The sequence below is a fragment of the Lactuca serriola genome, chromosome 6 (genome assembly GCF_051521515.1).
Source record: "Lactuca serriola cultivar US96UC23 chromosome 6, Lser_US96UC23_V15, whole genome shotgun sequence".
In the NCBI taxonomy this organism is placed as follows: Eukaryota; Viridiplantae; Streptophyta; class Magnoliopsida; order Asterales; family Asteraceae; genus Lactuca; species Lactuca serriola.
The window spans coordinates 66,383,134-66,455,222 of record NC_136413.1 but is presented as its reverse complement, the minus strand read 5'-3'; the positions used below and the strand labels follow the sequence as shown (position 1 = coordinate 66,455,222).

General features: G+C 37.0%; 5 protein-coding genes and 1 pseudogene across 6 annotated transcripts in view; 3 read left to right on the top strand and 3 right to left on the bottom strand.

Annotated features, from left to right (window-relative positions):
- LOC145058863 (E3 SUMO-protein ligase SIZ1-like) overlaps nt 1-1,618 on the top strand; it is a 5,275-nt gene extending 3,657 nt beyond the window's left edge. For both annotated transcript variants that reach the window (XM_079006742.1, XM_079006743.1), the window contains 3 exons: nt 1-854; nt 947-1,236; nt 1,354-1,618. The exon at nt 1-854 is cut by the window's left edge and continues 281 nt beyond it. In XM_079006742.1, coding sequence (XP_078862868.1) covers nt 1-854; nt 947-1,083 — 991 coding nt within the window. In that variant the 3' untranslated portion in view covers nt 1,084-1,236; nt 1,354-1,618. The remainder of the gene's footprint in view (nt 855-946; nt 1,237-1,353) is intronic.
- A 244-nt stretch (nt 1,619-1,862) lies between these two features.
- LOC145059859 (ARS-binding protein 1-like) lies at nt 1,863-3,271 on the bottom strand (annotated as a pseudogene).
- A 20,242-nt stretch (nt 3,272-23,513) lies between these two features.
- On the top strand, nt 23,514-24,404 carry LOC145059858 (uncharacterized). Its single transcript, XM_079007630.1, has one exon. It carries the CDS (start codon nt 23,514-23,516, stop codon nt 24,402-24,404), a length of 891 nt encoding a protein of 296 aa, XP_078863756.1.
- Nucleotides 24,405-38,689: 14,285 nt separating this feature from the next.
- GTF2H2 (general transcription factor II H2) lies at nt 38,690-42,046 on the top strand. Its single transcript, XM_079006736.1, has 4 exons — nt 38,690-39,041; nt 39,541-40,002; nt 40,231-40,600; nt 41,637-42,046. The coding sequence occupies exons 1-4, from the start codon at nt 38,751-38,753 to the stop codon at nt 41,771-41,773; spliced, it is 1,260 nt and encodes a 419-aa protein (XP_078862862.1). The 5' UTR covers nt 38,690-38,750; the 3' UTR covers nt 41,774-42,046.
- A 631-nt stretch (nt 42,047-42,677) lies between these two features.
- SLO1 (SLOW GROWTH 1) lies at nt 42,678-45,057 on the bottom strand. Its single transcript, XM_079006735.1, has one exon. The coding sequence runs from the start codon at nt 44,851-44,853 to the stop codon at nt 42,835-42,837; it is 2,019 nt and encodes a 672-aa protein (XP_078862861.1). The 5' UTR covers nt 44,854-45,057; the 3' UTR covers nt 42,678-42,834.
- A 2,639-nt stretch (nt 45,058-47,696) lies between these two features.
- LOC145058857 (auxin response factor 4-like) lies at nt 47,697-53,273 on the bottom strand. The gene is made up of 12 exons (XM_079006733.1): nt 52,549-53,273; nt 52,397-52,453; nt 52,076-52,240; nt 51,881-51,965; nt 51,687-51,777; nt 51,044-51,208; nt 50,840-50,959; nt 50,147-50,222; nt 49,896-50,061; nt 49,144-49,814; nt 48,182-48,372; nt 47,697-48,079 (listed from the first exon to the last, which is right to left on the bottom strand). The coding sequence occupies exons 1-12, from the start codon at nt 52,903-52,905 to the stop codon at nt 47,929-47,931; spliced, it is 2,295 nt and encodes a 764-aa protein (XP_078862859.1). The 5' UTR covers nt 52,906-53,273; the 3' UTR covers nt 47,697-47,928.
- Nucleotides 53,274-72,089: the final 18,816 nt, after the last annotated feature.

The window sequence follows — 72,089 nt, the reverse complement described above, 5'->3', positions numbered from 1 at the left end:
TCCACTTTCTCTTTCTTCAGGGAATAAACAACCCGAAAACTTAAATGGTATTATCCACTCTGGTATTCCCATGAGCAGTAGTGCTACTGGAAACGGTAGAAACAGTGAAGATCCTAGTATTAATCAGTCCGCTGGAGGAGGGCATTTTGGTCATTCCACCACCAACGGATCCCTTTCACCAAACTACGGATTCAATTTCAATCCCTCTTTCACAGACGTTATTGTCCTCAGTGATTCAGAAGACGAGACTGAACATGAACCTGAACCTGAACCTGAACCGGTTTATAAAAATAAAAACAATGGAATTTCCTTTTCTACCCCTCTTCCAAATCCGGAAGATCCAAGTCTTATACCTGGTGGGAGTTCGTGTCTTGGGCTTTTTAATAGCAATGAAGATGATTTTGGGGTACCCTTTTGGTCATTACCTTCCACTAGTCAAGTGGGGCCTAGCTTTCAGTTATTCGGTTCAGATGAAAACCAAATGGACCCCATGGGTTCTGTTCCGTTACTTCCCGAATCCTCAATTTACCAAAATACCCTCGACATAAACGATGGTTTGGTTGATAACCCGTTAGCGTATGGACACGATGATCCGTCACTTCAGCTCTTTCTTCCGACAAGACAGTCTGACGTGGTGGCGGAGCAGGCGGAGTTACGAGATCCGCCGTCTGTGTCAAATGGTTTGCAGGGTGACGATTGGATTTCGCTCAGCCTTGGCGGCGGCGGCGGTGGTGGTGGTGGCGGTGGAGTTGGCGGCAGTGGGGTGAATTTTGAAAGTACCGCTGCGAACGGGGTAAACTCCGGTCTGCAACCGCCGCGTGGAGATGGTGGGTTGGATTCGTTGGCGGATACGGGTATTGTTTGTTTTTAGATATATGTGTAGAATATTTATAATATATATGTTTTTTTTTTTTTTTTTTTTTAATGTGATGGATTTTGTTTACAGCTTCTTTGCTTACTGGAATGAATGGAAGTAGCAAAAGAGAAAGATCTGATAACCCTTTCTCGTTTCCTAAGCAAAAGCGTTCTGTAAGACCAAGATTGTATTTATCAATTGAATCAGACTCTGAAGAAGAGAGATAAAAATAAAAAAGAAAGTGGTTTCAAAATTTCAATTGAAATTGAAATTGAAACTGAAATACCACTTTTTGATTGTTTTTTTTTTCTCCTTCACAAATTTTGACCTTTAGAAGAACACTAGGTACAAGGTAGAGAGCACTTCCAGACCCTCATTTGGTGAGTTATGTTTTTTTTTTTTTTTTTTTTTTTTTTTTTTCTTTTTTCTTTTTGAAAATTATATGTAAAGTAGTTAATAGTATTGATTGCTAATGGTGGGTTTTGTATGTGTAACAGGTGTGGTATAATATAATAGATTCTTTGTGATCAACTGACTTGTACAAGAGAAAAGCGTATTTGGTGGTATAGCAATAGCATGTTTTGGTAGGAAGGAGTAGCTTGTAAATGTCATTTGCTCACAAAACTTATCTTTTAGTTATTTAATACAACAAGCAAGCATCTGGAGTTCTTATTATAAGTTGATTGATTGTATACCCCATGCCACTTTCTCCTTGTATGTCACCCAACATATAATATAAATATGACTCTCTTTTCATCTGTATGATCTCCCTTATAACTCAAGTTTCGTGATTTTTTGAAACAATCCTAAAAAAGATTATCCAAATCAATGCACAGTAGGAACCTTTGATTTAATACTCGATAAATTAATAACCTCGATAAAATTAATAATTTGTTCAGTTCCAATTTGGGATCACTACAAAATTGGACCCAAATCGATAAAATAATAAAATAATAATTTTTTTGAAATCTCAATGTAAATATATTGGTTCCTACAAAACTATAAATTAATAATTACTAAAATATTCCAAAATTCTAGAATTGTCTAGTAAAAAAATGAATCTATAGTCATTTGTTTTTTCTTTTATGAACTTTAAATCTATATTGAGTCCATCTTTAAATCTTACAATTGCACTTAGGAGTTGAGACACTGTATTCTCGTATTGCAACAAAAAGTTATGAATAATTGTTGCCGCTTGCAATGCTTCTTTCCGAGTGACCGATTCCAAGGTATTGAATCATCATCAACTTCATCATTAATCAAATTTTGAACGGTATCCGTGATAATTTCTTCAATGCTTTGAACCTCGTAACATTTATTATTTTCACCTGGATAATCCAACAATTCATTTACATCCATTTTGTCTCGATAATGCATTCTCGTAATCAAGTTCTCAAGCTCACGAATGTCTTCTTCAGAATTTACGTCGTTTAAATCATTTGAGCCGATTGGATTAGCCGAACAAATTTTACAGTATCGAAAGCAATTTGCTATGGACTCTTGTTTCACACTTCTCCAAACCGAGACGGCCAAGTTGATGACATCTAAAATATTAATCTTTTCTAGGGAAGAAATGTCCAACTCATAACCTTCCAAAATCTTACGATAAAACCTTTTATGGTAATACATATTAAAGGCTCTAATTATCCCAACATCACATGGTTGAATTTTTGAAGTCATGTTTGGCGGTAGAAAAAACAACTCGATGTTTTGCAACCCTTGAATATTTTTTGAATGGTCTGAACAATTATCCACTACCAAGAGAATTTTTCGACCGTGCATTTGATCATCTAGCCAACGAACATATTCTTCGAAAAGCAACCCAGTCATCCATGCTTTTTTGTTGGCACGATATTCACAATCTAGGCTATTCATGTTGACATTCTTAAAACGTGACTTTGCATACTTACCAATGATCCATAGATGATTTTTTTTCCGAGCCACCCGCATTGCAACAGATAACAATTGTAAGTCTTTCCTTGTCATGTTTCCTACCTTCAAGTTATTTTGTTGCAAGTGAATGGTCAGCTTGTAACCTGTAAAACAAACCAGTTTCATCCATATTAAAAACATCTTTCATTGGAAATTGATTAATTTTTTTCCCTTATAGACTCCAATTTATTCTCCATGTCATGTGTGTCGACTGAGCCACTTTCTCTGAATCGGCGATACGATTTGATACCACGCCTTAACTTGAATTTCTTAAGCCAACCTTGTGTAAGATTATGCTTAGAAGAATCTTGTGGATACAAAAGCTTCAACGTCTCAACTGTCTTTTTCTATGATTAACACTTCTGTTATATTCACACGCTCTTAATGTTGGAGAAAATGATATTGAATTGGACCGGTGTTGATGAAGATGATATTGTATTGGAGGGTGTTATTTTGTTGTAGAATCTTTGGAAAAAAATCCATTACAATTAATCAAGCATCACAAACTACATGAAATTAGGTATCTAATCTAACAAGTAAATGTAAATTAGAAATTGAAAATTTTACAATTCATAAATTAAGTTAATAATGTAACTACTACATCATAAAATTAGAATTTTATTTATATTAAAATACAAAATTTGAAATTTAGCTTAGAAATTTGCCTAGAGAGAATAATAGAATACTTTTCCTTTTGATGTCTGGATGTATTTATATTTGTCTTTGTTGGCTTGGAGTTGGTGATGTGGGGCAGAAGGAAGAGCAAGATATGAATCGTTATTTTATAGTTTTATTTTATTTTGCTGTGTTGAAGGGGCTAGAAAGATAAGAATGAAATGATTGGTTTTTATGTTTTTTTGGGTTGTTATTGTTGAGCATGAAAAATAGAGACAAAGAAGAGTATTTTTTATTTATTTATTTTTCACTCAACAAAGCCAGCCTGTAAGACACACCTAGTGATTTAATTAATCATTAAGTTCATGGCAAAAGTTTGTTTGTTTGTTTGTTTTTTTTTTTTTTTTTTTTTTGCGTTCATTCGTTAGTTGTAATTTTTTTTATTAAGTAATTGTAAAATTAAGAAAAGCGTAAAAATACATACTTTAAAGGCATTGGACTAGAAACCTTAAGAACATCATAGACCCAATGGAAGCAACCACATCAAGCAGCCCAACAGACCAATCATCCAATGACGTACCGTATCCGTATCCAACATAATCTTATTCTAGGAGCTTGGCGGAAAAAAAGAATATACCGATTATTAATATTATCATATATATTAATTAATAGTTTGAGGTTTAATAGAAAACCATAATTAACCAAAGAATCGATTTTTTTTTTTTTTTTTTAATTTTTAGAACTTATTTTTTATAAAAAAAAAAAACTAAAAATACAGAAATTCATAACTTTTTATCATTTTTCCAATGATATAAAATTCATTTTTTTTTACGTCAAATTCACAATGTGAATCTTCGAAAATTCACAACGTGAATCCGGATTCACCGAATATTTTTCACATTCACAATTTTAATATATGAATTTAGATATTTTTAGATTTTTTTTCGATAAAGAATAAGCTCTATGGTTCTCTATTGAACTTTTCCCTACATTAGTATAAATAAATTACTACCAATTATATGATAAATATATATAATAGGTTCTTCCCTTTTTAGGGTATACATGGTTTCACATAATAACTGAATAGACTTACCTTGAGATAAGGTTGGATAATGTTCACGTCCTTAAGCTCTCTTAAGAGTATCCAAACATGTTAAGTACGAATTCAAGATACTAATTATCAATATAACACCTTGATTAGCACTTAACTAAGTGCCCCTTAACTAGTATCATTCTTATGTGCAAGCTCAAATCCATCATAACATTAACAACTTCAATTAGCATCTTTAACAACAATAGCATCATTTTAAAAGATAAAAATTTCTTCACTCAACCTAGGGTTTCAACTTTCAAGTCCTTTAAAAGCTGCTATGGATCTATCACATCTATCCAGTTCATAGGCTAATTTTCAATCCACTACACCATAAATTACAAATCAAGATCATTTACCACAAGGCTTGATGATTTATGATCATCAATATAATTTTTCATGAAACCTCAATACTCCTAATTTTATCATATTTAGAATATGAGACATAACTTACTTTATATAACCATTAAAAGGAAATTGTAAGTGTATATCAATCCTTAACTTCAACAATATACAACTTTTCAATTTTTCAACATCAATAGTTGCAATAACAAGTTTTAATTCTACACAAGTTCTACAACACCTTTCAAAGAGAAAATTCATCACCTTGATGTTGAATAAATGTGATCAACACTTGTTAATACATTGATTAATCCTTCAATAAATAGGCTTGGTTGAAATTTTTTACCCTCAAGGAGTCAAATTCTCCTCCATTAGCTTTAATCGAAATGAGAGGAAATGACCCAAAATGAATATTTATACACTTAAATGCCAACTAGAAGTCATAAATGTGACATCCCCAATTTCACAGTCAGAAACGACCAATTTATTTATGTTTATTTAAAAATCAGAGTATCATTTTTTGAAAAATAATATTGCAGAATTTGTTCATAGAAAAACATGATAATGATATTATATCAAAACATTTTCGGAGTGTATTTTATGTATATTAAAACATTGGGATATCATCGCCAATACATAAACATAAACATAACAAAATATTACAAGCCTTACAGTAATTAAACTAGTGACCTAATACTCCTTGAATCTCTCAGGAGAATATATCTTTCATATAGCCACCTGTGATACAATAAACTGAGTTGGTCAGGTTGGGAAACATTGTAACACCCAAAGTCAGGAAGGCCAAGAAAGGAAAGGAAACCCTAAGTTTAAGGGACGACTCGTCGAGTCCAAGGAGGAACTCGGCGAGTCCGAGCGGGATCCGGGTCAAGGAGTAAGTGACCGACTCGGCGAGTCGGCCAAGGAGACTCGGCGAGTCTGTTCTGAACAAGGAAAACCCTAAATCCGGGACTTGGAGCCTATTTAAACGTCTCATTCTCTCCCCTAGGGTTCCTTTACTGCCTCTTTCACCCAGAACACCGAACCCTAAGCCCCATTGTTGCTCATTCAAGCTTCCAAGCCATTTTTGGGTGATTTGAAGGAAGAAGAAAGAGGGGAATCATTGAAGCTTCAAGGATTGGCCTTAAATCTGGAGTTTGTGGAACCTATCTGAGTTTTTGAAGGTACTAAGTTGTTTCCTTCATTTGGATCTATTCTAGTTGTGAGTTTTGGGGCTTTTTAGCCACGATTAGTTATCCATTTGAGTTGGAAGCCAGATCTGAAGTTGCTACTTTGGATCTAAGAATATTTTGGCCTTGTGAAGCATAAAGTATCTGCCCTTGAGTTGATTATAGAGCCTCCTTGCCTTAAACCCTAGTTCATGGTGTATTTAGCCTAGATCTCCTTCTCTACACGTAAAGTTTGCAACTTTACGTGAGGAATAGGATTGGGAAGGGTAGATCTACAGTTTGGAGTCCATGCATGACTCAAAAGCCCTCTGCATGTATGAATATCTGAATGGACTCGGCGAGTCCTTTGAGTGGACTCGGTGAGTAGCATGAAGATTAGGATGAATTCGACGAGTGTGATGAACAACTCGTCGAGTCGGATGAAGATTGCCTTGTACTCGACGAGTCTGTTCTTGGACTCGGCGAGTCAGGTCGCGAAACCCTAAACCCTTCGAGTTAAGACTCGAATCAGTGAGTCGAGTGGAGACTCGGTGAGTCGGACACGTCAGGACTCGGAAATCGGTAGACTCGGCGAGTCATGGACTGACTCGGCGAGTAGGGTTGACCTGGAAGGTTGACTTTGACCAGCGTTGACTTGGTTGACTTTCGGGGGTCAGTTAGACTAAGTGTGCATTGATATTGGTAGCTTGGGGAGCTAGTGGAGCAGGAGTTCAGAGAGTTTCCGGGCAGCATCCAGAAGGTTGTCAGCAAGTTCAGCAGTTCGAGGTGAGTTTCCCTTTTGTGTGAATGGGTCTACGGCCACAATGCCGGCCCATATAGTTATGAGTAGAAGACCCGGGGGTTAGCCCTAGGCACAGTATGCTAGTATGATGTTCAGGACGAGGTCTAATGATAGCGGGCGGGTGCCCAAGGAATGGTTTATGTGATAGTTTATACTCGTTGTCTGTGTAATACTTGTATGTGCCTGGTAGGGAGGTGAGTGTGGGCGAGGTCCCGTATCTCACCAATAACAGAGTGTGGATGGTGTTCCACATCTCATTAGCAGCAGATCAGGGGCGGGGCCCAAGTCAAGGAAAGAGTGAGTGTGGGCTGGGCCCATATCTCACTATCAGTAGGAGCATGGACGGGGTTCCATGACCCATCAGTAGCAGGACAAGGGCAAGACCCAGGATAGGCGAGGCCTTAGGACAGGATCCGTTAGTATGTGTTTAGCTTATGTGTTGTGATACGTTTATGTTCTATTATATGTTAGCGGGCGAGGCCCTGTGACAGGCGGGGCCTAAGTGAAACAGATCTGTATCCGAGCGGGGCTCGAAGCCAGGCGGGACCGTGTAGTGGGCGAGGCCCGGGTTAGCGGGCGTGGCCCAGTATGTGCAGAATGTGGTTATGCATGGTATGTGGTAGGGTGGGGAATTCACTAAGCTTCGTGCTTACGGTTTTCAGTTTTGGTTTCAGGTACTTCCGGTAGCGGAGGGAAGAGCTCAGGGTGATCGCATGGCACACACCATAGACTAGACAGCCTTTAAACGACCCAAAAATTTCGTTTTTCAACATAACCAAAAACCATAATCTGAGTGTCATATCATAAACCATACATGATGTATCTCAAAATCATAATAAAAACACTATGCGGAAAACTGTATCATATCCATGTTATATAAAAATCAAGAACCAATCAACTCCTAGGATAAAAGCTGAAGCTGTGGTGTGTGCGATGCCATCATCCCGAGCTCCTCTCTCTACAAGCGGAAGTACCTGAAACAAAACTGAAACTGTAAGCACGAAGCTTAGTGAGCTCCCCCAAACTACCACATACCATACAATACATATAAATCACATACTGGGCCTCGCCCACTGCATCAGACCGAGGTCTGGAACTAGCTGCATCGGACCGAGGTCCGGAACTGACCGGGACCTTGTCCCCTGCATCGGACCAGAGTCCGGAACTAACTGCATCGGACCGGAGTCCGGAACTGACTGCATCGGACCGAAGTCCGGAACTAACTGCATCGGACCGAAGTCCGGAACTGACTGCATCGGACCGAAGTCCGGAACTAACTGCATCGGACCGAAGTCCGGAACACATAACACAAATATGCTTGAATCACAAAGACGTCAAGCCAGCTAGCTACTACACCAAACTAAAGACCGGACTACTGATAATTACACGGGCCGGCATTGTGGCCGTAGACCCGATCCTACTGAAGGGAGACTCACCTCGTGAACTGGCTGCTGAGTAAATAGCTCTGAGGGCTAACTGCTGCTGCTCCGGTATCTCCCCGGCTACAAGACCATAAACATTCTCAATCAAATACTAAACACTGCACTGGGTAAAATGACTCTTTTACCCCAGGTCAAAGTCAACTCTCAGACAAAGTCAACTCTCGGTCAAAGTCAACCCATAGTTGACCTGACTCGCCGAGTTGGGCCGCCAACTCGCCGAGTCCCTATTCTCACTCCTCGACTTAACTCGCTGCTACTCGTCGAGTATGGCATCGACTCGACGAGTACTCTCCCGATCCAAGAACTCAGACAATCTTCATCCGACTCGCCGAGTCCTATGAACAACTCGACGAGTTGTTCTTGAGCTTAAGAAGATTGCCTTGGACTCGCCGAGTTGTATGAACAACTCGCCGAGTCCCTCCATCACTGAGTCTACTCTCAACTCGCTGAGTCCACTCTCTAACTCACTGGATCCACTCGACACTGATAAAAATGAAGGAATCGGGGACTCGCGACCCGACTCGCCGAGTCGTTCTTCCCGACTCGCCGAGTTGCCGCCATGCAACTGATTTTTACTCGATTTTGTTTGAATCCAACACATACAATTGATAGATCTGAGTCCAATAAGCTGATTTACCACGTAAAGTTTCCAACTTTACGTGTACAACCTCATGAATAAGGGAAATAAGGCTAAAAGATGCACAAAATGGGTAGATCTATGGTTAATATGCAAAGTAACTCCAAAAAGGCAGTAGATCTGGGCTCTACAACACCCAATCATTCAGATCTATAGATATCTCGACTTATTAAAGCATCCATGCACACATAAGGCTTGGAACAAGCATCAACTAGATCCTAGGAGGGATCTAATGGAGGTTTAAAGCATATAACAAGAGGGAAAATCCGAAAATACCTCAAATAACTCAGATTTGCCCTTGGATCTTTGCACTACACCTCTTCTCCTTGCTCCTTGCTTCTTCTCCTTCTTCAAACCTTCACAAAATGGCACAACACTTAGCTCACACAAGGGAGGATTAGGGTTCTTTCTCACAGAGTTCTCAGGGTGAGGGAGGCGAGAATGGGGCTATAAGGTGACTTAAATAGTGGGCAACTCGGGGATTTAGGGTTTCACCCAGACGGATGGACTCGCCGAGTCAGGGATATGGACTCGCCGAGTCCCCGGCTCACACGTGCTCGAAGTCGCGACCCTACTCGGCGAGTCAGGCTATGAACTCGCCGAGTCCCTCTTGCAAAACTTCAAAATAAAAACCAAGGAATTACCATACCAGACACGGGTCGTTACAAGCCTGGGAATGTTTCACTCTGATAACGAACATGTGTTTTCGAAATTAATACTCTGATTATGTTTTGGATTGATGATTTTGCTTAAGTAATGTTTCATTAAAAGAAATTTTTAGTCTTGAATTTTGGGATGTTACAAGTTGGTATCAGAGCCTTGGTTTGAGGGATTCGGGCACACTCTCGGGTTGTGTCTGAACTCAAACTGAGGAATTGGTATAGAAGTTTTCAAAATGAAAAGACAGTTTTGTAAAAAGAGAGTTTTGAGTAAGAAAACAGTTTTAGAAAAGCAAAAAGATTTCAGAAAGAAAAGAACTTTGAAAAGAGAAAAAGGGTGTGGTGCATGCAATCAGTCGAGCTCAAGTAAGTACCCCAAAATACCCATATCGTTTATGATTTGATTATCAGTTAGAACAGCATGCTAGATTAGGACTAAGGATCTAGAGAGGATGCCTTATGTGCCTATTATATGTGCTTTAAGTTGCATGATAGTGCTGATTAGACAGTAGTAGGATAGCTTGTTTAGGTTATGCTTGAGATATGAGTTTGTGTTGCATGCTAGTTCAGATTCTTTCTATGTGGATATGATTGCTTGGGTATGTTGTGGTTAGATTTTCCCCTTGTCTGAATGCTGCTTGCTTTGTGCAATATAGGATTCCGAGTGATGGGAGTTAGCTATTAGGTGGATACGTCACGTCACATGTGATCAGGGTTAAATAATCTCAGAGTCCTGGATTTGGCCCTATTCCACAGCTCTTGTCTGAGTCCAACCATTGTAGGGACGAGTCTTTTACTCGAAGGATTATCTGAGCCTCGTCACAAGTGATGGTATCTAGGTAAGGGCTAATTGGCATCACAAGGAGACCCTCAGCAGCTGAGGACTGGTTTGAGTTGAGTCAGAGGTTTCCCTAGGGTAAGCCTAGGATGAGATAGTGCTGGGAGCAGTAGTAGTGGATAAGGGACCTGGTGGAGTCGAAGCAATTCCTGAGGAAAGTACGGATAGATGTGGAAGGTAGTATGGGCCCGTACTACTGAAATCAGAGGTTCCGTACTCGATTCGGGAAGGGCCGAGACAAGACCAGGAACCTGGTAGGGTGTGTGTTTGGTCTCGCAGCAGTGATAAGTATTCTGATAGAGGATGTCTTATATTTTCAGCATGGTGACGTTGCGAGAGAGACCAGTGGACGGATCGGGCGCCGGAGAGGGATCAGCCTCGGGCTCAGGAGCTGAACAGCTCGAGGAGTGAACGAGGGAGTTGATATCCATGGAGGTTACGCACAATATTCTAGATCAGACTCTTATGATCTTTGGCACGGTCAAGGAGGGTATATTGGAGATTTTGGATGAGAGGCTGGGAGCCTTCCGTACCGAGATGATGGCTTTGATGGGAGCACGTACCTTGACATTTTGAGAGTTCAGGGCTTGCGGGGCACCAGATTATCATGGGGCTAGGGACCCCATCGCTAGCAGCAGATGGTTGGCTGATGTTGCCAACGCATTCCGTACGAGCCGGTGTCCTGAGGGGGACAAGGTCAGACTCGCTTCCTGTCTTCTGAAGGACAGAGCGAGGGATTGGTGGGTGGAGATTGGTCATGCTTTGGGGGATGATGCCGCGTTGGACGCGATGACTTGGAGCGATTTCTTGGCCAGGTTCAGGGCAGAGTTTTCGCCAATTATTGAGGTGCAGCAGTTGGCACGGGAGTTTCAGGATTTGACGCAGACCACTGAGACTGTGGCGTAGATCACCGCCAAGTTCAGGGAGAAGGCTCTTCTTGTACCGCAGTATGTCGCGGATGAGGAGATGAAGAAGGCCCGTATGAGAGTAGCAGTATAGGTGAGGCCTGAGAGCAAGGTTGCTCAGTAGTATGGTTGGGTGAGACCCGTGGGCGAGGCCCGGGAGAGAGTGGTTAGACAAGTAGGACTAGAAGGATAGAGGCGGGTGAGACCCGTGGGCGAGGCTCGTGAGTTTTAGTAGCACAGGTGGGACCTGGTAGGGACCTTAGTGTCAAGATAGGGGATCGAGGATCCTAGGATTGTAGTGCCTAAATGGCATGATAGATTGAGCAGTTATAGGTGGTCGAAGTTTCTTCGAAAGTCGTTGGGAGCGACTCAGAGTTGTGTTGGGTCTAGCGACCGGTGGGATCCGGTAATCCAGTTATTGGTAGGACGGTGGGGACCAGGGTGGTCTCAGTTCATCCGGAAGGCAAATAAGGAATAGCAGAATTTTCAGTCAGTAGCAGTGCGGGTATGCAGTGTATGGTGGAATTCAGTTAGTTGATCGTGGGGTGCTCGACACCAAATTATAGTAGAAAGAATTGCCCAGTGGATACTGGCGATAATGACCCGTACTGGAGGTAGCGGGAGTAATGGATTTGGTGAAGATAGGATCTTCACAGTGACAGAGGAAATAGTTGGTTAGGGATCATTGCCTTGGGAAGGCAAGGAAATCGCGCAAGGAAAGAAGGGGTGAACCCCTATGGGGTCAGTGCAGTACTCGGAGAGTACCAGAAGGATTGTCGGTTGAGTAAGTTGTGCTTCCAGAATGTTCAGGGTCAGGGTTGACCCGAGATTATTATCCTCAAGGATTAATGTTAGTCGAAATGACCGCGCGAAAGACCAGCGAAGGTGGGCAGCTGGTGTTGGATCAATCAGTAGAGTATTGAAAGCAGATCGCAGGCGGTGGGCCATAGCAAACTTCGAGGATGAAGTTTAGTTTAAGTGGGGGAGAGTTGTAACATCCAAAGTCAGGAAGGCCAAGAAAGGAAAGGAAACCCTAAGTTTAAGGGACGACTCGTCGAGTCCAAGGAGGAACTCGGCGAGTCCGAGCTGGATCCGGGTCAAGGAGTAAGTGACCGACTCGGCGAGTCGGCCAAGGAGACTCGGCGAGTCTGGTCTGAATGAGGAAAACCCTAAATCCGGGACTTAGAGCCTATTTAAACGTCTCATTCTCTCCCCTAGGGTTCCTCTACTGCCTCTTTCACCTAGAACACCGAACCCTAAGCCCCATTGTTGCTCATTCAAGCTTCCAAGCCATTTTTGGGTGATTTGAAGGAAGAAGAAAGAGGGGAATCATTGAAGCTTCAAGGATTGGCCTTAGATCTGGAGTTTGTGGAACCTATCTGATTTTTTGAAGGTACTAAGTTGTTTCCTTCATTTGGATCTATTCTAGTTGTGAGTTTTAGGGCTTTTTAGCCATGATTAGTTATCCATTTGAGTTGGAAGCCAGATCTAAAGTTGCTACTTCGGATCTAAGCATATTTTGGCCTTGTGAAGCATAAAGTATCTGCCCTTGAGTTGATTATAGAGCCTCCTTGCCTTAAACCCTAGTTCATGGTGTATTTAGCCTAGATCTCCTTCTCTACACGTAAACTTTGCAACTTTACGTGAGGAATAGGATTAGGAAGGGTAGATCTACAGTTTGGAGTCCATGCATGACTCAAAAGCCCTCTACATGTATGAAGATCTGAATGGACTCGACGAGTCCTTTGAGTGGACTCGGCGAGTAGCATGAAGATTAGGAGGAATTCGACGAGTGGGATGAACAACTCGTCGAGTCGGATGAAGATTGCCTTGTACTCGGCGAGTCTGTTCTTGGACTCGGCGAGTCAGGTCGCGAAACCCCAAACCCTTCAAGTTGAGACTCGAATCAGTGAGTCGAGTGGAGACTCGATGAGTCGGACAGGTCAGGACTCGGAAATCGGTAGACTCGGCGAGCCGAGTCGTGAATGAAAGGACTTTGAGCATATGAACTCGGCGAGTCAGTAGATAGACTCGGCGAGTAGGGTTGACCTGGAAGGTTGACTTTGACCAGCGTTGACTTGGTTGACTTTCGGGGGTCAGTTAGACTAAGTGTGCATTGATATTGGTAGCTCGGGGAGCTAGTGGAGCAGGAGTTCAGAGAGTTGCCGGGCAGCATCTAAAAGGTTGTCAGCAAGTTCAGCAGTTCGAGGTGAGTTTCCATTTTGTGTGAATGGGTCTACGGCCACAATGCCGGCCCATATAGTTATGAGTAGAAGACCCGGGGGTTAGCCCTAGGCACAATATGCTAGTATGATGTTCTGGACGAGGTCCAATGATAGCGGGCGGGTGCCCAAGGAATGGTTTATGTGATAGTTTATACTCGTTGTCTGTGTAATACTTGTATGTGCCTGGTAGGGAGGTAAGTGTGGGCGAGGTCCCATATCTCACCAATAACAGAGTGTGGATGGTGTTCCACATCTCATTAGCAGCAGATCAGGGGCGGGGCCCAAGTCAGGGAAAGAGTGAGTGTGGGTTGGGCCCGTATCTCACTAACAGTAAGAGCATGGACGGGGTTCCATGACTCATCAGTAGCAGGACAAGGGGGAGACCCAGGATAGGCGAGGCCTTAGGACAGGATCCGTTAGTATGTGTTTAGCTTATGTGTTGTGATACGTTTATGTGCTATTATATGTTAGCGGGCGAGGCCCTGTGACAGGCGAGGCCTAAGTGAAACGGATCTGTATCCGAGCGGGGCTTGAAGCCAGGCGGGGCCATGTAGCGGGCGAGGCCCGAGGTAGGGGGCGAGGCCCGGGTTAGCGGGCGTGGCCCAGTATGTGCAGAATGTGGTTATGCATGGTATGTGGTAGGGTGGGGAACTCACTAAGCTTCGTGCTTATGGTTTTCAGTTTTGGTTTTAGGTACTTCCGGTAGCGGAGGGAAGAGCTCGGGGTGATCGCATGGCACACACCATAGACTAGACAGCCTGGGAATGTTTCACTCTGATAACGAACATGTGTTTTGTAAATTAATACTCTGATTATGTTTTGGATTGATGATTTTGCTTAAGTAATGTTTTATTAAAAGAAATTTTTAGTCTTGAATTTTGGGACGTTACAAACCTGGTGAGTACGTAGGGTTTTCAACCTACAATAATATAATTATTATGTTTAATCATTAAACAATTTACCCAATTTCTCATCCCCAGTATCTTCTTTATTCTTAAGGATCTTCCATAAGAATCATCTATTCTTCATTTATTCATTACTAAGGATTGTCCTAAGGAATAGGACAAAGTCCATCGCTGTCAGGGTTTATCTAACAGACACTAAGTTCATAGTTGCCGATGTTATCTATTAGGCACAACTACCAATGTTATTTATTAGGCACAAGTGTCAAGGTTCATTTATAAGGCACAACTGCCAGGGTTTTTTAGAGTACATCTGGTGAACACGTTGTTCAAAAGCACATACAGGTTGTGAGCATGCTAGCGTTCCACATGACTGTCTGTTAGTGTCAAATATGTTGTAATATGTCGAAGTGATTTGAGTCAGTTTTGAAAGTCATCTTATCTATTTACTAAGGCATATTAGTTTCGAAGTCTTGATGTTTAGTCCTTAGTATTTTTGTATACTTTCTTATTCTCCTATAAATAGGAGTTGTACTCAGAGGTAGATAGTACTTTTCCAAGTCTTCCTGTCTAATATTCTCTCTGTATTCGAAAGTATAAGTGAGCTATAAACAAGATCTTATTTACTCTCTGTGTTCATAATACTTTGATTACTCTGATTATATTCGTACTCGATTAAATCGCTACATCAATTGGTATCAGGGCAGGAATCATACTGCAATGATCTGATTTTCATTCTGTATCAATCATATTTTGAGTCTCATTTTGGATTCAAAACTTTCTGCATCGTTAATACTGAAAATCATCCTTGATCTTCCGTTGTGATTTGATTCTGCAACTAGTCAGTATAATCGAGTGTTAATCTTGTTCTTTCTGTTCAATTCATCCCTAAATTCTCATATTTCTGAAGTTTTTCTGAGAATTCATTCGTACATCCATGGCAAATTTTAACATGAACACGATGACATCGTATTCTCATCTCCTTGGATCATCTACGAAGATCCCAATGCTGATTCCAAAGTACTACGATCAGTGGGTTGATCGAATGGAGGATCACTTGAACGACATAGATAAAGAACTATGGAAATGCATTACAAATGATGTAATTCCACCTTCTTCTGTTGAAAGCATATGTACTTCTTCATCAACTCCAAGTGTTACTGAACAAAATGAAAGGTTGAAGAAGAATGAAAAGAAATGCATGAGAATGCTTCGTGGTGCTCTTCCTCCTATGGTGTATAATCATGTTTGCACTTGCACAACTTCAAAAGAAATATCGTACATGCTTAAAAACAAAAGAAAAAAAATTATAAGAGGTAAAATATTTCACAAAACAAAAACATATTTATTAATTAAAAAATAAAGTTTAGGATTGATCAATATTTTATTAATATTTAGGAAATTATGGATATTTTAAAAATAACATTAAAAAAATAATACAAACAAATATTAAGATAATTAACTTTTCGTTTTTTTCACATTTAGGCAACTTTATTTTTTTGTACACATTTAACCATTTAACTTATTAATATGTTCACATATTACCATTGTCACCTGTTGTAGTCGGTGACAATGACAATATGTGAACTGAATTGTCAAATATGTACAAAAATAAAGAAGATGTCTAAATATGAACAAAGCAACAAAGATGATTACCTTCTAACTCATTTTCCCATAGTTTTACTTAGTATCCCTATAATAAATCGAGTAGAGGAACACTATATAACCCGTCGTACAAGAAAAGAAAGGAACTGCTCAAAAGCCTTCAGAAAGGAATGAGGAACTTTGGCAACTACAACACTCATCCTCACTTCAGCAATCACGTCATCCATCTCAGCCACATGCTCCTTTTCCTTTTCAGCTTTCTCTCTGGATAGCTTCTCCAATCTCAGCAGGAGCTCCTTATTGATTCCATCCTACTCCCTTAAAGCTTGCTCTGTTTGAGTAAGCTTGGCTTCGAGATCCTCATCAAAATGAGAGACATGATCAACAACCTGAGAGGAACAACGGTAAATAGGTAATAGAACTGAATGGAAATGAACACATGATACTCACGGATTGGGAGAAGGAAATCAGATTCTTTAACTCCTCCTCTGTTCCAAGATTCTCAAGATCCCAAGCGTTATATGGTTTCCTCTTCTGAGATGATGGGGTCTTCATAGTGAGGTCGAGCCAAGTCTTCTTAGGAAGAAGAAAAGGAGAGACCTTATCCTTCTTCACCATAAGCAAACCATTAGACATGTCGTCTTCAAGTTCGGACAAGACGAATCGAGCGCTAGAACGAGTGTTTTTGGTGCCTATACAATAATAAGGATCCCAGAAAATTAGGATCCTCATTATAGAATAAATAAAATCACAAAGAAGGATCCTTACCAGTCGTTATCGAAGTTGTTGTAGATGAACCATCTTGAAGACTAAGAGACTCAAGCTTGAATTGTAACATCCTAAAATTTAAGATAAGGATCTTAAATTAATTAAGGTTAGGGTTTGGTTTTCTAACCTCCCTTGAGTGGTTTCCATGCTTCTAATCTCAATCCAATCATCCTATTGATGAATTTGATGATTTGGGTAAAAAGCTCCATGAACCCTAGAAAACCCAAATTGGGGATATTGCAATTGATGGTGAAATGAGATTGGATTCTATGACCTAGATGATATTTGATAGAAATAAAACCAATTAGAATGCTCAAATTCATCCATGAAGGTAGAATCAAGCACAAACATGAATTTTAGGTGACTTAGGGAAAGATATGAGGACATCAATGGATTTTATGCAATTTGGTGTAATTGTTAAACAAATAAAGTTCATAACCATGAATGAATGTTATTGGAATGATTTGAATTCAAAAGGTGTTTCCTGATTCCTAGATTGATATACGGAATAGTTGGTCATAAGGGTATTTTAGGAAATCTAGGGATAACTATATGATGATTGACATATTGCAAGTGAATGACATTCATGAACATGAACTGACACTTTAGAGATGGAATTAGAACATAAACATGAAGGATCTATTGAGTTATAAGTGGTTCTAGTGATTGTTTTAGCCTAAAGGTCAATTTGGGAAACATGGAATAGAATTGAGGATTCCATGGTTAGTTTTTGTACTTACAATGAGATTAATTAAGGTTTGTGCTTGACAACATTTATTTGAGTGTTCAATAAGTTGGGAACAAGCCTTGGGAGCTTTGGAATGTTCAAGTGAAAAATGGACTAGTTTACCCTTCTTTTAAACATTTGGGGATCATCATGATCTAAAGGTTTCAATGAGCACTTATTGGATTAAGTGGAGTGTTTTAAGATGATAAAACACCTCCTAAACATGTGTGAGAACCTAAATAAATGGTACAAAGTGAATGGAAAAAGGGTCTTCAAGAACTATGCAAAGTAGGGTGTTATTTGGTGAAAAATAGAGTTTTGGGTGTGTCCAGACATGAAAACACGGCCCGTGTAAATGCATGCTTTAATTTACATGGCCCGTGTAAATATTTGATTTGGAGATTTTCTTGTTTTCTTCATAACTTTTGCATACGAACTCGGATTTACGCACGATTTTCGCCTACATTCATATTTTTGGATGAGGAATGATTTGAAACAATAAAATTTTGTATTTGAACCTTTGAGGGGTATTTTGGTCATTTTAATGACTTATGTCCATATATGGCGTATGTAGTGTTTGAAGAGGATTGCTATAGGGAAAGGAACTAGAAGAGCACTAGCTAACCTATGCGTGATTAAGGTGAGTACATGTTGGCATTTTTCCCACTTTGGGGTACATGGAAAAATGATTTTATGTTAATGAAATGCAATGCTTTGATATATGTAATGTTTTGAAACGAAAGCATTCAATGTTTTTGGAAATGGTATTTTGAAAGAGTGCCTTAAAGGCAAGAATGTTTTTGAAAGAAAAGAATGTTTTGGAAGATCGAATTTTTTGAAAATATGATTGAAATGTTTTGAAATATAAATGTTTTACTTTTGAAATGATTTTATGATACTAATGTATGAAGTGTGTAAATCATGGAAAGTAATGAAAAGAAATGTAAAGTAATGAAAAGGAATGGAAAGTAATGAAAGGAATTGGAAAGTAATGAAATGAAAATTGCCCGAACCATGATACCTTGATAGTTTCGTTTTTATTACTTCTTTTCATAGTTTATTTTTAGTTAAAACCATCACATTTTAGTCAATATCCATGCATATTTTCTCTTTTTGTCATTTTTCTCCTTTACCGGGTGCCTTCTAGTCTTTTGAGCTTAATTGCAGGATTTACCGAAGACTATTTGTTATTGGAGGCTTAGAAGGATGCGGGACTTATGAAGGCATGTGATTTGCTTGTGGACTTGAAGTGGTACGATTGGGCTAGGTGCTTGTTATAACTTCATTTTATTTACTTCTTTTTATATTTTATTTTAGCACCTTTCATTCGCATTTTAGTTAATTTCCATGCATATTTTCCCTTTTGTTATTTTTATGACCATTTCGGGGTACTTTCTAGTTTCTTGAGCATTATTGCAGATTTTCTTGGACACTAGCTGAGCAAGACTCTTGGGAGGCGATTGGGCTTGAAGGGAAATGGGGATTTCGTGCTTGATGGCTATGGAGGTGATTCATGGAGTGGACTTGTCAATTGCTCGAAGGCTTGAAAGTGTTGAACTTTAAATTTGAAAGGCATGGGAAAATTCTTGAGTGTGCAAGATCGATGTTTAGGAGTCTGCGGAAGTTTTGAGTGATGTGGAAAGACAAATTGGGCTTTAATTGAAGAAATATTGAAGAAAAATGGTCTAGGAGCTGATTGGACTCGAACTGGGCCAATGGATTAGCTGTGGGGGCCCAAGACTTGAAGAAGCCCAAAATACCCATCAGAGCCTACGACCCGCGTAAGATTCCCCGCGGCCCGCGTGGATTCCTGACAAGGGCAATTTCGGGATTTTGCTAAGAGCTCTATATTGGGAAGGTGGGTGTGCCTCTTTAGCCTGATCTTGAAGGTCCGAGTTTGACTTGTTCTCTCTAGAGTTTGGAGTGCTTTTGAAGCCCAAGAACACCTCAAGAACATCTTGATTTCACCTCTTGATTATTGTAAAATGTTTGGTACAATCTTCTCTAACTTTGTTTCTTTGAGTTTAGCCATGCTTGACTAAACTAATCTTGGTTGACTTTTTGTTGAATCCTTTGAACTTTTGTTGGATGTTGAAGGATCCATGAACTTGTTCTTAAATCTTTATGGAAATGTTTTGTGTTTTATCATATTATCACTACTAGTATGTTTTTATTCATGAGTTTAAATGTGTTTGTGGTGATTAGTTGGCTAATTTCTTGATTAAGTAAAGGATCCTCAAATTAGCAAGAAACAAATATTTTTGTGTTGTTTTTGCTTCACACAATCATACAAACATTTCTCCAATATGGTAGTGAAAGCAATTGACTCCTCTTGGATTTGGTGACTTTTTGGTTCTTAATGCTAGTTGACTTTCACTAATTACATGCTATTTGGAATTAGTGACTTTGACTAAGGAAATTGTTATGAGCTTCTCTAGCCATTTCAACAATTAAGAAAAGTCTAGGTAATCTCAAGCTCCTTGGATTACTATAGCCAAATTAAGGATTTAAATCAAAGTATTGCACCATTGGATTCTAATGATATGTTCATCAAAAGTCAAAGTGAGGAAACTTTAATTCAACCATCTTTCCCATATTGATTTTACATCAAACCCTTATTTTCGTTGAAATTGTCTATTTAAATCATAGTTAATTCTAGTTTGTGTCAAGTATTTCAAAACACCAAAACCCCCCATTTTATTTTTATTGTTATGTTACAAGTATTTTTACAAAGAGATTTTTCATAGAGTTATAAATTGAACCAATCTCCGTGGATTCGATCCCTTTACCACTATACACTATTTTAGTGTGTAATATTTAGGGTTATTATTTGTGTTGGCCTCGACAACCACCAGCTTGCGTAAAAGAAGAAATCAATTTGGATCTAATTTATGGGCAAGGATGATGATGAGGCAGCGCGTAATCGAGCTACAAGAAAATTTAAGGAGTATTTAGTCAATCATTAGAAGGCTTTGGAATGGCAAATGGGTCCTAAAGAGTTATGAATGTGGGCTGAAGTTGAAGAAGTGAAGATTTGGTTAAAATGCATGATTAAAGGCCCAAGTCTCACATTCAGCGTGACCCACGCGGTCCGTGTGGACTCATATGCGGTCCGCGTGAATTGCCCTGAACTGATTCCGGGTTTGACTTATTGACTCTATTTGTGGAAGTTTGGTGGGTGACTTTTGGCACCTTTTTGAATCCAGAAATAAAACCCTTTTTGCTGGAGTTTGGAGCCATTCTTGAGGAGAGGACTTGAAGAACATACTCCATATTCTCTCTAAGAAGCTTTGGAAGATTTGAAGAATATTTGGAAGATTAGTGTAATTTCCTTTCATCTTGCATCTAAGACAATGTTTGGTATCACTAAACTCTATTGTTTTTCTTTTACTTTGGCCATGATTGGCTAAATTTTCATTTGGTTGATTAGGGTTTAACCCATGGATGATTATTTGCTTTGAAGGCTTATCATTACATTTGTGTTTGATGTTTATGGAAATGTTTTCTAGTTAAACATCTTGTTGTGTTTATTTATCTTTGATCATGAGCTTGGATGAATGAATGCTTGTTTTTGTTGACTAATTTATTGGTTAAGTAATAGACCTTCAAATTAGTAAGCAACAAATGGTTTATATGTTTGTTTTCATTTAGACCATGGAAATGTTTCCTCCATAATGATAATGTAAGCATTTGATTATCTTTTGGACTTGGTGACTCTTACAACTTAAAGCTAATTGATTTTCACAAGATTTTATGCTTCATTGATCTTGTGACTTCAATTAAGGAAATGTGTTAAGAGCTCCTCTAACCATTTTAATTTCTAAGAAGAGTTGAGGAAATTTGTGCTTATGAATTGCTATAGCCAAGTTAAACCAACTCACAAGTGTTATTCCATTATGTCTAATGATAAGTCAATCATATTAACCATGAGGTGTACCCCAAAATCAACTAATTCCACTTCTTTGAATTTAATCCAATCTTTTACTTGTTTACTTGTCATATTTTCATCCTAGCTAGTTTTAATTTCTGTCAAACACTCGAAAGAACTAAACACCCCCCCCCCATTTTATTTTTATTGTTATTTTACAAGTATTTTTACAAAGAGATTTTTCAGAGTTATAAATTGTACAAATCTCCGTGGATTCGACCCCTTTACCACTATACACTATTTTTGTGTGTAATATTTAGGGTTATAAATTTTGTTGGCCTTGACAACCACCAAATTTTGGCGCCGTTGTCGGGGATTGGTTTATTTTTAATCAATTTATTTCTCTATGCCCAGATCTCAGCGTACAGGTGACTTGATTTACAACCCAGAAATCGAAAAAGAAGCAAGGCGTTTGGCGAAGGAAAAACAAGTTGAACGTGGTCAAACTTCTAACCCCCACGGGGACCCGGAGGTTGAAACCGCTTCATTAAGTGATATAGAACCCGATTCTAGTCTCGACCCTCGCCAAGAAATTCCCGAAACACCACCTCTACAACAACCCCCCCTTATTGACCAATTGCAATGGCGGATGGAGGAGAAGTTCCCGAAAGAACTTTGAGGCAAATGATGGAGACCGATGCTACACAAACTCCAACCGGTATCAATTACCCGGTTTTGGAAGGAGGCTCAGAGTTGAAGTCAAGTTTAGTCCATCACCTACCAACTTTTCATGGATTGGAGAATGAAGACCCTCATAAGCATTTAAAGATGTTCCACATTATTTGCACTAGTATGAAGCCACAAGGGTCAACCGATGACCAAATTAAGCTAAGGGCATTCCCTTTTTCATTGGCCGATAGAGCAAATGATTGGTTATTCTATCTTCCACCGGGGTCGATCAAATCATGGACCGACATGGAAAGAGCTTTCCTTGATAAGTTCTATCCCACTTCAAGAGTCTCAAGTCTTAGAAATGAGATTTGTGGAATCCGCCAAGGTTAAAATGAGACTTTCCATGATTATTGGGTGAGGTTCAACAACTTGTGCTATAGTTGCCCACAACACCAAATTCCAGAACAACTCCTCATTCAACACTTCTATGAGGGATTGTTGCCAATGAAGAGAAGACTAGTAGATGCCTCAAGTGGTGGAGATGTCTTTAGTAAAACCCCACAACAAACAAGACAACTTTTCAACACCATAGCCGCAAATTCACAACATTTTGGCCCTCACCAAGATATGAAAAGAGACACACAACACAAAGTCAATGAAGTGGGAACGTCAAATATTGAGTCTCAAATCAAAGATCTAACCTCCGTTGTCCAAAAACTAGCCATGGGACAAACTCCACAAGTGATGGTTTGTGGAATATGTGCAACAATGGGACATCCTACGGATATGTGTACCATTCTTCAAGAAGATGTGGAGCATGTGAATGCCACGGGAGAGTTCCAAAACTACCACAACAAACCATCCGGTTACCAAAATGCATATAATTCAAGTTGGAAGCCAAATCCCAACATGAGCTACAACCCAAGACCATTGCCTCAAAATGCATTGGTTAGACCATCCTATCCACCACCACAACCTCATTACCAACATCAACAACCACACTATCAACCCAAACCGCACCCTCCACATCATCATTAACAACCTCCTCAATCTCAACCAAGTAGCTCTGAAATGTCTCTTGAAGACATTGTCAAATCTCTAGCTACTAGTACCCAACAATTCCAAAAAGAGACAAGGACTAGTATCTCCAACCTTGAAGCACAAATGGGAGATATAGTTACATCCATAAGCAAGTTGGAATCCCGTGGTAAACTCCCTTCTCAAACCTAAAAGAACCCAAATGTCAATGTGGTGACCTTGAGAAGCGGTAAACAAGCCGGAGAAAATAGTTTGAAGAAGAAGCCAAGGGAAGAGGAGGAAGAAATAGAGATCATCCCCATTGAGGATCCCATAGCCAAGAATGACACACAAGCCGGAGCCCCAAAGAAGACTACTCCTCTAGGGACACCAATAGCCACTCACCCACCGTTTCCTCTCCCGACTTGCAACTTCAAAGAAGAATATGGAGGAGAAAGAGATCATGGACTCCTTCCGAAAGGTGGAAGTAAACATCCCTTTACTTGATGCAATCAAACAAATTCCAAGATATGCAAAGTTCTTGAAGGAGCTTTGCACCAACAAGAGAAAGTTGAAAGGGAATGAGAAAATCTCGATGAACGAAAATGCATCCGCGGTTTTACAAAGGAAGCTTCCACCTAAGTGTAAAGATCCCAGAATGTTCACGGTCCCTTGCAAGATTGGAGATGTCACCTTTAGTAGTGCTATGCTTGATCTTGGTGTCTCTATCAATGTCATGCCTTACTCGGTGTATGAATCATTGAATGTCGGACCCTTAAACGAAACCGGTGTCATAATATCTCTTGCGGATAAATCAAGTGTCTTTCCTAGAGGTGTTTTGGAAGATGTCCTAGTTCAAGTAAACCAATTGGTCTTCCCCACAGATTTCTATGTGATTGACCTAGATGAACAAGTATCCTCAAAATCAGGTATAATCTTACTTGGGCGACCATTCTTGAAGACGGCTAGAACAAAGATTGATGTGTATGCGGGAAGCTTAACCATGGAATTTGATGGTGAAACAATAAGTTTTAACATTTATGATGCTATGAGGTATCCTAGTGATGTTTCATCTTTGTGCTTCATAGATGTTGTTGAACCATTGACTCAGGAATTGTTCGAGTTGTGTGATGATGACATGTTAGAGATGGTTTTGAACAAGGGGTTTGATTGTGCAAAATTAGCCAAGAAGTTGAAGCTCTATTCGCTAGACCCCGAAATTGAAAGATTAGTCAACAATTTGGAGATCAAGAAGACCACCCAATTTAGTGTGAAGCAAATTCAATTACCTCAAACTCACACGAGATTGGCACCCTCCCTTGTCCAACCGCCATAATTAGAATTGAAAGTCCTTCCTCAACGTTTGAAGTATGCGTACTTGGGAGACAACGAGACCCTTCCGGTTATCATTTCAACTCACCTAACCAAGTTTGAAGAAGAAAAACTCCTCAAGGTGTTGAGGGAACATAAAGAAGCCATGGGTTGGACGGTTGCGGATATTAAAGGATTGAGTCCCTCTACTTGCATGCACAAGATCCTAATGGAGGATGAATGCAAGCCAAGTAGGGACGCGTAAAGAAGGTTGAATCCGCCAATGATGGAAGTGGTTAAGAAAGAGATTTTGAAGATCCTAGATGCGGGGATGATCCATCCAATCTCAGATAGCAAGTGGGTGAGTCCGGTTCAAGTCGTGCCAAAGAAAACGGGAATCACGGTGGTCGAAAACAACAAAGGTATGATGGTCCCCACCCGTGTGCAAAACGGGTGGAGAGTATGTATTGAATACCATAAGCTCAATGCAAGCACACGAAAAGATCATTTCCCATTGCCTTTCATTGACCAAATGTTAGAAAGGTTGGCCGGGAAATCTCATTATTGTTGTCTCAACGGGTATTCTGGTTTTCACCAAATCCCGGTGGCACCGGAGGACCAAGAAAAGACAACATTTGCATGTCCATTTGGTACTTTTGCATACTGGAGAATGCCATTCGGATTATGTAATGCCCCGGCCACTTTCCAACGTTGTATGGTTAGTATCTTTTCGGAATACGTTGAAAACATAATTGAGGTTTTTATGGATGATTTCACAGTATATGACAACTCTTTTTCAAGAATGTTTGACCAATCTCACAACAATTTTAAAAAGATGCATTGAAATAAAACTTGGTTTTGAATTTTGAGAAATGTCATTTCATGGTGAGTCAAGGTCTCATTTTGGGTCACATTGTGTCTAAAAAAGGGATTGAGGTAGATGAGGCCAAAATTGATGTTATTCAAAGCTTACCTTACCCGACTTGTGTTCGGGAAGTTCGTTCTTTTTTGGGCCATGCAGGTGTGACAACCCAAAATTTATTCGGTCATTTTTAACCTCATCTTCCGTTAATAGAACCCGCTTTATTAAATTGTCCGTTAACCTTTTTGGATTAGGTTAATTAAATAGGGACTTTATTATGACTTCATTAGGGTTGAAACAAATTAGAAACACCCTCAATTTTCCCTTGAAAAGTTTTAGTTTCAACCAAGTCAAATTACGACCATTTAATCGGGTGCGACCAAAAACCCCGTTTAACGTCAGTATCGGGTAGATTTCCTCTGAGCCATAGACTAAAACCCGATATAAGGGTGAGTGGACTCCATTTGAGACTTCTCACTCTCTCTCTACACACTCTCTCTACAACTTGCTTTCGATCCAAAAACGCCCATTTCAAGCTCCAAAATCGTAGGTAATCTATCCTAACTTGTTGTGTAGCTTATTTAGCATGCAAATTCGTGTTTAAGACATCCAATAGGGGCCAAACCATGTGTTTACGGCCCAAGAACACTCTTGGACCATAAACACCCATAAATGGGGTTTTGAAGCCCCAAAACCCCTCTAAATTACTTCTAGGGCTTAGATATGACTTATGGACTTACACCTTCGAGATTAGAACACCAAAACCTTTCATTTTGGAGAGTAAACTAGAGTTTATGGCCCAAGAACACTCTTGGACCGTAAACCCCTCTTCAAGGGCCGTGAACACCTTTTAAGGTGTTAGAATTGCCCTCAAACACCTCCTATGACTTGGGAAAATGTCTAGAAGCAACCACCATTGAAGTAAAGGCATTAAACATCAAAGAAACTATGGACATAGGAGTTTACGGCCGTAAACCCCCCCTAGGATTGGTCCATGGGCCGTAAACTCCCAAAAAGAGGCCAAATGATGCCCTAACTTCCCTATATGGCTTGGAAAAATGCATAGAACTTTATACTCTTCCACTTAAGACCTTAACTCATGAAGGGATTGACCAAGTGAGAGTTTACGGCTATAAACTCCTTGTTTACAGCTGTAAACTCCTTAAACTTGTCCATTTGATGATTAAACTCTTCATAAGCCCTAGATTTGAGCCTAACCTAATTCCACGAGTGAGATAAGACCTTAAATCATCCAAGAGCACACCACCCATGAGTTTACAGCCGTAAACTCATGGGGATATGGTCTTAGGGCCGTAAACTCTATAAAGAGTTTACTCTTGAAGAGTAAACTCCCTAACTAGGCCATACACTCCCTTATTTGCAACCCAATAGCCTCCTAGCACTTGACCAAGGTGTTTTCTGCACATTAGGATGCTTATACGTGTTTTAATTAGTATTATAATTACTCATTGTGTGTAAACATATGCCTTCATATGTTACTAGGTCACTAATTGTGTTCAAGTCTTTACTTAACACCAAGCACCCAACCGGCACCTCCATCCGATCCACTTATAACAGGTGAGTTCATACCCCTGAATTAACCTTTTAAACGTTTTTAAATGCTTTTATGGGGGGGGGATACAATTTAAAACATGCTAGTTATCATATCAATCATATGTGATTAATAACCCGCATGCAAAAGGATTTATCACACTCTCATTCGTTTTACCAAGTATAGTACTATAGATGGTTTTTCCAAAACGTCTTTAATTGTTTAAACCTTTTCTCAAATTGTCTCTCGCGTTGTATGTCTTACTTCAAAACTAGTTATAGCAGTGTTTTAAACCAAGGTTTTCTTCACTTATATTGTTTTCTCAAATTATATTCCAAACTTGTTTATGAAAAGTTTTCAAAGGATTTCCAAAGGTTTTCAAACTTGTTTTACAAAGTAGTATCAAGTCGCAATTGTTTTAAGTGTAAAGGTTTTCCAAAGGTTTTACCAAAGTTTTCTTCTATGTTCTTATTTCGTTAAATGCATGCCTATATTTGTATAATTATGTAAATAATGTTTAAAGGGCTTAGGAAGGCTAGTTCGCCCTATTTCCTTTTCCTCGTTGGGATGTGGGTATTGGTTATCCGTCCGAAGGTCGTTTAAACATTAATTATATATCATGTATACATATATAGACATAAAAGCTCTCTCTCTCTCTCTCAGCTAGTTCATCGCCTTGGGTAGTAAATGCCTCCCTCTATTATTCATGTTTCTGGAACCCTAGTAACTATTATAGGAATAGTTAGGAGTCTCTATCTCTATCTCTACCTCTATCTCTATCTCTATCTCTATCTCTATCTCTATCTCTATCTCTACCTCTCTCTTTTACTTTAGAATGTGACACACTATTTCCCTCTACGGCGCTTCATTGCGCCAATACTATGTAACCAGAGTCGCCGGTAAGGCCCATGGGTGACTTAATGCCACTACCTCTACTGCCACTACCTTTACGCGTGACCTGGAGGGTCATTGGATACTCTAACGTCGATCAGCATGGTTACATACGGGTTCACATTCATTCTTTGTTTTAGACCTTGCTAGCTGTATTGTTCAATGGGTACCGTCTGGGGTCTGTGGTTTCTTTTGTTAGACTGAGCCAAGCATATCATTCATTCGATACTCTCCTGGAGTCTATGATTTCATTTGCCTTAGTCAGCAGTATTTCTGCTGAGGCATATGTTATTTTCCCCTAGTATTTTTACTAGTGATATTCTCTTACTTTCTTTAAAGTCAAATACCGTATTTTGGTAATGATAGTGTTGAAGGGAAAATTACTCTTTAAAACATAACTCTGTCGAGTCTTGGTAGAAGATTGCTCTTATTTAGAAAATATAAGATTTTCTGGAAAGGACGCTAAAACACCCTAGATTCTAAACTACTACTTTTTATAAAGTTATTTTGAATAAAATGCTTACTTACACAAATGACACTAAATACTTATGAACTCGCCATCATTTATAAAAATGCTGATACTCGATTTCAAAATAAATTGTATTCTCAGGTTAGCAATAGACAGGTACACCCGAGAGCTTTTGTGAAGCCAGCCTAGATTCGAGCTGCATCTATACTAGTTTTTGTATTACTTTGATGTCGCTATAAAATGTAACTTATGTAAAACTATTACTATTAATGCAATGGTTGTTGTACTTTGATTACTATACTGCATATGTTGTGATACTTGACATGACGTCATCCACCCCAGAACGTTTCCGCCGTTCCGGTTTTGGGGTGTGACAGCAGGTTTCTACCAAAGGTTCATCAAAGATTTTTCAAAGATAACAAGACCAACGTGCCAACTCTTGCAAAAGGAGGTTGATTTCGAGTTCAATGAGGCGTGCAAAGAAGCTTTTGACAAGCTCAAGGAGTTGCTTACATCCGCTCCCATCATGCAAGCACCAAATTGGGATCTCCCCTTTGAGATCATGTGTGATGCAAGAAACTATGCGATAGGCGCCGTTTTGGGTCAAAAGAGTGGGAGGGCCTCCTACGTGATATATTATGCATCAAGGACACTAGAAAATTCTTAAAGCAACTACTCTACCACGGAGAAAGAGCTATTGGCCATAGTGTTCGCCTTGGAGAAATTTAGACAATACCTACTTGGTACCAAGGTCATAGTGTATTCGGATCACACAACACTTAAGTACTTGATGACGAAGAAGGATGCAAAGCCGAGACTCATCCGGTGGATCCTACTGTTACAAGAATTTGACTTGGAAATCCAGGACAAGAATGGATGCGAGAACTTCGTTGCCGATCATCTAAGCCGGATCACTTCAAATGAAACCCCTCTCCCGTTGCGGGACGAGTTTCCGGATGAGCATCTCTTTTACCTTACTCAATCTATTCCTTGGTATGCCGATATCGTTAACTTTTTGGTCACAAAAAGGTATCCCGACACATTCACACGTGCTAAAAAAGACAAGCTCAAAAGTGATGCAAAATACTATGTGTGGGATGAGCCTTATTTGTGGAAACATTGTCCCGATCAACTCATTAGGCGATGTGTACCCCAACAAGAGCATCAATCTATTTTGCATTTCTGTCATGAATTTGCTTGTGGGGGACACTTCAGACCTAGCCGAACCTTGAGAAAGGTTCTTGAATGTGGGCTATTTTGGCCAACCATGTCACGCGACTGTTATTTGTTTTGCAAAAGTTGTGAGCGGTGCCAAAGGACGGGAAACATTTCTCAAAAGAACCAAATGCCTTAAAATCCAATCCTTGCTTGTGAAAATTTTGATGTATGGGGGATTGATTTCATGGGCCCATTTCCCGTCTCATTTGGCAACATTTACATTTTGCTCGCGGTTGACTATGTTTCTAAATGGGTTGAAACCAGAGCCACAAGATCGGACGATGCCAAAACGGTTATCAAGTTTTTAAAGTCTAATGTTTTTGCGAGATTCGGTGTGCCTAGAGCTTTGATTAGTGATCGAGGGACGCATTTTTGTAACAAGATGATGAAGGCTCTATTGAAGAATTACAACGTGACCCACCATGTTTCAACAACCTATCACCCTCAAACGAACGGTCAAGCAGAGGTTTCGAATCATGAAGTGAAGAGTATACTTGAGAAAACAGTGAATCCCTCAAGAAAAGACTGGAGTTCAAGGCTTGATGATGCCTTGTGGGCCTATCGGACCGCGTACAAGACCCCGATAGGAATGTCCCCGTTTAGGTTGGTCTTTGGAAAGCCATGCCATCTTCCCGTGGAATTGGAACACCGTGCATTTTGGGCGGTCAAACAATGCAATTTCAACATCGATGAGGCGGGAAGGCATAGAAAGCTTCAACTCCAAGAGTTGGAGGAGTTGAGAAATAACTCCTATGAAAACTCAAGGATTTACAAGGAAAGGACAAGGCTTTTCTATGACAAGTCCATTACCCGCAAACAATTCGAGCCGGGACATAGGGTTTTGCTTTATCATTCGCGATTGAAATTATTTCCAGGAAAATTGAGGTCAAGATGGATAGGTCCGTTTGTTGTGTTAAAAGTCTTTGAACATGGAGCGGTTGAAATTCAAAGTGAAGAAACGGGGCAAATCTTTAAAGTCAATGGGCATCGATTGAAACCTTTCTATGAAGGTTTTAATGCAAATATCTTAGAAGTCATCCAATTGGATGCCCCGGTGTACTGAAATCAAGAAGGAAGCATGTCTCGCCAAAGACGTTAAAGAAGGGCATTTTTGGAAAACTAAAGTTTTCATCTTTTCTAGTTCCGAATAAATGGCGTGGTTGGTTCATTTTTTGGATTTAACATCTTTTCTTCTTCCTTATTGAGATAAAAGAATGTTGGAATTAAGGGCCTGGTGTTCGTAATGGTGAAAGAGCAAATTTTTTTTGGAATATGTCAAGCCAGCACACGCGATCCGCGTGTACTCAAGGACTTGTCCGCGTGTTTATTAACACGGACCGCGTACTACCTCTCTAAGCTGTCCGCGTCCAACGGAAGCAAACAAAAGAAGTTCAGTGTATTTCATGCGGTCCGCGTGTACTCCAAGAAGCGTCCGCGTGTTTATTAACACGGACCGCGTGTTGTCTCCTAAGCTGTCCGCGTCCAACATCGAAGGACAGTAGGCATGAGTTGAAATTCACGCGGACCGCGTGTACCCGAGTCAGCGTCCGCGTGACTTGTTGACCAGAGTTGACTCGTTTTTTACCAGGTTTGACCGCCACTTAACCCCACTTATACTCCAGTCGGCCCTTCCTTCTTCCCCACTTCTTCTTCTTCTTTTTCCCTAACCTCCATCTCCACCACTAAAGCTCACTTTCCCATCAAACCGCCGGTCGGAATATCGCGAGACCACCGCCATTCTTCTCTAAATTCGGAGTTCTACAAACCCCACTAAACCAACAATCCGATCTGTTGCTATATCTCGGGGCGCCACCACCATCCCATCGCCAATTTCCGGCCAATTACGGCCACCTCTCGCGATTATGACACCACCATTGTACTCCTCTTGGACAAGGCTACAAACCCCACCAACAATATTTCCCAAAGCTCTCCGGAAAATTTTGCCGGAATTTCAAGCCTTTTCCGGATTCGTCGGGTTTTCGCGGTAAATTGCTTCTCCCGGGATATTAAACAAAAGCTTAAAGCTTGGGGTGGAGAGTTGCAAGATTGTCAAATCCCGAATTTTCGCGCGCAAACTTTGAACTTTCAACAAAAACGGGTATTTTCTTTCCTTTGTTTAATTGATCAAGATGCATGTCCGTTCATATGCTATTGTATCAAATGAATTTAGGAATCACTTCTTGCTTTGATTGTTGAATTGCTTTAGAAGTCCAAAGGAAGTTAGTTGGTGATTTGGATTGACATATTGTTTGTTGAAATTGTGGTTCGTGTAGTGGTTATTTTTCGTGCAGGAAGTCCATGTCTACATCTAGGAAGCGCCCGGCTGCTGGCCGAGGCAAAGCCCCGACAAGAAATCAAAGCGATGCTCCTGATGTCCCGAAGTTTCGGGATGCCAAGGCAGCCGAAAACTACACAAAGAGCTTGCCTAGAAAAGTTGCATCTACCAAATTTGTGTGCAAGCCCACGCTTATATCACTTGGGGTTCTCGAAGGGGTCACCCAATTGTTCCGTAACATTGGGTGGGAAAACTTTCTCAACCTCATGGCGCACACTTACGAGCTCCCTACTAGAGAGTTTCTCTCCGATAGCGGGTATGACAGCGAAAAAAGGAAAGCCACATTCCAACTTCTAGGGGACCGAAGGTACATCGATTTTGCAACGATAAACGACATCTTGGGCTTGCCTTCTTCAAACACATCCACAATTTTCAACGTCCTACCTGCTGAGTTCAATCACAAGACATTTTGGACGAAAATCACCCGGGGTATCTTCTCGTGTGCCGGTCGGGATAAAGCAACCTCTATCATCCACCCATGCCTCCGCATTGCCCATCGCATCCTGGTGTGTACAGTTTTTTCCCGCAAAGAAGCCGACCAGGTCACCAAAAATGAGCTCTTCTTCCTTTGGTGTATGACGAGGCGTGAAAGGCCACCAATCCCGAACTTTGCTTCATTCTTCTTCCACAAATACGCCCACATAAGATCCAAGATGTCCGGTGATATTTGCATTGGGGGATTTGTCACACTTTTGGCTCGCGGTCTTGACATCGAGCTCCCTGATGAATTCCAGCCTGTTGACAGCAAAAATCTTTTGGATGAGCGCGCCCTCATAAACATGCACCACATCCGTTGCAGGAATAGGAGCAGCTTCACGTGGTTTTGTCCTCAAGGGGTCGGGTATCTCGTTCTTCCCGGCCCTTGAGTCACCAACTTCACCTTCCACGATCGCACTCAGTGGAGACTCGCGAGGACCATCACTCAGTCAGTCAATGAGGATGTGCTCCAAGATCAAGATGATGACGAGATGCCTATGGATAACGAGCCCGAAGATGAGCCCACCCATGGTCCGTAGCACGCCCAACCACTATCCCCTCCTGGGTACTACCCGCTTCCCCCCAATTTTGCCGAGTGGTTCGAGAGGCTTTGTGTCTCAAACTAAATCATGTCCCAGAAAATGCACCATATGCGGGGCTGGTACCAATCCCAAAACCACTTCGAGAACGTCCCACTTCCGCCTCCCTATCCATACCCCCTACCCACCCATCCTTATCCCCCTCCACCTTACCCTTACCCCTACCCCCAATACCTGTATCCTCCTCCCGATCCCCCGATTTAGGTACTCTCGCCTCCCCCCAAGCATTGAGGACAATGCTTATTTCTAAGCTTGGGGTGGGGTATTCCTTTTTCTTTTTAATTTATCATGCATTTTAAATTAGGATGCATAGAATTTTAGTATAAATTGCATTTAAAAAAAATTATTTTCTTCTTTTTCGTCTTTTATTTTTGCATGACATTTAGCTTAGGGCATTAGCATTCATGCATTTTTGTTTTCTGTTTATTCTCACCTCTCTTGGATGCCATGGAACATGTTCATAGTTATTGTATCATTATTGGTCCAGGATCTTGTTGCTATCTCACCCATCGAACCGGGACCACTAGCTGCACCTTGGGATTTCATACTTGGGATCAGATGCTGGTAGCTTAAAGGGGTAAGTGATCATGGCCAGGTAGTTTTCATGAAGAATTATGCATACAATACTAACGACTGTAGGATATACTATAGCACTGAACGTCTTACCCTTGCGGTCACTACCGCCGAGAGGATCACACTTGATCATGTTAGAACCGTTAGGATGAAGCACTGGTGCTTGTCCCCGAGTAGAATCCATATCCGGCCTCTTTACATCACCATTTCTTTTGCGATTTCCTTAGGATTTTAGAGTCTTTTAGTCCATACTTGGACATTTTCATCATTTTTGTTTATTATATAATTTTTTTTAAAAAAATTACAAGTTTATAAAGGAGCTCACATTACATCTTTATGCTCCACACATGGTCATTTTCACACTTAGACCATTCGGATTATATTACTACCCTTTCGGTTCCACTTTCACACTTTTGGGAACCAAATTATGAGTAAAAGGGTTTTCTTGATTTCGATTGTTAATACATTACCTTCAAGTTTGGTGTATCTAGTTAAACAAAAAAAATCAGCTGCAACTATCTTAGACAGGTGGCCGGTTCAATTATTGAACAAATTTTCCAACATCTCGGACATCCGACGTTTAATATTCATTTATTTAGGATTGTATATTTGTATATAGATCGAGTTGTTTCTTTTCGCAAATTGGTGATATTAGAGAGGCTGTTGAGTCGGATACTACGGGAGGTTCGGGCCAACGCTAAGTGAGCCGATTCCTACAATGGTGCCGGAGCGATTAAACCTAGCTACACATGAGAGAAGCCGGCAGACGTGAGATCAGAGTGTGCACTTAAAGAAGAGCTCCACCCAAGCCCATCCAATCGTTTTCTCCCTACTACAGATGTTATTCATTGTATGCATGTTCCATTGAGGCTGCGACTGACCATCCCTCCTTACTCACCTAGAGGAGTTGTCCTGGCTGTGGTTTATGATCCCATTGTCATCGGATGAAAAACTTGTGAGATAGCAGCGAGATCAATTCTGACCATGTTGACTAACGATGAACAGGTTCCATGGTTCTATCCATTCTTTTTATTTTTAGGGTAGTTCGTCCCAAGTTCATTTTAGTCTTGTCTTACTTGAGGACAAGTAAGGTTCAAGCTTGGGGTGATTTGATAGTTTCGTTTTTATTACTTCTTTTCATAGTTTATTTTTAGTTAAAACCATCTCATTTTAGTCAATCTTCATGCATATTTTCTCTTTTTGTCATTTTTCTCCTTTACCGGGTGCTTTCTAGTCTTTTGAGCTTAATTGCAGGATTTACCGAAGACTATTTGTTATTGGAGGCTTAGAAGGATGCGGGACTTATGAAGGCATGTGATTTGCTTGTGCACTTGAAATGGTGCGATTGGGCTAGGTGCTTGCGTAAAAGAAGAAATCAATTTGGATCTAATTTATGGGCAAGGATGATGATGAGGCGGCGCGGAATCGAGCTACAAGAAGATTTAAGGAGTATTTAGTCAATCATTAGAAGGCTTTGGAATGGAAACTGGGTCCTAAAGAGTTATGAATGTGGGCTGAAGTTGAAGAAGTGAAGATTGGGTTAAAATGCATGATTAAAGGCCCAAGTCTCACATTTAGCGTGACCCACGCGGTCCGCGTGAACTCATACGCGGTCCGCGTAAATTGCCTTGAACTGATTCCGGGTTTGACTTATTGACTCTATTTGTGGAAGTTTGGTGGGTGACTTTTGGCACCTTTTTGAATCCAGAAATAAAACCCTTTTTGCTGGAGTTTGGAGCCATTCTTGAGGAGAGGACTTGAAGAACATACTCCATATTCTCTCTAAGAAGCTTTGGAAGATTTGAAGAATATTTGGAAGATTAGTGTAATTTCCTTTCATCTTGCATCTAAGACAATGTTTGGTATCACTAAACTCTATTGTTTTTCTTTTACTTTGGCCATGATTGGCTAAATTTTCATTTGGTTGATTAGGGTTTAACCCATGGATGATTATTTGCTTTGAAGGCTTATCATTACATTTGTGTTTGATGTTTATGGAAATGTTTTCTAGTTAAACATCTTGTTGTGTTTATTTATCTTTGATCATGAGCTTGGATGAATGAATGCTTGTTTTTGTTGACTAATTTCTTGGTTAAGTAATAGACCTTCAAATTAGTAAGCAACAAATGGTTTATATGTTTGTTTTCATTTCATTTAGACCATGGAAATGTTTCCTCCATAATGATAATGTAAGCATTTGATTATCTTTTGGACTTGGTGAATCTTACAACTTAAAGCTAATTGATTTTCACAAGATTTTATGCTTCATTGATCTTGTGACTTCAATTAAGGAAATGTGTTAAGAGCTCCTCTAACCATTTTAATTTCTAAGAAGAGTTGAGGCAATTTGTGCTTATGAATTGCTATAGCCAAGTTAAACCAATTCACAAGTGTTATTCCATTATGTCTAATGATAAGTCAATCATATTAACCATGAGGTGTACCCCAAAATCAACTAATTCCACTTCTTTGAATTTAATCCAATCTTTTACTTGCTTACTTGTCATATTTTCATCCTAGCTAGTTTTAATTTTTGTCAAACACTCGAAAGAACTAAACACCCCCCCCCCCCCCCCAATTTTATTTTTATTGTTATTTTACAAGTATTTTTACAAAGAGATTTTTCATAGAGTTATAAATTGAACCAATCTCCGTGGATTCGACCCCTTTACCACTATACATTATTTTAGTGTGTAATATTTAGGGTTATAAATTTTGTTGGCCTCGACAACCACCATACCTCGTAAGAGGCACTGGAGGAATCTATCGGGGTGACACCTCCCCTTCACGAGATAGATGTCCTAATGGAAATGATGCATTGGTGCATTGATTTGTTATTTCTACCTTGGTCTAGACTTGGAAGTGGTTCATTTATTGGACATAGACCCTAAGTATAAAAATGACAACGGTTTAATTCCAGAATTAGCCTTTAATGATAAAAGAAAATGGAATATGGAAATATGTCTTTTGAAATGAAATGATAAGATATGCAATGAGATGAAATGATATTTATGATGCGTACGAAACGAGTTTTCCTTGAAAATGCTTGAAACTGATTTATGGTCTAAAACTATGTTTTGCAAAGATTAAACGTTTTTTATGAAAAGTGATAAATGTTTTGGGTCACAAACCTACGTAGCTCACGAGACATTTTTGTCTTACGGATCTCTTTTTAATGCCATGTATTCCAAGTTGCAATTAAGGAGAAAATTGATAGATGGAAGTTAGAAGATTAAGAGATAGAGAATGGAGTGGAACTTGTTAAGTTCCTTATTTAATGTTATTGATGTAATTCGTATTTGTTGGCTATGGTTGTATGATGCTTAATCGTAACACCCAAGGTTTTAATTGTAATTATTTTTGTGGGACCGGTTTTATGTTAAATGGGAGTTAATACCCAAATGTTTTTATAACCATAACATTTGAAAAAGTTTTGAAAAATTTGGGGTGTTACATGAATGATCTAACGCCTGTGGGTAAAAAAGCAGGGAAAACTTCACCAAACTTGTAACCTGCATCAAAATTTACAAAATAAGAAACGTAAATCCTTGGATCCTTAAGATCAATAAATAAGATTCTGCCCTTTTCAACCCAAGCTTTAGGCGAGAGATCCTGCCCTCACAAAAAAGAACTTTTCTTGCCAAGCTCCATTGTTGTGTTTGGTTTTCAACATAAGAGGGGGCTTTTTGGTTTTAACCCTAAACAGAAAACAAGAACTACCGAAAGTAGATAGATCATAAACAAGAGCTAACTCAGTAAGACCGATGTCTAGATTGTGGGAATGATTCATTCGCTCGATCCAGTACAAAATCCTCCAAATAATGGTCATTGCTTGGATATAGGAAAGCTTGATGGCTCAAAAGAAATCAGAAACAATACCCGAAAAAGGATATTTGAAGCCCAAAGAAAATGGATATTCAGAGAAGCATAACCACGAAGGAGAAACGAAATCAAGCTTAATAGAAGGATCAAAGGACCTGAAGATCGCATCGGAGGGAAAAGCCCCATGGGCCTTAAGTGACTACATGCCCTCGTTGAAGGAGCAGACCTCATCGTGGGTCAGAATCCCATGATCGACAAAGTCATTCTCTTGAGGAGCAGTAATGTTGACATGAGAATGGGTCACCTTCTTGCCCATGATCGGAGAAAAGAAGAGAACAAAAGAAAAACAAGGGGAAAAAATTACCTATGAAGGTAGCCGGAGACGTATTGGGAAATGTAAAAAGAGTTGATAGGATTACCCTATTTAACCTAATGGCAGAAGAGAGAGGGTATGATTTGACTGCATGATTATTAACATTGGGCGGATAAACCCTATTAGATTAGAGTTTAAAACAATCTTTTATCTCTTTCATTTATTATTTTTTTAAATTGTATATGTAAATATGGGAAAACTAACCTCAATATTTCGCAGGTATAATTTAGGGGCAATTGTTATGGGTATGATCCTTAACTCATATTCAAGATCCTCAAAAATTTCTGAAGCTTCAGGATCCTTAAACATACCCTAGGATCCTGACTATTACCACTAATTAACAATTGTAACGGCTATATTTTCTTTATTTTTATCACATGTGTAGAGCTAGTCAACACAAGACTCATTCTCAACGGAAAGTCATCACAACCAGACAAAAGAACCATAATACCAAGTCAAATAACGTTCATATGCTGATTCCAGAGGATCCCTGAATTATCGGACTTCTTGTTACCTAACACTAGACTACAAAATAACATACGTATCTAACACACAACATACACGATTAGCCCTAGAATTACTCCTGTACTGGTATTACTCTCATAACTTTGTAATCTCAGTTTAAAATCAATAAAATACATCAAAACATGTGATCATTATCACTTCTCAATGTTTTATGTCGGAGATCTTACAAAGAAGATCTTATGTCGAAGATCTTACAAAGGCTTTCCTTCTTACTCACTTGTCTTACTTTGATTACCATTTGATATTTATATTATACTAACACCATAAATTTTCATACAATTTGGTTGAATTACACTTGATCGAATTTTGACCAAAACACAAACTATATTTAAACAATATTACTTAAAATAACATGATGTAAATATAACTTAATCACAAAATTGCCATCTCTTCCCTATGAACAAATTTTCTTAAATGGTATATACATAAAAAGACCAAAGTATCGGATTGGGTACACCATGTGGATGACCCATCGAAAATGTCCAAAATACCATATTACGCACTTATTGGTTATTTTGCAGAAGAACCTCTTTTTTTTTTTTTTTTTTTTTTTTTACATCAAATTAAAATTGATTTAGTTTTACTCGGTATCCCTATAATAAATCGAGTAGAGGATCACTATATAACCCGCCGTACAAGAAAAGAAAGGAACTGCTCAGAAGTCTCCGGAAAGGGATGAGCAACTTCGGCAACGGCAAAGGGAAGCCAGTTACCGGAGACGACGACGACGACGAAGATGAAGGAAACGAGAGAGACCTCGAAGCATGGGAGAGAGCATACGCAGACGAGAGGTCCTGGGAATCATTACAAGAAGATGAATCTGGACTCCTCCGGCCAATCGATAACCAAGCTTTACATCACGCTCAGTATCGCCGCCGTCTCCGGTCACTCTCCTCGGCTTCCGCCACCTCACGTATTCAAAAAGGCCTCATTCGATATCTCTACCTTGTCATCGATCTCTCTCGGGTATATAAATCTTCCCATGCTGCACTTCATTCGAAAAAAAATGAGATTCACCTTTTCATTAGTTGTCAAAATGTTGATTTTCAACTCCCAAATTGACACGGATTTTGAACTTATGAAGTAATCTGCTACGAGTTTCCACAAATAAATCATGCTAGTATTGAATTCACAGCTAAATCCATATCAGTCCCGAATTCAAACAGCTGTTGGTTTGATATCAGCAATGCAATCACGATTCAATTTAGTACTGGAAACGGAGAAGATCATTATATGAGCATTTACCTGTTAGGGTTTTAATAAGATTTAGGTCTAGCCTTTTTTTTACCATGTTCTTTCATCTATTAGGGTTTTGATAAGATTTAACGACTGAGTTAGGTTAATATGCAAAAATCTTAACACTTTATGTATAGTTAACTGCAAATTTGATGAATCCATCACCTATTATTCCTTTTGATCATTTTTGAGATTCACATTCAGTCATTCACTCAATGTTAACATGTAGGCAGCTGGAGAGATGGATTTACGACCAAGTAGAATGGTGGTGGTTGCTAAACAAGTAGAAGCTTTCATAAGGGAATTCTTTGATCAAAATCCATTAAGTCAAATTGGCTTAATATCTATAAGAAATGGAGTTGCTCAATGTTTAACTGACCTAGGTGGAAGCCCTGAGTCTCATATAAAGGTGTTAATGGGAAAATTGGAGTGTGCAGGTGAAGCTTCTCTACAGAATGCTTTGGAACTTGTACATGAACAGCTTGATCAAATCCCATCATATGGTCATCGTGAAGTTATCATTTTATATTCAGCTCTAAGTACTTGTGATCCAGGAGATGTAATGGAGACTATTCAGAAATGTAAAAACTCCAAGATTAGGTGTTCAGTTATTGGTCTCTCTGCAGAACTTTATATATGCAAGTATTTATGCCAAGAAACTGGAGGGTTATATTCTGTTGCTTTAGATGAGGTGAGGTCAAAAAAGTAATTTCAAATCTTTCAGTCCAAAATATGTGTAAGAAGTTAGGTAAATTACATTTTTGGTCTCTATAGCTGGTTTCTTCAGTTTTGGTCCTCAAATAAGGACCAAACTGCAAGAGAAAATCTCTTTAAGACCAAATTTGAAAAATCAAAATAGGCTATATCCATTACCCAGGGACCAAAAATGTAATTTACTAACATGTATATTATTTTACAGGCACATTTAAAAGAGCTAATTCTAGAGCATGCACCACCACCTCCCGCCATAGCTGAATTTGCTATAGCCAATTTAATAAAAATGGGATTCCCACAAAGGGCAGCAGAAGGTGTTATCTCCATATGTTCATGTCATAAAGAAGCTAAATTTGGTGGAGGGTATACTTGTCCAAGGTGTAAAGCTCGTGTTTGTGAGTTGCCTACTGAATGTCGTATTTGTGGGTTAACCCTTGTTTCATCTCCTCATTTAGCAAGATCTTATCACCATTTATTTCCGGTTACGCCCTTTGATGACGTGGCACCTTTGTTTGTACCCAATCATCGTAGGCCAAAAACTTGTTTTGGTTGCCAGCAAAGTCTTTTGAATCCTGGTGAGTTAGTTCACTTGATTAGAGTGAATTTTGCTTCTTTTTTTTTTTTTACAATTTCAGTCCCTGGGTATAGCTAATTGTTTCAATTTCGGTCCTAAAAGTTTTCTCTTGCAAATTTGGTCTCTCTTTGTAATGTATCTTCATCACTGTTCCAAGTAAAATGACTATTTTTGGGCCAAAATTGCAAAAATCAGCTAAACTCAGGGATCAAAAGTGTCGTTTTACTTAAAACAGAGACCAAAAACGATACAAGAACCTTAAATCAGGACCAAATTTGCAAGAGAAAACTTTGTATGACCAAAATTTGCAAAAATGTAACGTACTCAATTGATTATGTTGTTGAGTTAAATTACACTTTTAGTCCCTGACTGTAGCTTATTTTTGCAATTTTGGTCCTAAAAAGTTTTCTGTTGACAAAATTGCAAAAATGGGTCCCTGTGGTTTGTTGAAAATTGCAAGTTTGGTCCAAAAAGTTTTGGAGTTGCACCACTGGTCCAAAATAGGTTTTGGTCCTACAAAACTTTTAACAGAATAAAAAAGAGGGTTAGGTGGGGGAGGGTAAGATTTTTCTTTTATTTTTAGTTAGAAAATACTGAAGCATTTAAAAAGAAGAGAAAAAACAAATCAAAAGGGCAAATCTGTCATTTTAACAATTTTCAAAAACATTTGGACCAAAACCACAACAAAGAACCTATTGTGGACCAGTAGTGCAACTCCAAAATTTTTTGGACCAAACTTGCAATTTTCGACAATTCGACAAACCACAGGGACTATTTTTGCAATTTTGTCATTTCTATTGCACAAGTGCTATTTGAGATTCTTGTACATTTTTGGTCCTTGTTTAAAGTGAAATGATGATTTCTAGTCCTTCAAGTATAGCTGATTTTTCGCACTTTTGGTCCCAAAAATAGTCACTTTTGCAAGAGAAAAACTTTATGGGATCAAAATTGAAAAAATCAGCTATACTCGGGGACAAAAATGTAATTTACTCGAGATAATCAAACCGACATTGGTATTATTTGCTATTGTGATGTAGGGAACATTCCGGGCAGATGTGTGACCTGCCCGAAATGCAAACAGTTCTTTTGTCTTGACTGTGACATATATATTCATGAGAGTTTGCACAACTGCCCGGGTTGTGAGGGCTTAAGAGACTCCAAGTCACTTTCTTAGTTCTTTTTTTTGTGACATTTTTACCCTTAGAAGCCCACAAAGAGAGAGATAAAATTGTCATGTTTATTGGAGGGCAAAAGGGGGCATCAAACTTGTGTTTCTATATATCATGTAACTTTGAAGCATGGTTTTAGATAGGATTTTATCTATATTGTGTACCCTTTAGCTTAAAAAAAATATGATTTTTGATAGGATTTTATTTTTTTGTTTAATCTTATTTGGCTGAGAGATGTTGCCAAGTTCATATAGATATATGGTTTCTTTTTGACTGAATGGACTTAATGGTTAAGCAGTTAATTTGGATAATTAATTATATGTGGTTGCTTCTTTTTTAAATCGGGAATCATGGCTTAATATATTAAGAAAGTAAGAGAATGATTTAGTTAAAATATCTGCAAATATATATTATTAAAATAACAATGTTTGTTGTCATTAACTATGAAATAATAGTTATTAGACTATTATTTTGAACTACATTGTAATTATTTTAAACTACATTGTATTTATTTTAAACTACATGTAATTTGTAAAATAAGATGGTATTACTTATATATATTTTATATTTTATAAAACCGGAAATGAATCTTAACATAAAAACAACTATAAAATTGTCTCTGTCTAGATTAACATCATGAGTCGATGTAGGGTCAATTCATAAGGGGCATGTAACTATCACAAGTCAAACTCTTAGCTTTCAACATTTCTTCCAAAATCTTGGGATTGAATTGCCATTCACCTTCTTTTAGCTTGATATTCTTTATTAAAAATATAAAATGAATATTATTTTATCATAGAGAAATTGAGTAAAGTAACCCTAATATAATGTGTATTTAAAGGAAATAACCAAAAAAATTGTTTTGGCAAAATAACCACGAAGTCAGAATGATAAGTTCGAATGGGATACTTCGGATTTCAGACTGAAATTACATGAGAAAGTAGTCGTTTTTCATAAACTAAATAATTATGCTCTAATTCTATACATAGCAATTTTCGAGTGTTACAAATATGCTCAAATTCTAAATTTGAAAAGGACCATAAAAATACACACAAATTACCAAAAATTATTTGAACAACTTCAACCCCACATCCCCAAAACCCTTGACTTGCTTTGCTAAATGAACCAAACATTCAACTATTTCTTGATAATAAGGGTGTGATTTGTCTCTAACAATGAACTCATGAACATTTCCATTCACCTCAATTGAGCTACAACCAGGAGTCTTCTCTACACCTCTTTCCCTCATCAACTTCCTAACCTCCATAGCTTTCTCAAACATCTTTGCTTCCCTATACATATTAGCTAACAACACATAATTCCCACTATCACTAGGATCCAATTCAAGTAGTTTAAAACCCGCTCTTTCACCCATCTCAACATTCCCATGAACTCTACAAGCAAAAAACAAAGCTCCCCAAACACCATCATCCGCAACAATCGGCATACTCTTGATCACCTCTTCGGCTTCTTCAAGCAAACCAGCCCTACCCAAAATGTCCACCATACAAGAATAGTGTTTACATTTGGGAGAAACATTGAATTTTGATGTCATTTGTGTGAAAATCTTGCGACCCTCATTCACCAAACCACCATGGCAACAAGCAGAAAGGACACCTACAAATGTCACATCGTCTGGTGTAATGCCAACATTGATCATGTCCCAGAAACATGAAACCGCATCATGAGCATTGCCATGGTAAGCTAGACCAACGATTATGGTTGTCCATGTTTGGGAATTTCGGTTAGGCATTTCATCGAACACTTGGAGTGCTTTTGCTATGTTGCCACATTTAGCATACATGTCGACTAGTGCAGTGCCTAAGGCGATGTTTATAGGAAGATGGTGTTTTGTGATGTAATGATGGAGCCATATTCCAAGATCAAGTGCTCCAAGCTGTGTGCATGCGGATAAGCAATGAACCATGGTTACCCAATCGGGTTTAATCATTGTAGATTGAAATTCTTGGAATGTTGCTAATGCATCTTTGTAACGTTTGGATTGAATGTAAACACCAATCATGGCGTTCCATTGAACAACACCTTTTTCAGGCATTTCATCGAACAGTTTCTTGGCAGCTTCTACATGGCCGTATTTTCCATAACCAACAATCATGGTGGTCCATGACACAATGGTTTTGTTAGCCATTTTATTGAATAAACTTTCTGCAGCTTCTATATTTCCACATTTCACGTACATGTCCATTAAGGTATTGACAAGTGGAAGTGTCATCTTTATTTGATTTTGTTCGATATATTGATGATATTCTTTCCCAAGATTCAAGTTTTGGAGTTGAGCACAAGAAGATATCATCCCTATCATGGTAACCTCATCTGGCTTAACACCCTCTTCCTCCATCCGATGATACAATCTCAAGGCCTCCCATGGCTTCTCACTCCTAACATACCCGTTAATGATTGAATTCCAGGACACCAAATCTCTAAGAATACTTTCATCAAACACCTTCTGTGCATTATCTAATTCTCCACATGACACCAAGAAATGAATAACGGAATTGTTCACATACATATCAGAATCAAAACCCAGATGAATAACATGCCCAATAACCCCAAAACCCATCCGCATCGAAGACAATTTGGCACAACATTTAAGCAACAAGGGATATGTGTAATTATCTGGTCGCAATCCTTTGCTTTTTGTCAACATCTCCTTATACAACAAAAGACTTTCTTCCGGTTTTTCGCTCTCATAGTAACCCTTAATCGTTACGTTCAATGAAAACACGTTTAAGTTCTGTAAATTATTCAATATTCTCGTACAATAATCAAGATTTCTTGATTCTGAGATGGCACAAAAGGCAATTAATCGACTTGCAGCTAACCCGTCTGAGATTAATCCCGTTATGATCATTTGCGTCTGGATTTGCTTCATTTGGGTCATTGATTTGCATTTTTCTAATAGAGTTAACAATGGGTTCGAGAGGACGAACGAGTGAGTAGTGTTCCAGTTGGTTGGTTCTTCTTTAAGAGGTAGTAGAGATCGAGTCTGGAAAGAGAAAGTGAGTAAGAGATTTGGGTGGGGTTTATGAGTATAATGGAGAAATCTCATGTAGGAGATAATCATCACAATTCATATATAAATTAGGGTTCTTACATCGTAAAATTTAGCCAAATTGAGGGATAACTGCAGCATTATAAGTTATAACTCAAGCTCTTAGGCGTATAATGTATTGGCTCAGTTTTTGTAGAGGGCACGTCACTCGTTCATATTTTCCTTTTTTTCATTTTCGCTTCGAAAAACAACGAAGTGTTCAATCGAGTTCACTTTTTTCCTACAAAAATCGTGGACGATGTAATTTCCATGATATTTGAATGGTTTAGATTTTATAAAATATATTGCCATTATATAAGAAAGATTTATATAGGCGTAGCAGGTAAACGAACAACAAGCTGAGCCGCAACCCATTTTTAATTGGATGACAAAACTAATTCTTTTAAAAACAACATCTATAGATCTTGGAATCATAACATTATTATGCAAGACCCATTGGACTCTATTTAGTAGCTCCATAACTTCTGGCGCAAGGAAACCGAAAATATCAAATGCAAAGGGTATAAACGTGTGTTGATTTTCCATGCATGCTTTCTCATGTTTTGCCACTTTGCTTGATGCAGCTTGCCCCACCGTGAAAACTCCACTCCCCAAGCCCACAAGAAGGGAAACCCCTATTAGATCCATGCATGCATGTTTTCCCCCAACACATCCAAATACTAGAACATCAGCTGGTCTAAGTGTTGATCTTCCTTCCAATGGGTCAGTCAGAAAGTTCACAGGTGCTTCTTTCTTGGCAGAAACCCCAGCACGCCTAAATATGTCGAAAAGAACATCCCTAACCAGATCGTGTAAGTATTTGAAACCCGGGAGCTCTTTACAATAAATTGCATGCTCCCCAAAGAAGTCCAAGCATGCCTTGCGACAAACATGGCAAGTCTCGTCAGCCGGAAATAAAGGGATCATAAGGCGATATTTGAGGATGACACGATACTCCACTGGCGACATATGCTGGCCAAGACCGTCAATAGGAATAATCATAAAAAAATCATGAGCATTTGGGGCCCTTAGACACTCAAAAATTGCTTTCTGCCTAATCGTCATTTCGAAGTGAACTTCCATGTCTTGGACAATTTTACTAAAAATGACACCCGCCAATGAATGTTGGGTTTTTGGAGTGGCGGTGTCCTTATTAATGAAACCGTTGAAGTCAAAGCCTGTAATCATACCACGAAAACAGGCCAAAGCACAAACATTTTGGCTTCATGGAGTAACATGTTATGTTCTTCCTCCTAAAAGATATTCAAATTGTGGAGCATACCTATTTTTTTTATTGAGAAAGAAATACCATACTTTCTTATATATCTTTTTGAACATAATAAAAGTTAATGGAACTTATTGTTAGTCAAAACTTCCACCAATATTACAATATGTGTCGAAAGAATATGCTTTATGTCATGAGTCATATACGATATCATCATCACACATGTTTTGTTGGTGTTTTCTTTGACTTACGGGTACAACTTGATTATGTTTTAGACTTTTAGGTGTATAATATCATAAAGATTCATACACTTACATATATATATTTAAAATATGTTAATGTTCTTCGATTTACCCGCACGTGAAATGTCATGTTTATCATTTTTATTGTATATCAATATTTTTTTTAATTCAATAATCTATTTAATTTTATTAAAGAGATATTTATAAAAATGACCATGTCACTAACTTTAGGACACACTAAAAGTATTTTTATGATAAAATAAAGTATATTTCAGAATTAAATTCTGGATCCTTAATTTCAGATTTCAGATAAGAAAGAAAATGTATTCGAAATATAATGAGAAAAGTGGGTAATTTTAATAAAGTATCGGTTCTAATAACAAAAACTAAAATAAATTTTATTAAGCCTCCATGTTCTTCATCTTTTATACCTCCATGTGGACCTATTGAATCCTAGTTAGCATCCACTTAATTCTTATCAAAATTGCAACGTGGATTTCCATGATGTAATACAAATTTTATTAATCCTACATTAAATATCTTCATTAACAAAAACCGTAACATATATATATATATATATATATATATATATATATATATATATATATATATATATATATATATATATATATATATATATTTTAAATAAGAAGCAATTGTATGAAATTGCCTTTTAAGGTTTGGGGTTCAACTATTTCTTTAAATATATAAATAATTTTTAATAAATAAAACATATAACGCCTCATTTATCTCTTTTGATTGATCCTTCCTCTTTTAAATATATAGAAAATATTTTATTTTATTTTAATAATTCTACATTCTAATACACAAATACCAAATTCCTCTATCTAAACCTAAACACGATTAACAATTCTCATGAAAAGAAATACAAATAGACTTTAAGTAAATCACATACGACGTAATATTGTAATGTTTGAATTAGTAACTTTAATGAGAAATAGTCTTTCTTAAACGATTTTTCTTATGAGAAAAATTCAAATATAAACATATTTCTAATCATTTTACAAGAATTAGCAGAAAATTACACGATTTCCACTAATAACCATTCATTCGTAGGAACAATGTAAAATAGGGATGAGTATTACGAAAAGAAGATGCGCGAAAACACTGAAAATGGAAAACCTCATTAAATCACCATGAAAAGTTTTTCAATTTGCTAATTTGTCATCCAATAGTTTTTTGGAATTTCAAAAAAAGAAAGTTTGAAAAGTTCTTAAAAAGCTTTTATTGTGGACGTTCTTAGACGTTTTTTAGAATTAGATTTATTATTTGTGCTTGAAATTGTTAAACTAGATTTGGTGTTCATTGTATTGGAAATTTATATATACACACTATATCTATATCTAATATAACCTAAATAATAAATATATAACATAACATATTACTAATAAAACAAAACAAAATAAAATATATAAAAGGGTTATATAGGGTAAATTTAGAATCACCCTTGAAATTTAGCATATGATTCTTACAGGTTTGTACTTGATATAAAGGTACATCAAGTCAGTCTACCTGTTGCTGCACTTAAAGTCTCCAAACTACCAAAAAAAAAAAAAACTTCACGCTTCCATATTTGTTGCATTAGCACAAAATATACTCTAAACCACCACCACCAGAAGATTACTCCGGTGAGGACTTAGCGGTATCCACCACCATGGCTGGTGCTTCCTCCAAGCAACTGGTGTCATCACTAATCACACCACCATTCATGAGTTTTTCAACTTCTTCATTCGTATATATATGAATCTTTGTAGCCATTCGTGCAAATTCCCTACATAAAACATTCATAAAATCATTATTGTTAAAATTAAATTGATTGTTTTTTATAATTCAAGATTCTTATGTAGTGATTCTTGATAGGATTTAGACTTACTCCCATGGATCATCTCCTACAACCATCATGTCGTTCTCTTCATCGGTATAGAGTAATCGCCATCCACCATCACGATTTTTTAACAAACCTTCCATTTGAAATAGTGCCTCTAGCTCGCTAAATAGTTCTTCATAACTTGACATTTTTGAAAGATGAATGGCTCTTCCAACTTTGTTTCCTTGTTTATGAACCTTTCACATGAAAAAAGAAAAAAAATTCAAACTTGAAGGTCTAATTTGTGTATAAAAAGGTAAAGTTTGATGGATAAAGGTAGCGTTTGGTATGCAGTAATCGTAAAAGGAATGGAATGGAACACTACGACGAAAACGAAAAAAATGTTCTTTGCTTGGAACAATGGAATGGAATGGAGCATTCCTAACGAAATTTGATTCCTTCTCCGGTTCTCATTTCCTTTACATGATTAAAAGTTGATACAATCTTGAGTTATAATAATATTAAAAAAATTACAAAACTTCAATTGAATTAATTTTGTTTTTTTTTCTCTATAAATAACTAGTAGATTTTGATAAGATTTCATGGTATTTAATTAAATTTTTGTAAACAACTTTTTAACGTTATAAATAATTTTTTTTACTACATAAAATACATATAATATATATTTCTAACGACATGAAATATTTTTTATGAAACTTATTTCCCTATATATATCTTATTTGATTAAAGTTTATTTTAGAAAATAGTGTCAAAATTGAAAAAAGTAAAAACTTAGTGTATTTGCGACACTTTTTTTCAAATTTGGCACGTCAGCATGCCATGTTAACATGCCACGTCATCAATTTAATTTAAAATTATGTTTTAACTATACATAAGAAACGTGTTTAAATGGATTACTTCAATCCTTCAAGCCAACCAAAATGATAATGGAATGTAATAATCCATTCCATTACCTTACTCATTCCATTCCTTTCTAATTCCATTCCATCATACCAAACAAACCTTACCTTAATGCAACTTCTCTTGCTTAAACTTTGAGCATCTGGTGTCGAATTCACTCCATTCAAATGAAAACCAAATAGTTTACAACTACTCCCATTACTATCAGAACCACCATCATCTTTCTCACTTCCTGAATTCGGTTCAACGGTTTTAGGAACTTGAAGTTGTAATTTCAACGCGCTGACATCATCCCTCATAACCCCATTTCCAAAACCCTCACGATTGATAGGGAATCCAGTCATAGGCAACACCGGGGGCAAATTTGGAAAACAAAAGTTCCTACCACCTTCAGAACCAAGTGGATAGAACCCGGGGTTATTTGGTATATTGGTTCTTGGTGGGCCCCAAGAACCGTTTATTTTTCCAGTTAAAGATCTCATTGAGCAAATTTCTTGACCTTGCAAGACCTTTGGGAATCTGTTTTCAGATCCCAAAAAGCCTGAATGATGATGATGATTCCTCATAAGTTCACTCACAATGTTTGTACTTCTTCCTGTTAATAACATTTGACTTGGAGTAAAACCCGTATGCATCGAGGGTTGTACTTGTACTCCATGCATTGAGGGTTGTACACCGAAGTTCAACGAGTTGTTTATTGTGCCACCTATATTTTCTTGACCTTGCAAGACCTTAGAGGATCTTGTTGACTCCTCAAAGTCTAAACATCCACCCCATGCTGCATAAAAGAAACAAGATTATCAAGAAAAGTTTCAAGATTTTAACTTTTTTGAAATTTATAATCAAGAAAGTTGGATACCATTTACGGGGTGTTCAGATGGAGATGAATGAAGATTTGCCCGAAGTTTCTTGAATCTTAGAGAAGGGTGAATGCTTAAAAGTGGGACAGATGCACCCGAAAGATCAATCTCCCATGGAGAGATTCGTTCTTGATTACTGTTACCAACATCTTCATCCCACCTCACCTATTCAAATGGATTTGATATTTAAAGAATGAATGTATAAAATAATAAAACTAGTTTCTTTATATGAAGTTGAAATGTGAAGTACCATTAGGCATCTCCATTTTGATTTAGACCACTTGTAAGGATCCATGTCACTTACACCGGTCACAGTGCCTCTAAACCTGCAAGAAAATGATCAAAGATTCTTGTTTGAGGGACAACGAACAAATAAACGTGTCATTTTTGTAACATCCCCAAACATACGTACCAAAATATTGTCTGCTTCGAGAAACCCGACACAAGGAAACGAGGACTTCCCAGGGAGTCACCCATCCTGATACTACTGCTCTCGCCTGAGCACGCTTAACTGTGGAGTTCTGATGGGATCTGTTGTGCTTACTGCCTTCAAACGCATCTTGGAAGGAGAGTTATTCACAACCTTATAAGAAACATTCTATTCCCCTTTACAGTCGAAATGGGAGCCAGACTGGTTTTCTACTCTCATCCCACCCCTAAAGGGGTGGGATGGGAGTATAAAACTAGTCACACATCAACTGTAAGGGGAATTAAGCATTTCTTATAAGGTTGTGGATAGCTCTCCTTTCCAAGACGTGTTTTAAGGCAGTGAGCACAACAAATCCCATCAGAACTTTACAGTTAAGCATGCTCAAGCGAGAGCAGTAGTATCAGGATGGGTGACTCCCTGGGAAGTCCTTGTTTCCTAGTGTCGGGTTTCACGAAGCAGACAATATTTTGGTACGTACGTCTGGAGATGTTACAATCTTTGTATCTAAGATACCTTCTTTCAGGAGATTCGTCCATACTGAATCTCATTTTGAACCTTGTTCCATTTGTTATCATATTGTTAATGCAGTTCATATACTTCACATATGGAACAACAAAATCGGCTCGATTAGACCTACATGGAAATTAAAAGTTTAGAGTAGTAAATCATCAAAAAGATGTAATCTTTACAAAAATGTTTATCGATCTAATATTTCACCTTGGACTATAGAAAACATCAAAGGTGGTGTTGGTAGATACTGCATTAGCTACAGGGGCAAGAATGTCCATGAAGGAATTTGAGTTGGGCATAATTGTATCAGGAAGAACATTTCTTGGTCTTGTGGCTCTTCGTGTTCCCAGCCTTAATTCACCTCCTTCACCCCTAAAATGATTATATAAAATGGATTAATGTAAGCTAAAAGATATTGTAAAGTTTCCTATAATCCCATTTAGCATTTATATTCAATTTATAATTTGGTTATTGGTTTTAATGGCTAACGATATTAAAATATTGAAACGTAAAGCAAAAGAAAAAGATAAAATTCTTTCTGGAGACCAAAAGAATAATCTCCAAGTTCTTGTATCCATACACATTACACAATACCAACTTAATACATTTTTTATGCTTTCCAAATATAATAAAAAAAAAGGGAAAAAAAATCTTTTTTTTTCTTATCTAAATTTCAACAAAACAATCCACCGACAAAAGATTTTGGTTTTCCAAATTGGAATCTTGTTTTTTCGTGGTGTCTCCCCAAATTTGCACTTTTCTACTTTTATATTTCTTTTTTAAACCTCTAAATTTATCTTATTAAACCCGAAAAGATGCATAAAATTCTCATTGAATGGTGTAACGATACCTTAGAAAGAGAACTGCATCCCCAGAAACGAGATTCTTCTGGCTTACAAAAATGCTCCACCCTGTAGTAAGCAAATGTCGCCTCGGTTGACCTAAAAACACAAAACCCAATTCCCAAATTTAAAATTCAATGTGTTAAAATCGATAAAAAGTATGGAAATTTTCAAACAAATCGATCGAAATTCAATCGCACACCTCTATAAATGTGTCTAAACTTCCACTCAACTCCATGGAGATCTTTCGCCACTAGTTCTTGGCTTGGCCTTTGCTGTTTATAATCCTGAAATGGAAGTAATTTACGTAATTTAGTTATATAAAGTTTAATTAGAGATAAAATTGATCTAATTATGAAAAAAAAACCCACAAAGAAAAATTAAAAAAAGATCACACCAGAGGTGGAAAACAATCTTCAGCGGCTCTTCTGGGTACAGAGAATCCGCCATGGGTGGATGTATCGGATGCGGTTAGTGTTTTGCAGAACATTTGAGGGGTTGATTTCGCAAGTGTCCCACCACCACCTTCTTCTTCCCCTTCTTGCAAATTTTTATCAGTTAACTACAAATCATGATGAACAAATATAGAAAATTTAGCTCAATTTTGCAAGAATTCACTTAAGATAACGAGTACACCTCAATTACCCAAAAAGGAAGCAACAAGGTAATGAAAGATTAAAGGTAAACTTATGGAAATTTACTAATGAATTAATTATACCTCTGGAAGTGGGAGGAGAGTAAGTTTTGTATAGATTTCATCATTCTCCTTGTTGGCCTGTTTTTAGAATTGGGTGAAACATCAAAAGGAAATGAGTCAAAAATCAAAATTGAGTGAATTGGATAAAGATAAGGGGAAATCAGGAAACTTACAAGCAATTGAACATCAACAACTTTGCAAAAGATTTGAGGTTGAAGGCCAAAAGAGGGAACTTCAGTGGGTGAGAATTGAATAGATGAATGAGAAGCAATTTGTTCCAAATGACCTTGTGGGAAATAAACAACCACATTTCCTTTGTTTGGGAGAGTTGTAAGAGGCCCAGCACAAGCATGCCAAAGCTCCATGTAAACCGAAGATTCAAAATTCGGATTTGATGATTTTAAGGATGAATTCGAGGAGTTTGAGGAAGCTGATAAAGACGAATCCCCTCCATTTCCACTCGAATCAACGCTATAAACCTGTTCCCCAGCTTCAATTCCGTTCACTGCATGATTCAGATCAATTTCCATCGCAAAACCCAAGTTCAGTTTCTCAGAAATTTCTCAAAAACAAGTGGTTATTCAGATAATTCAAGATAAGGGGAGAAATGATGAAGCAAAATCATGCAAGAACACAAATAAATGAGATGGTTTTCTTTATGGTATCCAACAGGATGATGATGAAACAAAAGGGGAGAAAATTTATCAAGATTTGAGAGAATGATTGCCACCCCATTATCTGGTTTCGAGAGTTGGGTGGGATTGATTTTGAAGAAGGGAGCAAGACATGGACAAATGCAAAGGCAGCACAGAAACCAAAGGGAAAAAAGCCAAACGGGTGGTGTCTTTCTCGCTTTTTAGAGAGGAAAGATTACAGTATTTTAGTTGGGGGGAGGGGACAAGGTGAGACCGTACAATGTAACCCACACACTCTTTCTCCTTTTGCTTTAAAAAAAATAAAAAATAAAAAATTAAAATAAAAATTAAAATTTTGTATAGTATATGGGAATTCTATTGAAAGATCTTTATAGGAAGTTTAATAAACAAATTTAGAAAAGTAATGGGTTGTTTTTGGAAATGTTCTCCATTGAAAAGAACTACTACCAAAAAAGAATTGATTATTGATAAATACACAAACGTTTGCATAAAAGATGAATTCAATAGAGGATGAGGACACTTCACCAAAAAAGTAAAAGGAGGTTTGGAATTTCCCAATTGAATGCCAACAACATATGCATTAACTCCCCAATTTAATTGCTAGGTGATAAACACTAAAACCAACAACTTCATTATAACTTTTGGGCAAACTTCGAATATGACTTTATTAATATATGTAACTATAAACAGTAAATAGATTGTGTTTTTATTTGGTAGATTTAATATATATATATATATATATATATATATATATATATATATATATATATATATATATATATATATATATATATATATATATATATGAGTTAATGTCATAAAAGCCCTTAACTTTCAGGGTTTTGCCAAAAATTGAATTTTATGTTCGTTTTGGCCCTCACATTTTCCGAAAATGTTCGGTTTTACCTTTTTACCGGTGATAACATGTTTTCCAGGTTACCATTATATTAACTTCGTAAAAACCCCTTAAGTTTATAGTTTTTTACGTTAATTTTATAATTTTTTTTTACACTTTTACACTAAGTTTTTTTTTTCATAATATACGTATTCATCCAGAAAAATCGTATTTTTTTTCTATGAGAATGACGAATATGGATGATGTTTATTGTACGAATGTGTGTGGACAATTTTATTCTTGAGAATGAATAAGAGAATAGATTGTTTGGTATGTTAATATGTTCTACCTTACATAAATATCGTCATTATCATGCATTCTTACTAATTATCATTCATTTTTGTTATCATGAATCGTTTTTCACTCATTCTCATTCTTACAGAATACGATTATCAAGAACACATTTTGATAGAATGAGAATCATAAAAAAGTTCATAATACCCTTATAGACGATTTAATTAATATGTAATGATGATAATAGTTATGTGAGGTTTAATGTATTCACATTACCTAACAACAAATTCTCTTAGTCATTCTCACATAATAGCAGTGTCCACACGTCTGTATAATAAATGTCCATCCATATATGAACCTTTCTCTTTCTCTCCCTCTCTCTCTAATATTGTTAATAGGTGTCTCTCATGGTTCCTAACCTTTTTACAGTTCTTATTTTATCTAAGCTCATTCAAAAGTCTAACTTTCGGTTTACCCGTTGGGCTCCCAACATTAACGTTGCTATTTTGACATTACTCTAAAAGAAAGATTAAAGCTTTAGCTCGAGGAGTTAGATTGTACATTTTAGAAAGACACGTATGTTGTAGTGGCCAACCTATGACTAGTGTTCTGATATAATTATACATCTTCATAATTTTACAACTTGTTTGGTTTACTTAAGTTTGGAACCTAATTTTGACAATAACTATTTGAAATGATTAAACATTTTTCAAAATATAATTTAATTAATTCTAGCCCACACGAGGGGTATTTCAAGATGGATATTGGACCGACCAATTCAAGAGTTGAATCTATGGATCGAAGTTATTGAATTAATCTTGAAAAGGATGTGTTGATTTTGTTTTGCCTTTATCTAAGATGTGTGAGAGTTTTAAGACCATCTGGTACGGGTCCAACGAGAAGCAACGGGGGGTGAGGTGGCATCCCTCAACGGCGTTATGACACGGGGAACACCGCCCCCCCCTATTCATTATTGCTCGTCGAGAGTGGATCTCGTGGCCAAGGCGACGTGATGCAACGAGTAAATTTAAAACGTTTAATAACGTTTAAATTGCAACGGTTATAAAAAAAATTAACTATTAAAAAAAAACCATTTATACCCTATAAATACCTACCATTTTATAAAAAAATTCACACATTTTCTCTTCTCCTCTCTACATATTATCAATTATCTTCAAAAAAAAATATGGATCCTTTCGACTCGTCCGATGATTCAGATGACGATATTTTCTTTAGGATGATGTATCATTATTACACTACCGACCTGCTACAACCAGACCCAGCCCCGCTACTAACAAGACATGCGATGTTAAACAGAAATCGCGAGGAAGGACACGAACATCTATATCGCGATTTACTTTGCGGATAATTGTGTATACGGGGCGCAAAACTTCAAAAGAATATTTCGTTTGAGTAGGGATGTGTTCTTATGAATCGCCAACGCCTTGGAAAGCCGGTATCGCTTATTTACTATACTTTTATACAAAATAAATAAAAATGTACTACATGTTTCTTTAAGTTTACAACATATGCAATATATTTTTAAACTGTAGTTTATTTATGTTTAGGTACGAATTTTTTCAATTAAGATATGATGCTAGAGGTAGACGAGAGTTTACAACGTTGCAGAAATGTGTTGCGGCCATTCGTTTGATGGCTATGGGGGAGTCACCCGACACCATGGACGACTATATGAGAATGTCCGAAAGACCGCAAGAGAGAGTTTGTATACATTGTCAAGGGGTGTTGTTGAAAATTTTGGAGACGTGTATTTGCGGAAACCTTCGTTGCATGATTTGCAAGAATTGTATGCGGCGCATGAAGAACGCCATGGGTTTCCCGGAATGATAGGAAGCATTGATTGCACAAACTGGAAATGGAAAAATTGTCCGGTAGCATAGAAAGGACAATACGCAAGTGGTCGTCACGGATCACCTTCGTTGGTGTTAGAGGTTGTCGCTTCTCAAGATTTATGGATTTGGCATGCATTTTTTGGGGTTGCAGGTTCCAACAACGACGTCAACGTTCTTGATCAGTCGCCAATATTCGACGATCTTTTGAATGGAAAAGCCCCAGATGCTCCTTTCACGGTAATGGAAACGAATACAAATATGGGTATTACCTTACAGATGGAATATATCCTCAGTATTCCACATTCGTGAAGGCATTCCGCCATCCGGTTGAAGAACGAGACAAATTTTTTAAGAAGACAAGAAGGAGCACGTAAGGATGTGGAACGTGCTTTTGGAGTGCTGAAGGCGAAGTGACATATAGTCGAACATGCAGCACGACCATTGGATTTAGAAACTTTACGATATATCATGTATGCATGTATCATAATACATAACATGGTAGTAGAAGATAAAGGGAGAAATATTGCACATTATATCCCAACAGAGCCCAGACACGTTCAGTTTCAACCAGGAACAGCAGATTATTTGCATCGCGTTGTTGACATTCAGGACGCAAATAAACACAGACAACTTTGAGAGGACTTGGCGGATTATATCTTCTATGGTAACAATAACGATAACGAATAGCGTTGTCTTTTTTTTTTTGAATTTGGATGTTATTTCTTTTTTGTTTTTGGATATTATGTGTAATTTAGTCTTTATGTTAATTTTAATCTTTAAAATTTTTTAATTGTTTTTTATAATTTTTAAACATTATGTTTTATTTATTATTTATATTTAAAAAATATTTGTATCAATTTAAAAAAAAATCGAAATAAATAAAAAATAAATTATAAAATAGAAAAAAAAAAGTTAGTGTCATAACAAGATACAACATGTTGCTTATTTCCACACTTGGTGTTATAACACCATTGATGCTGTGAAATGTGATGTGACACCAAAATGGTGTTACATCTAATTGCCCACACCTTACACTCTAAGTGAGTGTAGTGTCATGTTTAGAAGTACGACAACCTGATATGAAACATCGTAATTATAAAAGCTACTATTCTATTTTTCTCTGTCTCTTTCTCCCTATCTACAAATTCTTTACGTATGTAATTCCAAATTTCTAGTTTTCCATGTTTTCAATTAATCGATTTGTTTTAGCCGTTTCTTCCCTAATTATCGGAACAAACGACTTTTTACATTATAACATGTGGTTTTACAGTTGACAACCGTTACACGTCGTAAATACCTTTAAGGACAAGAGTTATATCGTGCGACAATCTTAGGTCAACAAAGTTGATATCATCTAGTTGATTTTTATTTTTTATTTTTGTTCCATAATTTTAACGTGTAAGTTAATATGACGGTCTTTTTTCTATATTTTTATAACCAATTTGATCGATAACTATAAACAATAATTATAACAATTTTGCATTTATTATTCATAATGAACTGATTTTATTCACAATATTAATTATCATTCCTTTCTAATTATTATTTGGAATAGCATGGTATTTAATCATCATTATTGTTTATGGATTTGTTTGTGTTTATTGTGACAGCTTGATAATAAATTCTTAATACTATCTATGTGCTTGTTTGCTTTCATTTTGTTAACATTTTGGTGATTAATCCAATAATATTAACTATCAGATCTGAAAATTCAACACATAGACCGTTAAATTCTATTGTTTATATATTAATATACTAGTTGAGATTCATTATAAGTTATAGATGGAACGATTGTTATTAAGATCCCGATCTTGATAATAAGATCATACGCCTTTAAGATCCCAAAGAGAAAAATGACCATGATTTCACTAGGACCAGAAGCAAGATTTGTATTGGATCTTAGGCTACCGATTTGGATTATAAGATCTTACCAACATCTAATCTCACATCTTTAGTCTTTATGACTCTAACCTTAAGAAATTTGTTCATTTACGCTAAAAATCTATTTCATAGCCTTTAAAAGTTGTCCAGTCGTTTGGAATCAAGCATATTAGAGTTTAACAATCAATGACGAATTGCAAAAGTGCAATTAAGATTCAGTAGATCAAGTAAATATAACAGTTTGAGAACTTTGATTAAATATTGGATGAAATGTTACAAAGAAATCTTAGTGTCTTGGATATGAAAAAGACTTTGTACCTAAATATCACATACGCACACTTATTTATAGAAATAATAAAATTAAGGTATATGATACCCAATAACATAAGGGCACCTAGGACCGGACCGTGTGACAAAATAAAAAACAGATCACGCACACATTTTAGTCTATTACGAATATAAGATACATAATAAATACATCTTCGAAAGCTTTAGACTTGTAACAACAATACAAAATTTAACATAGTTTCCAAATGTTCCGATTTAACTCGAAAATGAGCATTACATATCACAGAAAGCCTCTTAGAACATCAAAAATTCATATGTTTATTTCAAATTAGGCAGAACATAACGCACACATTTTAGTCCATTTTGTGATCTTATGTCTTTAATTGTACAAAGTGGTAGTGATCTTAGCTTCTTTTTCTTTAAGATGTTTTCTTCTTAATTATTGCAGCTACCATCTACAAGAATTATGATTACAATAAAAAAAATTTAAGTTAATTATGCCATCCACAAGAGTAAGACCTTGCAAAAAAAATTGAGACTAGTTTATCTTGGTAGGATATTACGATCTTGATCTGATCTCAAGAACACAATCTTTAAAAAAAGAATACAGGTCAGATCTTGAATTAATAAACTTTGATAAATTTATGAGAAAAAGAAAAATCAACCTAGTCTCATAAACCAATTTCAAAGATTTAAGCAAAAACTAGTAAAGTGACCATTTTAACCATAATTTCCGCATGCCACTGCCTGCAAAAATATAGGTGGCCTACAAAAATGTATATTTTTTGATAAATGACGTTGTTTGGGATAAGATACTTGTGGTAATACAAAGTAGGTTGCGAAAAAGTCACACAACATTTTCAAAAAAACTCTCAAAGTTCTCTATAAAAATGGTTGGAGACGACAACGATCTACCTAAATCAGTGAGTTGTTCATTCTTATCTATGTTTTTAATATTCATGTTCATAAATGAATCTATTTATAGGATTTATGAAGGTTTTGCCCTTCAAATAGTTAGGTTTCAGAGGTCTTGACCTACAAAAAATTAGGTTTTCTCAGGCCTACCTGTGAAAATCTAAGTTTTCCCGAGCCATGACTTGTAAAATCTCAAGGTTACTTACAATAATTCCCTTATCCGGACATCTAAATTTTAGTTGTATATATATAGTTATTTAGAACAATTTTTATGTTAATGAGCATGACTTGAAATCATTTAAAGGTTTTTTGAATTCAATAGCCAATGCGGAAAATGTTAGACGCGCTATAGGGTGTTTAATAGGAGGAAGGTTGGAGTTATTTCAAACAACCTTTGAATATTGTGTTGACATACCTAATATCAAGGGGGGGCATTTCTTATTCACAGGGTAATGTTGCATGATGTTCAACCGAACACTGATCTTATAGCACATAAGCACTTTTAGTTTTTATTTTGCTACAAATATGTGTATTTTGGTTGTGAGGAATTTGGTTTGATTAGCGGATATAAATTTGGCGGTTGGCATCTAGATGTAAATGGAAAAGAAATGAAACATGTTGGTTCATCGTTCCAACGGTGTTTACCGAACGACACATGTAACTTGTTGACCATTGAAGATTTGTATGTGATTATATTTAATAAGATTTTTTTTTCTATATTTCGAACTAGTATGTAGTAATAAAGAATTATTTAGACATGAAATTATTAAGACACCTACAAAAAACAACCTTTTCTACTTTCAAATTAGCATCCTAATTAATGTAATCGTATTTAATGTTCAACGCGTCAAAATTCGTAGTCCAAACATTAGAACGAGCAGTTTGGTTATTTTGAATGTAATATGTCACAAATGTCATTTCCTTGAACCCATATAAAAAATGGTGATATTTGGTATTTTTTTTTCAAAAAAAATACACAGGAGCCTACTTTGGAGTATGAAAAGTATGATTTTTCGATATCCAAATTTTTATTGTGATATAACCATGGATGACCCGTATTATGAAGAACAAAAATTCAAGTCATATGGAATTAAAATGAAAAAGTTATGACCATTTAAAAAAATATCTTATTTAAGTGTTGTAAGAAAAGTTTATAAGACCCTATCTTGACCTTGTAAGTTGAAATCTAGAATGGTTCATGTGAAAAAGTTAAGAGGTTGCAAAGTTGATATGAAAACCAACACATTTCTTAGGCCAAGGTGATGGACTATGAAAATCATGGCTAAAATTGTTCATTTGTTAATTTGGTTAAATCTTGAGAAGTGGTTTATGGAATTAAACTTATTTGTCATTTTCTCTAAATTTGTTATAGGTTATAAATTCTTTTAGATCTCTCTCTCAAACATATATATATATATATATATATATATATATATATATATATATATATATATATATATATATTAGTAAAGGTAATTATGTAAATCAAATTAATATATTATTTAATATTAAACACCTATAATTATGGTAATTAATTTTAGATTGAAACATATAATTAACCATGGTAACAGATTTTAAATTGAATCCTGTAATTAACACTACACATATGCCAACCTTTCTAATTTCTTCAATCGTTAGATAGTTTAAATTCCTCAATAATAACAATGTCTACATTAAGATCTATCAAATAAAGAGCAATCATGTAAGATCATATCGGAGGTAGGGTCCATTTGGTATACATAAGGCGTGTTTGGCACGAAGCTTTTGGAAGCGTTTGGGAGCTTCTAGCTTTTAGTTTTTGATAAAACGCTCTAGTTTAAACAAAAAGTTCTGTTTCGCAGTACAAACGTTTAGCTTTTAGTTTTAACAAAACGCTTCGATTCTAAAAGCTACTTCATGTAGCGTTTAACAAAACGCTCCTGAGCTTTTGAAATCAATTTCCATAATTACCCTTAAAAATATATTTATATGTTTATTTATTTTTAATCAATTGTCCTTTTATGTAATTTTATATATTTCAAAAGCTTCTAGCTATTTTTGCAAAACATTCATATAACAAATAAAAGTTACAGCTTCCCGCTACCAGCTACCTGCTACACGCTACCAGCTAACCGCTATCCGCTTCCAGCTAACAACTACTTTTGCCAAACACGCCCATAGTATACTGTTTGAAAATCTTATTTTAAACACCTCACCAAATTTAGCCTAGATATCACCCCCATAAGTAAATCAATCAATATAATGACTTGGAATCATTGATAAATTTTATTTATAAATTCATAACAGTGACTATGAATATAAATATAAGTTACACTTGAAATAAAATAAGTGTAGCTTAACTTAGAGAGATTTTAGCGAAAACTAGGAAATTGTGCGGGAAAAAAATCTAAAACTGAAAGCTCTATTTCTTCGGACTCCTAGATATGCTAGAGCCCCTCTAATATACTCAGAAACTCTAAAAATATTAGATTCAAAGAGTGGGAGGTTTCTATAGAATTCTGGAGTGAAGTGTGTGGAGAAAGAATGAATTTTTGAGGGTTTTTATAGGAATAGCAGGCACACCGCACCCACACCAGAGGTGTGCCACGCCTCAGGGTGGTGTTGGCTCCATTGTTTGCTCGCCATGTGTCACACTCATATTCATCCACATCATCTCCTTCTAGAAGTAGCCACGTGGCTTATTATCATTACACCATGTATCATCCCCACGTTACACCACGTCACTGTGTCTCTCGGAGGAGTCTGCTTCCCACCATGCCATGTGGTACCACCAGGTGCTACCACGTCATCAGTTTAAGTAAATTATTGCAGATCTTCGGACGACAATAACTTTTGCATACGAGCTCCAATTTCAATGTTCTTTATATCCCTAGAATCCTCTCAACGATCTCTACAACTTTCATTAAGGCCTCAACAACTAATTCTCACTCTAACTAAAATTCACACTTAGAATGGTTTAGAACGTTAAAGTTCGTGCAAAATTCATTACTCCTTCATTCTCAATTGTGAAACATCCCAAAAATACAGTCTGAAAATTTCGTTTTAAATTAGTAATAAAACCATATTCATCAATTGTCATATAAGAATCATAAAGAATGTATCTCAAAATATCTTAACAACTGTCAAATATATCAGAGTATAGACATCCCAGGCTGAACATATGGTGTGTGCACTGCAATCTCTCCGAGCTCCTCTTTTGAAAACTGAGTACCTGAAACCAAAACTGAAAACCGTAAGCACGAAGCTTAGTGAGCTCCCCCAAACTACCACATACCATACAATAACATATAAAACACATACTGGGCCTTGCCCACTGCATCGGACCGAGGTCCGGACTAACTGGGGCCTTGCCCCCTGCATCGGACCGACGTCCGAAAACTGACTGGGACCTTGTCCCCTGCATCGGACCGAAGTCCGGACTAATTGACTAGGACCTTGTCCCCTGCATCGGACCGAAGTCCGGACTAACTGCGTCGGACCGAAGTCCGGAACTAACTGAACAGAACATAACATAAACATATCAACTAGCATGAACACACATATACTGCATACTGTGTCGGGCCGTAGCCCGGAACACATAACACATAAATCCTGTCTGAGCCACGAAGGCATCAAACATACTAACTACTGCATCGGACCGAAGTCCGGAAACTACTGCTAGCTAAACGGGCCGGCATTGTGGCCTTAGACCCGTTCCTACTGGAAGGAAACTCACCTCGAAATGCTGACTGTTGAAAACTCGAGTGAAAGATCCCCGACTGTTGTCCCGGTTGCTCACCAGCTATCATTGGAAATAAAATACTAACTCAGAATAGGGATTCTCCTATGGGTAAAATGACCATTTTACCCCTGTTATGGCATGGGTCACAACATGGCCCAAAAACCCCCAATTCCTTCTAAGCCCATCCATGACCCCACTAAAGGCCCACTAATGGCCCAATTTGCTCCATTGGGCCTAAAGCCCTTTATTGGACCTTACTCAAGCCCAATGCTAAATCCTTGGTCCTTAGCAACTGAATTCTGATGGCCCAATAAGGCCCAAGGACCCTAAGTCTCAACTCAGCCCACACCGAGGTCCAAAATGCAATAAGCCCAACTGACTGCGTTACGCGGGGCGTACTCTAATGTACGCTTTGCGTACTGACTTGCTAGAGAGTACGCAGGGCATACCTGCAATTACGCTCGACGTACTTACTCTGTTAAGACACTTCCCATTAAGCGCTTAATACTCCGACTCAAGAGCCATAAACTTAGATCTAGGTCTTATTCCATGCCCTAATCCATAAAGTTACTGACTTGGTGACTTTATATGACCCAAACCAACCCAAACTCTTAAAACACTCTTCTACTTCCATAAAGGGGACTAGATCTCATGCATGAACTTAATAGGACCACAAAGGTTGTAACTTTACTGCTTCTGGGACTCATATGACTCTAAGGGAGGCAGCCCTGGTCTTAGAAACGAGCTTAAGTCATAAAGTCCAAATCTTGGGACCAAAAGGTCCATAAACTTGCACTAAGGAGATCTAAGAGGTTAATCATCAAGCTCAAGACTTTTTACCTTGAAAAGGTCCGAAATGAAGCACTTATACCAGATCTACAAGCTCTAGCTTCAAAGGTTCCTCCTTGCCAACCTTCTTCTCTTTGCTTCCAAGCTTTAATCCACCAAAATGGGTTCTCCAAGGTCAAGATCTCATAAAATGAGGGTAGGGACGTTCTAGGGTTTCTTCTGAGGTTGGGGAGGCTCATATGGGGGCTAGGGTTGGAACCATAATGTCCTTTATATAGTGCTCAATCCGAAATTAGGGTTTCATAACTTTTAGCGTACGCTGGGCGTACCTCCTGGTACGCTGGTCATACACCTTGGACATCCGCGACCAAGCTACCTCATTACGTTGGGCGTAACCCAGCTTACGCTGGGCGTACCCACGCGTGTTCCAAACATGCATCCAGGGCCTTCCATGCAAACTTTTCTCTATAAGGGCCATTCTTGCCAAATCTTCAAAGTGTCATAACTCCTTCATTCGAGATCCGATTCTGATGAACTTTATATCCACGGAAAGGTGACGAGACACCCTACGTTTCTAACAACACAACCTGGCCCGAAAACTTCTCGAATAATAACTCCAAATTTAATAAAGGACTAAAACGCCCCTGGCCTTGGCCTCTGAAATTCCATAAATGAATATTTTAGAACAGGGCGTTACAGATTGTCTTTATATCGATGGACTCCTAATCACGAGATCTTCAACTTTAATTTGACTTAAATTTCAATTACTATGCTAACATAGTTGCGTTGAAACTTCGAAAAATCATACATTTCTCATATGAAGTCAAATTTGGATGTTCTCTATATGCCCGAGTTTACTTTTACGGATACTACAACTTTAATTTGGTTTATTTAGGTTAATAAGCAATCTATCTCTGATTCAATTTTTATGAGGCACATAGTCGTGTCCATTTAATCGCGAAACCTCGAAGAACCATAACTTCATCATACAAAGTCAGATTCGAACATTCCTTATATCTACAAAATCATCATTGTGACTACTACAACTTCATCAAGATTATTTATCCTAAATAATCCTCTATCGAAAACATTATTTTATCTCTTATCGATGAATCTACAAAGGCTTATAACATATAGTCTGCAATGCGTACTACTAACGACTTCTCTATTTGAGGGTTTAAATTATAATATCCATTACTCACTACATCTCAAATATATCCCGAAGTTACGAGCGTTACAATAGTGGCTCGAGGCAATGTTAGTGCCACCTAGATGCTATATGGATTACTTTATTAGTCATTTAGGTAAGTCTTTGCGAACTTACGTATTATATAGATTATATGTTGTATGTCAGCCAGACTAGAGACAAACCTATCGGAGGGAATCTTGTGGAATTAGGACCATGATAGACCTCTCGGAGGGAATTGGCCAATGCTAGGTTAACTAGAGATAAACCTCTCATAGGGAATCTAATGGATTGTGGTTAGTTATGTCAGCATGCTAATAGTTTTATGTGTTTAGTTATATATGTTTACAATTATATGTGTTCAATTATGCATTTATGTGCTCAGTTATATGTTATGTGTAAGCTTTAGGATATATATCATTTATATAGTGATTAAGTGTTGTGATTACTCACAAAGATTTAGGCTTACTGTTGCTACCTTATGTTTTTAGATGCAAGTCCTTCCATTTCGAAGGGAAAGGAGTTGTCATGATTGGGACATCTGGACATTTTCGGAGGGGCATGACATCTATTTTAACCACTCTATGATACATTATGGTTTTCAAAACAATATTTAGCTTCCATGTTTTAATATGAGAATGTCAATGTGATATGAAAATAAAATTTTATGATTTGTTCACAAATATGAATGAAACCTTTTAGTAACACATATACTCTGATTTTCAAAATCTTTATGGTTGATTTTTTGGGTTGTTATAGATGGAGTAAAAGTTACATAACTGTGACATCCTCTAATTTCATAACCGATTTTTTTTCTTTACGCTTTTGAAAATTATATTATCTTTTATTGCGGAAATTCCTGGTAAATTACAATATTTGAGTACGAATGATTTGCCACATATAAAAAATCCTAAGGATGTCACACCCGATACAATACATATGTTACAGCGTAACGGTCCTGAACTCTATCACATGTCTTCTCTTTAATCACTCAACATCCTACTCAAGTCTTCAACAGGCTTAATATCGCTAGCTATGATGTATATAAAATAAGTGGGTCAGGTTGGGTGATATGAGCATATCTAGTTATAAAATTCATGCAATATCTTAATACTTTATGTTGATTTTATCTCATTTAATGAACAAAAGGTGTTTAATTAGTTTATAATTTCATTTTTCAGCAACAATTACATGCTCGGATGGAAAAGGAAGCGGAACTAGCGATTGGAGGCTTGGATCTTGGATTTTGAAGAAAGAAGAATGTTGTTGGACAACTTGACCCCTCGTCAGTGTTTTGGCCATATCTCATGAACCGTAACTCCGATTGACGAGATTCAAAATGTTCTGAAAACTAGACACAATTTCGGACGACTTTCATGTTTTGAGAAAATGCTGATTCCAAACGGACTCGGCGAGTTGGTCAGAAGTTTCGCGATTCTTGACTTTGCCTTGCCATACACGGGATTTTAAGTGATAGACTCGGCGAGTAGGTCACTGGACTCGCCGAGTAGCCCCTGTTTTCAGAATATATATATATATATATATATATATATATATATATATATATATATATATATATAGAAACGCTTCTCATTCGAACCCTAACGAATGGGGGAAGTTTAGGACGATTTTTGGAGGTCAGAAGGTTTCTTAGAAGCTGTGGTTTTTGAGATTTCAACCTAGATATCAAATTGGAAGAAGATCAAAGGCAATAACACACTAATTTTATCTTAATCTTTTGCATAAACCATGTTTCAATCATTAGATTATATTTTTAGTTTGTTATTTGCTGTAGATATGAGCTAAAAACTCATAACTTCTGTTTAGGAAAGATGAATTTGTGATTATGGTTTGATTTTATGGTAGGATTGATTTAATATTGGTGATTTTGTTGATTTTAGCTTGTTAAAGAACCTTATGTGTGAATGATAACTATTTTTCTGTTAATATGAAGATAATTAAGTTGCATGAACATCTCTTAGTTGTTAACCTCATATGTTTATGTGACCACTTTATCATATGTCTAGGATTAATGAACATGAAACTAGAATTAATAAGAAAGATAGGTAAATTCATGTGTGAGCTTGTGTGATGACCATCAACAAGAGGTTAACTAAAGGACCAAATTAGTTAACTATTACAAGTCTAAATTAACCCGAATAAATAACCTAGTGAATTGAATTAAATTAGACAACTGACCACTGTTTGAGTTAGTTTGTTCTCTAAGGATTAGTGCAGCGAATGTGAATCTAATCACTTGAATAAGCAGCCAATAGAAGAATTAATCCATTGCACTATTACCATAATATCAACCATAGGATCAATTGAGTCAAACTAAACAGAAGTTCCCTTCGTATTGAATTTAGTTGAATCATTGCTTATCTAGTTTTTAGTTAAGTAGTCTAAGTATTAGCTGGTAAGTTTCTAGTCTTGCAAAACTAGAGGAACCCCCTTTCTATTACTTGTTTTATTTAGATAATATTAGCATTTATTTTAATTGTTTACCGTTCCCTGTGTTCGATACCCTACTTGCTTGAACTATATTACTAATCGATAGGTACACTACCTTTCGTGTGTTTATTTTGTGTCTAAGTTAGTAGGATTAAAACTAGTTTGTTTCACACACATCATTGGGAAACCTAGCGAGATACATAGGGTTTTCAATCCCATAATGTTTTAATATTGATATATCTCAAACCTGCAAAACCAACTGTTATTATTAACATGGATATATCATATCTATGACACACTCTACCCCATCCCGTCAATCCTCATGTACTAATCCTATACAATGATATTACGAGATCTAACCTAAAGGATCAATGTGAATAATAAGGTGACGGTACTACCTCGAGGATTCCCTAGCAGTAGATGAGGATCGATAAAGACATCAAATAAGGGGAATGGAATAAATCTCATCGCTAAACCTTTGTTCAAAGATACCACAAGACAATTAATTCAGAGGTGGTTATCCAGGTAACTGTGTCTAGCAATGGTCTGGCCCTGAGGTATTTTACCCCCAGACTCACCGTATCTGGAAAAATAACATTAAACATACCTAGTAGTTGTCTACTACTGATACACTCTATTTTGGCAGTCTACAAAGTTACCTCAATTACTTCGCGAAAGAAAATGCTGGCACTTAAAGCTCACCAAGAGAAAAGGAAAGGGAATACTAGTATACTACTTCAATACACTCCCATTCCTAGACACGTAAACACATAATAGTGTTAAAAAGGACTTTGTACATGATATTACTTCTAGCATATTATGGTACCCTGGTACAAGTAGTACCCGTACCCCAACAGATAATAATACGCTAACACAAGTAGCACATCAGACATAGAGCTTTGAAAAAGAGTTTGTACATAAAAAGTAATTTCGTATGTAGGATGTACTCCACCGATCATCAATCTCAGCACACACTTACTCTTAATAAGATGTTACCTAATATTCAAACTTAATTGAACTAAGCATCCCTTGGGGTATAACTAAACAAGGTTGTAATACCCATAATCATCGTAATGTTTCTGCCTATGTAATATATTTACAGTATAGGGTAAATCTAACATTTCTTTAACTCAACTCAAACTAAGCATCCTTTATAAGTCTTATCCTATCACTAGGCAAGACTAAAATGTTTATAATCAATGTCCAATACCAACTGCATTTAGGCGACACTATTCTAACAAGTGTCTACTTTTAACATATTAGGTATTAATATACATTTACTTTCGTATAAATAACACTTCTATTATTATTATTATTATTATTATTATTATTATTATTATTATTATGTAATAATATTATTTATACATCTTATTAGATGTATAGAACCATATATGGTTCACATATCATATATACATCGAACATATATTCCATGCAATAGGCATATAATTCACATTTAAACTTTCGACAAATATTTAATACTTTAATTAATACTTCTATTAAAACCATGTCCATTAAAGTAACTATGCACTCACCTGACTTAGGTGGAAGATCCTCAGGAAAGCTAGCTCCTCTGCTATCTTTTCAGCTAATCTCTTGCAACATCCTAAATATGAATATTACTATGCTCCAGTATTCGCTTGTATTTATATTATTTTATAGATTCCTCAACAATCCCAATTAATACATCGAGATCTATCAAATAAGGAATAACCATGTAAGATCATATCGGAGGTAGGGTCCTTTTGGAATATAAAATATACTGTTTGGGAATCTCACTTTAAACACCTCACTAGATCTACCCGAGACATCACTCCCGTAAGTAGATCAATCAGTATTATTACATGAAATCATTGATAAATCTTGTTTATAGGTTCATAATAACGATAATGAACTTAAACATAAGTTACACTCAAAGTGTAATAAGCGTAGCTTAACTTAAAAAGTTTCTAATGAAAACCGGGTAATTGCGTGAGCATAACTCCGACCCGAAAGCTCCTATTTATCGGGCTCCTAGCTATCTCAAAGCCCCGTTAAAAAGCTAAAACTAAAAGATTTGCAGAACTTGAGAACTCATAATCCAATCATTATTTTTCAAAATCAAAACCACCAATATTAACGAAATGCAACATATAAGCGATAGCTAGGCTCAAAAAAAGATTTGAAAAATGTTCATATATAAGTATGCATATATATATATATATATATATATATATATATATATATAACATTACAGAAATATACGAAAACAAATAAGAAATAGAAAAAGTTGAGGCATGTGTTTAACACATTGTCCTTAAAACAAATTCGCCCGCTACTAGGTGTTTGTTTACCAGGCTACAACAACTAGAAGTGGTTCTTCTAGACCACCCAAACCCTCAATAGGCATGGATTATATCTTTGATATAACAAGAAAATAAAGAAGATGGTAGGGAGCAGAAGAGATTTTGATTGCATTCTTGGTTTTTTTTTCCTAAATGGTTGTCAAGATGTTGTATTTATACAACGAACCATAACCGACAAAACAATTAAATTGTCATCAAAACACAATTCGTAACCGACATTATATTTAATATCGTTCTTAATTACGAGTTGTAACCGAAAATTAAACATCCATTTTCGATTATACACCATTCAACCCCTCAACTTTAGTGATTAGTTTCAATTCACCAAATATTTTTCCAACAATCCCCCACGTGAATTGAAATTTATCAAACATTTTCAAGCTATTTAGATAAATCCAGCAGTTGAATCATGCACAGGATAGGTAGGTGTTACCCTTTGAACATTCCCTTAAGATATATATATATATATATATATATATATATATATATATATATATATATATATATTACTAGCAGACCAGTAGACTCGATATCCTTGAACTGGTCTGTTGTTTGTGTAAATAATCAATATGTGTCTCACATGATTCTCCCTGACTTAGTTACATTCTCATTAATGTGTTCGTTATGGTCATGGACACTTGCCTGGTTCTATAAGAGCTCTCAGGAATGTTCCCGTATAATTCCTTTTGAAGGACCCCACTTCTCCCTCACATAGGTGATTATATAATAATCATTAAAAGCTAATTCATGATGATTTCCAATTTATCATCCGCGACTATAGCTTAACCTACATCACTGTTTGTTTTAGGAATGGGTTGGGTTGACCCCCCCATAGTGATTCACAAAGGTTATATGCAAGTAGGTTGTCCCATTGAACCTAAATCTTGGGATCTCCAATCAACTAGGTTGGGTTATCCTTCACAATTACTTATTGATCTATGGGTTTTAGTCCCATTCCTCATAACGACCTCTCATTCCAAGCATTTCGTTAGCGGATCCGCAATCTTATTTTGACTTTATGTAGTCATTAAAGACAATTCATCTTGAGAGTCGGAGTTGAATGGTGTTATGTCTTTGACAAATATGTATAGACTCACCATTATTTACATCATCATATACATATATAGGGGTTATTGGCTCATCGTGGGACGTCTTCCAAGAACTTACAAAGCCCTTTAGTTCATTGTCTAACCTTGGAAATTTGTTCTCCTATATTTTCCAATAAATTTTGACCATTATCAATATGGTTATTACTACACCATAGTTACCACTATTGAATATGCATAATTGTGTCAACATAATACGATAAACATATGTACTATGTGTATATGTGAATTCACAATAGCATTGGCCAACCGTAATTATGAATATTCTATACATAAGTTTTCTTGCAAATATCGTATTTTCCATGCAATTTCTTGCTTTAAGCATCTACATGTTAAATTCTTTTAGGCATCCTATCTCAATGATCATACTATGTCATAAAATAGAATAATACGTTAAATTGCCATTTATATGGATCTATTTCATCAAATCCATTGATGTTGAATGATATATTCAAACTTTTGATACCTGTTGTTCTAAATTTGGATTTAATCATATAGTAACTTTACTACTCATACAATTTTTGCTTTCCCTTGGGTAAGATAACTGCTTGGTAGTTCCATGTAGATTTATACTTGTAAAACTATGTTTAGAAGTCTTAGTTTCATATCAAAATGATAAGCTTCAAAATTTTGTGAAGTTACAACCACATATAATTATAAGAACATACAAATGAAATTAATCAAGACATACTTATGTTTGTAATCCAAACATATATTTCAAATACGTCATCATCTCTTACTTCTCATTTGGAAACCCACTAAACCACAGTTATTTCTCAAACACAATAGTTCAAATGATAGAACCATTACTAGTTTTTACAATTTAATCCAATATGATATTCTAAGAAACGATCATATGGTTCCAAAATTTGAATACTTATATTTCCGTTCATAGTCCTTTTAACTTCATGTTGAATATCTTAATATTCATCAAAACCTTTATCTTATTTTGATGAATTCCAACCAATATTATTTGATATAATGAAATAGCTTCTTGGAGTATATAAGTATCATTTGATTCTAAATTTCCAAACAAGAAATCAGTTCATATTTCTATTGAGATCATAGACCATTATGATCTAACCGATTATCAATTGCTTTCATTTTCCTCTTAAAAGTCCATTTATAGTCTATTGGTTTACATACTAGAGATATATCCACTAGCTCTCATGTGTGATTTGGCAAGATAGAATCCATTTCACTTTTAATTGCCTCTTTTCATTGAGGTATTTTAGAGGAATTGAATTCATTTTTGAAAGGTTGAGGCTCTCATTTAACCATACACATTCAGAAATCATCTCCAAATGATTTCTCACTTGTCCCCTTTTACTCCATCATAATCTATTTCTTCCTCCATTTCTTCTTCATGAGAAGATTCCTTGTTCCCAATTGTTGTG

Excerpts from the sequence above, each read along its gene's own strand:
- LOC145059858 (XM_079007630.1), top strand. The coding sequence starts at position 23,514 with ATGGAGGAGAAAGAGATCATGGACTCCTTCCGAAAGGTGGAAGTAAAC.
- GTF2H2 (XM_079006736.1), top strand. The coding sequence starts at position 38,751 with ATGAGCAACTTCGGCAACGGCAAAGGGAAGCCAGTTACCGGAGACGAC. Across the intron at positions 39,042-39,540 it reads TTGTCATCGATCTCTCTCGG|GCAGCTGGAGAGATGGATTT; the intron begins GTATATAAATCT and ends GTTAACATGTAG. Across the intron at positions 40,003-40,230 it reads ATTCTGTTGCTTTAGATGAG|GCACATTTAAAAGAGCTAAT; the intron begins GTGAGGTCAAAA and ends ATTATTTTACAG.
- SLO1 (XM_079006735.1), bottom strand. The coding sequence starts at position 44,853 with ATGATTATCTCCTACATGAGATTTCTCCATTATACTCATAAACCCCAC.
- LOC145058857 (XM_079006733.1), bottom strand. The coding sequence starts at position 52,905 with ATGGAAATTGATCTGAATCATGCAGTGAACGGAATTGAAGCTGGGGAA. Across the intron at positions 52,241-52,396 it reads CTCTCCTCCCACTTCCAGAG|TTAACTGATAAAAATTTGCA; the intron begins GTATAATTAATT and ends CATGATTTGTAG. Across the intron at positions 50,223-50,839 it reads GACGAATCTCCTGAAAGAAG|GTTTAGAGGCACTGTGACCG; the intron begins GTATCTTAGATA and ends ATTTTCTTGCAG.